At 43.3% G+C, this 72,089-nt stretch overlaps 1 long non-coding RNA gene across 1 annotated transcript; it reads right to left on the bottom strand.

Annotated features, from left to right (window-relative positions):
- Positions 1-31,816: 31,816 nt before the first annotated feature.
- LOC120936372 lies at positions 31,817-67,014 on the bottom strand. The gene is made up of 3 exons (XR_005748609.1): positions 66,413-67,014; positions 32,133-32,193; positions 31,817-32,036 (listed from the first exon to the last, which is right to left on the bottom strand). It is a non-coding gene; the product is annotated as an uncharacterized LOC120936372 (long non-coding RNA).
- Positions 67,015-72,089: the final 5,075 nt, after the last annotated feature.

Below are 72,089 nucleotides of genomic sequence, written 5' to 3'. Positions count from 1 at the left end.
AGAAGGGATTTTCTTTACTAGGGGCTGTAAATAAAAATCAATATATCTGCCCACCCGGGACGTGATCGAATCTATACCACTCACTATAGGTCATCCCGGGGGGCAGATAGGGTTTTTATGAAGTTTAGGGAGGTAATATATTGTTGGGGTTCAGGGGGCTTTGGGTATAAGAAAAAGTTTCTCTTTGCTGGTGAGTATACCCTCAAACACACCCCTTTCCACCAAGATCTCCAAATCCCTCTTATATTTACTTTTAGGGTCATTGGGTAGGATAGAATAAGTATTGGTGTCATCGACAATATTATGCATTTCCTTCAGATAATCAGCCTTGTCTATAACGACTATGCCCCCCCCGTATCTGCAGGTCTTATAACTAATTCTTTATTAGTACATAAGGAATCTAATCCTTCCTGTAAGGTCTTATTAAGTTTAGCTTTCTTAACCTCCATCGCCTCCAAATCTCTCAGTAGAACATCCCTGAAAATTTTCAGGAATGGTGCCAGTCCACCAGGAGGGTTAAAAAGAGAGGCATTCGATAGGCCCGAATGAACGTACCCATTTCCAGGATGTTGACTAGTAGAGGGGATGCCCGCCATGTATCTCTTAATATTAATTTTTCTCACAAATTTGTGGACATCCATGTATGTTCCAAATTTATTAAGACTCTGAGGGGGTGCGAATTTAAGGCCTTTATCTAATATAGATTTCTCAGAGTCTGTCAATGTTCTGGAACTTAAATTAAAAATACCTCTACCCTCTACGTTTTGGAACGCTTGGGCTGTCCTGCGTCTCCTCCCTCCTCTAATGCCCCGCCTCTTTCGCCCAGCCTTTTGGTGCCTTGGCTGGGCCTGTGAAAACCCCAATTCCGGGAGCCATTTTGAACTATAGAAACTCCAGAAGGGGCAGGGGCATTATAGGACGGATAGGGGGGAGGTGCGAACCAAGCTCCTCCATGGGGAACAGAGAAGCTATTTGTTCGAGGTGTCTGGTATTCTTCAGGGCCATCCATATCACATAGGGGAAAAAAGGCATTGTTGGTTGGGATATTATACTCCCACCCTAGCCTCGATTCAGGCTGAAAATACACTGGAGAGGGGTAGTCGCCCTCCCCCATTTGTCCCTGACGCCAATTACTATTATTATCCGAGGGATAACTTGGTCCTCTTTGGCCTCTATATCCCCATCCCCTACCTCTAGATGCTTGATAAGAGGCTCTAGGGGGCTGACTCTGAAAATAATTAGCTCCACCTGGAGGAACAGCCGGGTTATGACCATAGCCAGAAGCTCCCTGTGGGGGGCCATTAGCATATGGTGGTCTGAGGTTCGGTCTAGACGTTATTAGACGACCCTGATTTTTTAAAGGGGGTCCCTTGAGGGGTCCTTGTCCTCTCCTAGGGGAAGCTCTACCCGAGGGACCACCTCCCTTTAGATGGGGAGGGTGCCACTTGGGTCCTCCCTGGTTGGGGGGTTCGCCTCCAGAGGAGTTAGTAGCCTGAGGGTTGGAAACCTCCATTGCGGTAGGAGCTGATCTTTTTTCCTCCTCAAGCAGTTTTTTCTGCCAATTGAAGACTACACTGTTCTGGTAGTCCTCAAGATCCCTATTGAATTTCTTTTTCTTTTTTATCCGCTGGTCCTTGTCCTCCCTTTCCAGAAGACTAAGGAGACCAAGGGACTTTTCCCTGTACTCCTCATTATCCTTCGAGGGGTCCAAGCTGGTTTTAATGATTTTGATCTCATCATCCAGCCTACCTAGTTCTGTAGCTTTTTTCTTAATGAGGAATTCAAGAAAAGTGATACCAGCAGTATTAAAATAATTAAACCAGTCCTCAAGATCTAGGTCCCCTTTCTGGGGTGGGACCTCCCATCTGAGGCTCCTGGGAACCATACCCAATTTAACATAGGACTCCAAGTAGGCTATATCCCACTTGGTATGGTTCTCAGAAACCAATAAGTTTTTCAGCCGTGTGAACAGGCCACCTAGGTCCCCTTCATCCTCTTTGTAGGATTCGAAGACCCCATCGATGTTTAAAAGCTTCTTGGCTCTGAACTCAAAAATGGGAGGCTACGCCAGTGACGTCACCACGCTCGGGAGGAGGGCTCCTGCATGCCGGCCGGCATTTACATTTTAACACACGCTGTTTTTATCTTTACTTGCTGTAAGTACATTACTTTTTATTAAAACTTGTTACCCAGCGGTATTACGCTATATGCGTCCTTTCTTTTATATAATTCCCTGCATTGGAGCGATTGATTCAAAAACGGTCGTGACGCTGTTGGTTTCTTTCCTGTGATCCCTGGGGAACCCAAAGGCCGTGGCTGGGCTATAGCCAACTGCTCTGGTTACTTGGGTGATTGAAAGATCCATTATTTCAGCACTAGCAACTTTCTAAGGAATATTTTCTTTGAATACTACAACAGTAGCTTCTGCTTATGAGCATAAGGACTCTTTTTGGACTTTCTGTTAATCTCTGTTTCATAAGGAGAGGTTTTTTACTTATATTAGCTTGGCGCAGCTTTTTGTTTGTTTTTATGTTTATTGTGTACTTCGCACGATAGCTGCTGCCTTGAGATCATTGTGTTGCAGCGCAGTTTTCTTGTGTTTTTTATGCAAAGGTCTGCACCAGGGAACACAAGCCGGCGTATTTTACGGAGTTTACATTGGACGTGTGTGTGACTGGGCATACAGTTGTATTCAAAATTATTCAACCCCCACTGAAATTGATTGTTTTGCCCAGTTTGACACTGATTTTGATCATCCTGTCATCCTGCTTACAATTAAATCAAAGAGGCACGTGTAGGTCAGACAAATATAACATAACATTTATAATGAAATAACCACAAATGTCTTTTCTGTGCTCACATCATTATCAGTTTTATTCAACCCCCAATTGACATTCAATCTTAGTACTTAGTACAACATCCGTTTACAGTTATAACAGCTTTTAAACTTGAAGCATAGCTTGACACAAGTGTCTTGCAGCGATCTACGGGTATCTTCGACCATTCGTCATGGGCAAAAGCCTCCAGTTCAGTCACATTCTTAGGCTTACGCACTGCAACTGCTTTCTTTAAGTCCCACCAGAGGTTCTCAATCGGATTTAAGTCTGGTGACTGCGATGGCCACTCCCAAATATTCCAGCCTTTAATCTGCAACCATGCTCTAGTCTGTTTCTGTTGCTGTGATCTGGTATGTTTTTGCCGTTCGTTTAAATAAAGACAACCTGTTTGGTTTGGAGTGCGGCCATCCATCCTTCATTTTACGCCAATGCTTGCCTAGTGCACCGCCAGCACCCTTGGAATCCTACACCTGTGTATGACCCTATAGCAGACCCACCTTGAGCGGTGATTTTCCTTCTTCTCATTCTCTAGTGGACTTGGAGGTATGCTTGGGATCATTGTCCTGTTGAAAGGTCCAACGTCTCCCAAGCCTCAGGTTTGTGACGGACTGCATCACATTGTTATCCACTATCTCCTGTTACTGAAGAGAATTCATGGTACCTTGCAGACGCTGAAGTTTCCCTGTACCTGCAGAAGCAAAACAGTCCCAAAGCATGATTGACCCCCCGCCATGCTTCACAGTAGGCAAGGTGTTCTTTTCATCATAGGCCTTGTTCTTCCTCCTCCAAACATAGCGTTGATCCATGGGCCCAAACACTTTTAATTTTGTTTCATCAGTCCAGAGAACACAATCCCAAAACTTCTGTGGTTTGTCCACATGATTATTGCATACTGCAGTCAAATCTTCTTATTCTTTGGAGACAGCAAGGGGGTGCGCCTGGGAGTTCTGGCATGGAGGCCTTCATTATGCAGTGCGAGCCGTATTGTCTTAGCAGAAACTTCAGTACCCACATCTGACAAATCTTTTCTCAGTTCCTCAGCAGTCACAAGGGGACTTTTCTCCACTCTACGCTTCAGGTAGCGCACAGCAGTCGAAGTCAGCATCTTCTTTCTGCCACAACCAGGTAGCGTTTCAACAGTGCCCTTTGCCTTTAATTTGCGAATGATGCTTCCTATGGTGTCTCTTGGTATGTTTAACATCTTTGCAATCTTCTTATAGCCATTGCCCTTCCTGTGAAGTGTAATCACCTCTTCTCTTGTCTTCCCGGACCATTCTCTTGACTTCACCATGTTTGTAACCACACCAGTAAATGTCTAGAAGGAGCTGAGTATAAAAGTCATTTGAAAGCTGCCTGATTGGTGCTTATTAGGCTTTATTGCAGCTCCCTGACATCCACCGGTGTTTTCAATACCTGATTGAAAACACTTGAATGAACCTCTGTTCTTCAGAGTAGTAGTCTTTAAGGGGTTGAATAATTGTGTAAATGAAGAATTCACAAAATAAACATTTACTACTGTATTACAAAACCAATTGATGTCATTTTAGTTGCATATGGTTCTTTAAGAAGTCCTTGTAGGATTTCATTCTGAATACAATTACAAATGTACACTAAATTCACTTAAACACTTTACAGCATTGGGGGGTTGAATAATTTTCAACACAACTGTAGGTTATGTTCACGCCGTAGGCAGTGATCCGGCATATTTTAGGCAGTTGTTTCGACGTGGTTATGAGCATGCGCAGAGGGATGCGTCCTTGTCTCGGCGCATGCACAGTTGGTGATACGTATATGTCTGGTGCTCGGCCCATCATTTGCATGGGGTCACGCCTCATTTGCATGGCTCACGCCCACGTCCACCTACACCGACTTACACCTTCGAAACCCAGCGCAGTTTTGGCAGCACTGGCTTTGTGAATTCCATGCTTGCCTCGCTGCGCTGCGTCGGCGTAGCGTATATTATTTGCACTACGGCGGCGTAATGTGCGCCCGCTCTCTGTGAATCTGGGTCCTTGTGTTTTAGGTCAGGCATGTCAGACTTCAAGGGAAATATATCTTCATTGGGCCCAATTATGTCTACCAAGGACGACATTCAATAATTTATTCATTCCAAAAAAAATAAAAAAAATTAAGGCACTTTCATACTTTATAGTAATAAATTCAACCTACAACATTTTAACCTAGTGAAAAGAGTCTTAAAACCTATTGTAGCACAAGATTAGCAAGGAAGGGGAGCCATTATTAGCAAGAGAACAACTGGGGAACCAGGTTGCTGCAGTGAACCTGTGCTTTGTCCATGCAGGATGAAGAGATACAGTAGGTTCACCTTAATCATAACACAATAAATCAGTAAAGTTCATAGATTCCAGAAGGCACTAGATGCTTACATGTTTCTACTAAACACACAGAACCCCCTCCTGTTCTGAGCCCCGCTATAGCTGGCTCCAGCGCTTAGAAATCCCCTCAGCTTTCTCTCATCTTCTTCCTCGCTGATAGGCCGGGCTATGCTGGTTCTGATTGGTTGGTGCCACCCATGTGAGGGCGCGGACCAATTAGAATTCTCCTAAATGTGCTTCCTGACGAGGCACATTTAGGAGATTACACTCCAGGGATTTCAAAGCCCCATCCCAGAGTCATAAGGTGGCTATATTGGGGCTCAGAACAGGAAATCGCCGCACTGCAGGTCAGAGGGACTGGGGGGTGAGGTCCAGTCAGGGGCGGACTGACAACTCATGGGGTCCTTGGGCAATAGGAGATTATGGGGCCCCCGGGCAATAGGAGATTATGGGGCCCCTGGGCAATAAAATATTATGGGGCCCCCGGGCAATAGGAGATTATGTGGCCAATGGGGCAATAGGAGATTATGGGTGCCCCCGGGAAATAAGAGATTATGGGGCCCCCATGCAATAGGAGATTATGGGCCCCCATGCAATAGGAGATTATGGGTCCCCCAGGCAGTAGATTATGGGGCCACACAGTACTGAATACACACACACACACACACACACACATACAGTATATATACACACAGTATACACACTGTTATACCTGAAGGGTTCCACATGTACTGGCACTTTAAGGCTGGCTCCACCCAGGAGTGATGACAAGGGTCAAGGGGCATAGTAGCCATCTTAGAAAGAGCACATGTAAAGGGAGCTGATAAGATGTACTGTCCTGAGATGCATGTTGCAGTCTACAGATGACCTGAAATAAACATCTAATGTTCCAGACCAGAGTCTTGTGTCTCTCACAACACAGAGGATAGAACACACACACACAGACATACAATATACACACACAGTATACATACACACAGAATACACATACAGACACACAGTACACACACACACACACACACACAAAATATACATACACACACTAAGAAGGTACTGGAGAGGCGGGGCATCTATAATCTTGGGATTTTTAGACCAAAAGGATGCCGGTAAGGGACATTTCAGGGACAAATGTAAAAAAACACAGATTTTTACATACTGTACCTGGTTTTACTGAGGCTGGCAACCCTGATCAAACCCTTAGTGGCATGGGGCCCCTTCGGGCAGTGCCCGAGTGCCCGAATGTTTAGTCCGCCCCTGGGTCTAGTGGTAATTCACCTTACAGATTTTTCTGTTAAGGTGAATTAAACCCTTTAATGTCCAACCATGCCCGTCTGTCCCCTGCATCTCCCTCAGTGTGCGGGTTTCTCACCCATCTCATTCACAAGTTAGAGCCACGGCATCACTTCCGGTCACCACATTATGCAACTGCGTTATGATGCTGTATTTCATCTATCTGACTTTCTCGAAGGGCTATATAGGGACCTGGCACCATACCGCGTGGCTTTGCCCTTCGAGAAAAAATACAGTGATTTCTAAATAACTAAAAGTATACATTTTCGATCTACTATATTTCATCTGGCTACTTTACCAATAGGCAAATGAAGATCAGCTTTTGTCAATCCAGATGGTGCAAAATTTAGTTGACTGGCACTAAGGTAAAACTTTTTCTTTGCCATATACTGTATAGGACAAAGTAGGGGCAGGAGGATTGTATGCATCCCAAAAACACCATTTTGACATGCTTGATCTAGGTCATATAAGGGGATTACCAGAAATATTTTTTTTATTATTCATGTAAAGAACAATTTTTTTTCTTTTTCCTAAGAATTCTAATATAATTTGCTAATGCTGGCATAAGCCCTATTGACTTCTGTAAAAGACACTTTGATTAATGGGACCCAGAGTCAGGTGAAATCCTAGCAAGCAATGGCCTAATTCACTCATACTCTGCCCACTTTTATGCAAACCACTGACATTTATACCCTAACTATTTCTATTTTCATCATCATTTTTCAGACGTTTCTAATAGGGATTCTTGGCAGCAAGGCTTATTCGTATATTAGTTAACTCTCTCACTGTTATGCCGCGTACACACCATCGTTTTCTGCGATGGAAAAATGCGACGCTTTATGTGCTTTAAAAAAACGTCATTTTTCAAACTTCAATTTGAACAACGACGTAGCATACACACCATCGCTTTTTCACAACGCTCTAGCACAGCGCAGTTCCGTCAATCACGCACGACGTCACTATAAAGGGTCGTTTCCATGCGGAAGACGGCCTCTTTTGCTGATATCGTGTTGCTGCGTGTTAGTAAAAGTTTGGTGAGATACGATTCGTGATTTTCAGTGACTGTGCTTTAAATTTCGTTTTCTGTCGTACAGTTTGTCTATTTGTTGTCGGATCTGTGATACAGTGCTTGTACTAAGGACGTATTTGTTTAGGCATTACGTTTGGTGTGCACGGTGCTGTTTAGCAGGTCGTTCTTCAAAGGCCATTCTTTACTTCAGGGCGTAATTTTTAGTCTGATCTGATTTGACGACCGTTTTCTAGCCATGTTGCGGGTACGAACTCGTCGCCGAGATCGTGCTGTGCTTGTTGTTAGGATGTGTGCTGCATCCCAGCGACGGTCCATGAACAGGGTGAGGAGGAGGTTGTGGACCAAGAACTGGTTGCTACGCAGGGACCAGTTCTCTCATATGCCTCTGCTGCGGGAGATCCGAGAAAATAACCCTGATGATTTCAGGAATTTTCTTAGGATGTCTGACCCCGTATTTCAGCAGCTTTTGGCTTTGGTGTCGCCATATATCACCAGGCAGGACACCGTTATGCGGGAAGCCATCACTGCTGAGCAGAGGCTAGTTGCTACGTTGCGCTACCTTGCAACAGGGAGAAGTCTGCAGGACTTGAAGTTCTCGACGGGCATCTCCCCCCAGGCTCTGGGCCTCATAATCCCTGAGACCTGTTCGGCCATCATTCAGGTTCTTCAGGAGGACTATGTTAAGGTAAGTGGTGTTCTTTCAATGGTCAAACTAATTCCCAAAAAAAAAAAAAAAAAAATACTTTTCTAATATGCTCAGAATGCTCACTTTGTCTCTATGTATGCTGTTCTACACAATTAGTAAAGCCCTACATGTTTATTTAATTTAGCCAACCTGTCCATCATTCTATGTTGTGGGCAAACCCACCTAGCATAGTCCCTATATTCCCGTTTATTTGTGGCCTCCATTGTAGTGCTGCATTTTGTGTGTCCCTATATCCCCGTTTATTTGTGGCCTCCATTGTAGTGCTGCATTTTGTGTGTCCCTATATCCCCGTTTATTTGTGGCCTCCATTGTAGTGCTGCATTTTGTGTGTCCCTATATCCCCGTTTATTTGTGGCCTCCATTGTAGTGCTGCATTTTGTGTGTCCCTATATCCCCGTTTATTTGTGGCCTCCATTGTCCAAACCCCCCCCCCCCCCCTAGATTTTTGAAATACATACTAATAATTATTTTTCTTATTTAGATATTTTTTGGGGGGTTGTTTCTCATCTCATCTTGAGCCCCACTCCCCCTAAATATATTTTTTTCAACATCAGAGGGGGGTGATTAATATGCTTAATTGTTCACATGTTATTTTTTAATACTAACCTTTTTTGTGGAATTGTTGGTGGGATCCCTTGTAATTTTAGCTATATTCTGTTTAAAATCTTTGTTCTAATGTTTTTTATTTTTTCTTTCTATCCAGTTCCCCACCACGCCACAGGAATGGCAGACTGTGGCAGCGGACTTCTCCCAGCGTTGGAACTTTCCGAACTGTGGAGGAGCCATTGATGGCAAGCACATCCGCATTGTGCCCCCACCCCATAGTGGATCCCATTTCTTCAATTACAAGGGGTTCCACAGCGTTGTTTTGATGGCGGTGGTCTCTGCAAATTACGAGTTTTTGTACGTGGATGTTGGGAAAAATGGCCGGATGTCGGACGGCGGTGTCTTTGCGGAGACGGAGTTCGCACAACGGCTTCGGTTGGAGGACCTAGGATTGCCACCTGCGGAGGAGAACGAAGAGGGTCTGCCCTTCGTGTTTGTAGCAGATGAGGCTTTTGGTTTGGGTCCCCACCTCATGAGGCCATTTCCCGTACGCACCCTCACCCATGAGAGGAGGGTTTTTAATTATCGGCTGGCCAGGGCAAGACGTGTGGTAGAGAATGCCTTTGGAATCATGGCCAGCCGATTCAGATTGTTTTTAACAGCAATAAACATGGCGGAATACAAGTGGAATTATATCATACTATCTTGTTGCATTTTGCACAATTTTTTGAAAAGAAATTCTCAAACGTACCTGACGGTATTGCCTGATGAGGCTGATCTTGTGGCTCCGGAGCCGGGACATCAGGCTAGCCATAGAGGCTTGGCCCCCCAAACCGCACGTGCAGTGCGTCAATCCTATGTGGACTATTTTATGGGGAGGGGGGCCATTGCAATGCCTGATCTTGTTTAAAAAAATAAATTTACTTTTTGTTTGATGAAACAGTGTTTATTTGTTTGATTTTAGTTATTTGTAAGTTTTGGGGGGTAATGTTTCTTTTTCGTAGGTTCTCATCCAGCCATGTGTTTGGGATGTAATAAATTCCCATGAGTGTTAAATCTTAATAACTCTACAAATATGCCTGAGTAATTGAATGAGTCTGCATTGATACCAATAACTACACACAAATTGTTTGGAGTCCAAAATGTTATTTATTTGTTACTTTTTTAGTTTTGATTAGTACAACAAATCAATATTTTTATTTTTTTGGTCTTTTTTGATTATTACAAAATATAATATATTTTTTTTGTTTTTTTGGTCTTTTTTGATTATTACAAAATATAATATATTTTTTTTATTTTTTTGGTCTTTTTTGATTATTACAACATATAATATAATTTTTTAATTTTTTTGGTCTTTTTTGATTATTACAACATATAATTTTTTTTTTTTTTTTTTTTTTTTTTAAATTCAAGGAAAAAAGAAAATACACCAAAAATTAAACCCTCCCCAAAACATTAATAAAATTTTTAAGCTGCCGTTCCAGCGTCTTTGCTTTGTGACGTATTTCACGGCAGGCCAGACGTATGTCCTCAACTTGGGCCCTGCAGGTGAGAACCTCGCCGATGAGGAGCTGGGCACTATACGTGTCCAGTCCCTGACCAGCCCGATTTCCTCCTGAAATGTGGAACCAAAACATGTGTTAAAAGATTGTATGCCTATATCTATATTCACAGAAAATGTGGTAGATGTTACTTTACCGGATGTTGAGGCAGGTTCCTCTTCCTCTACATCCCTCGGGGGTGTGGCTTGATTGGCTTGTGCCTCCTGCCTTTGTGCTTCATTGTGCCCTACAAGATTGAAGAAAGGGAAAACATGAGGTTCAACCATTACGAGCGGCATGAAATGACACCCAAAAAATAAGAAATGCTAAACAAAAGGTCACTATTGTTGATTTTTAAACAATTATCAATAAAATAGACCAATATTTAATCCATTCACAAAGTAATGTCAAATCAGTTAACACAATTTTTAAGTTTAGATATGTAAGCTAAACAAGTCTCCCCTGGATCTGCTCACCCCTGTGTGTGACCCAACATAGGTTGTGATTGTGACAAACAATTGTGCTACTGAGTACACATGTTCAATAAAAAAAGGAGTAGCAAACGCTCCTTTTTGTGAATCTCAAGGTATTTACGTTTCTTCTAAAATAAGCTGAAACACATTTCCATCTATTCCAGAATTGAATACACCTTTTTTTTAAGCCCCAAAAATGTCACAACTTTCATATTTGTGTCGACTAATTGGTCATAGGAGTCGTCGTTCATTCGCCCACAATTCCTAAATTTACGATTTTTGTTCAGATACAGTGCTTCAACTCCCCTTTGCACATGCAAACTAGGCATGATGCCATTTCTCATTAATATGGTCTTGGATTATTGAAAGTCACCGAATGAACGACGACTACGACGACTGCATCATGCGTCCACATTCATAATATTCATTTTATGGTCAACCTGGCCCCAAAAAAAAAATGGCACAAAGAACACACCAAAATAATTAAATACACATGGAAAAAACTTACTTCTTCTTCGAATCACCCTATTAATTCTGTAAAGTTGGTGGGGTTCCCTTTTTTTTAAATCCGACCACCTTTTGCGCAGGTGCTCTCTGCTCCTGGTTTTCCCAAACTTCCGCTGGAGCCTACGGATGACCTTCTCCATAATTTTGGCTTTAACTTTATTGGGATGCATGTAGGGGCCATGCTTGGCATCATAGTCCTCCCTCCTCAATATGGTGACCATCTCCACCATTTCATTAAAGCTCATGTTGGAGGCTCTGCAGCGGAATCTGCGGCGTGTTTGGGCCTGGCCTGCCTCCTGGCTAGAGCTAGAATACACCTCCATGTTGTCCATCTTTTCTCACTCACCAAACGACAGAGAAGGGGCGTGGAAAGGACGATACCGAACGTCAGGGGCGGGGTGTCGTGCGGAGCGTCACGCGTGCGTAGTGTAAAAGGGATGGGACGTGTTTGGAAACGGCCTGCATAGTCTGTGGAAGAAGTCGTAATTCCCGATCTTTACTAACGACGAGACGTAAGTTTTTAATTCCGACTTTATTATAGTGAATAGGGAATGAGTTTGTGGGCTAGTTAGGGGAAGTAAGCTAGTGCCTTTAATTACATTATTGTTTTGGCTTCTGTTTCATGTGCAGAAAGAATGGATGCCTTCAAGGATGCGGACTTCCTGACAGAATTCATCCAAAAATGGAAGGAACATCCAGTTCTGTGGCAAACCAAAAGCACACTAAATAAAAACAAAGATGCCAGGGAGAAAGCTAGACAGAGCATGCTTGTTTTTTTGAAAACAAGGGTCCCCAACGCCACAACAGCCACTGTGAAAAATAAAATCAATTCCATCAGGGGCACCTACAGGGCCCAACGGGTCCAAGTCCTGGCCTCAATGAGGTCTGGGGCTGCAGCTGACTCCATATACAAACCAACCCTGTGGTACTATAGTCAGCTGCAGTTCCTGGACGACCACATTGAGACCAGGACATCCATGTCTACCCTTCCCCCAAGAGGTAGCTCCCAGCTTCCCAGCAGCCAATCCACCAGTGTTCCCTGCAGACAGGAGCAGACAAGCTCGGAGGAAGAGGAAGAGTTCCTGGAGGACCCCAATTGTGAGCCGTGGAGAATGGTATGTGTTTTTTTTTTGAATTTAGTTAGTATATGACAAGTATAGTAATAATGGTAAATGTATGTTACTATTGTTATAAATTCTATGTGAATCTCGTAAGTTTAGGGATAGGATCAATAGTCAGTAGTGGGAAAACATGATGGGGTCAAAATGGGCAAATTAATAATGTTGATGAAGGAGTGGGTGGCATTTTCTGATAGGCCAGTAGGGGGGGAGTAACGCAATACACCTGCAAGGGGTCCCAGATGGAAGACACCCTTTTTGAGTACTATCTAGTTGACACTAAATTGATTAAATGAATTTTTGGGGAAAAGGCCACTTATTTACTAAATTAGGCATGCAACAACCCACATAATTCCAGGGGGACCATGTCTGAAGGTGTTTAAGGGGCCACATAATTAAGGATGGCGACCCTGTGTGTAATATATATTGACATTCAATTTGCATCACTCATGATTGTAAAAATGTGTGTGATTAATGACAAACACAAATAACATATGTTCCTTTTTTTCATACACAGGCAGACCCAAGCCAGGAAGAGCCAGGGAGCCAGGAACAGCCAGGGCCCACAGGGAGCCAGGAAGAGACAGGGCCCACAGGGAGCCAGGAGGAGCCAGGGCCAACTGCAAGGCAGGAGGTGGCAGAGCCCACTGGGAGCCAGGAGGTGGCAGGCCCCAGTGGGACCCAGGAGGCACGCCGGCGGGATACCATCTCCCGGATCCCTCCATTCCGCAATCCCAATAAACGGCTCAGGAGTATGCGACAAATGGAGGAGGAGACCCAGGGCCTGCTTCGCCAAGCTACTGCAGCCATCCGAGAGCCACCCAGTGAAGTTGAGGGGTTCGCAGCGCTCATTGCAGCCAAGATGTACAATCTGGAGCAGAGCCAGCGTGTGCGCTGCGAACTCCTCATCTTCCAAGCCATAACCATGGCATCCCTGGGGCAGCTCGATGACGACACCCACATTGTGCGGATTGCTCCTCCTGTCCTTGCTGCTCCTCCTGCTCCTGCTCCTGCTCCTGCTCCTGCTCCTGCACCTGCTCCTGCTCCTCCACCTGCTCCTGCTTCTCCACCTCATGAGGCTGCTATGGCTCCTGCCACCTCATCTCCTCCAGGAACCCAGCCCCCAAGGACTCGGGCTACCGGGAAGGCTGCAGGGAAGACTGCAGGGAAGGCTGCTGGGAAGAAAAGGGCGAAGAAATAATACGGTGCCCCTGATGGAATTTTAATGTGGACTCACAGGCTGTATTTGTGGCTTCGGGGACCCTTGTTTTCAGAAAAAAACAAGCATGCTCTAAAGTGCTGCCTACCTTGGCATCTTTGTTTTTATTATGTTGTGTTTTTGGGTTGCCACTTTTTTTTTTTCAAAATTTTTATGAAGACTAAAATAAAAATTAATTTTTCTGCCAAATTTCAACATGTTTCTTTATTGTAGATTTGAGAGATCAGTATTGAGTGGGCAGACCCATTACAAAATAAATAATGCAAACATTAACAAGGTAAAAAAACATGCTTGTGGGTGAGTTAACTAAAAAATTAGGTTGTTGCAGACACTTCACACACTCCTAAATAAAAACAAAATAGAGATTACTAATCAAATTGGTGACAAAAATTAAAACAAAAAAAAAAAGGTGGACCAATATATATATTTAAAATGTTTAAGATGGAAGATACAACTAAATAACAGAACACAAACATAAACATTATCAAACAAGAAAGAAACTAATTAAAAGCTTGTCATAACTATGCAACAAGATCAGCCGCAACAAACGTCCATTTCTGGGTAGCAGTTAAAAGCAGGGGTTAAAGAAGCGCTTTATTTTCTTGTCTATAAGCTGAAAAACACCTTAACGAATGTGCTGATTCCATTCTGAACAGTCGTTTTACATGAATGAGCGCTGCCGTCTCCTAACTTGCTTCTGAGCATGCGCGGGCTTAAATCGACGTTTTTACTTACACACGGTCAATGTTTAGAACACAGAAAACGACGTCGGCCAAAAACGACACATAAAATTGAAGCATGCTTCAATTTTTTTCTGTCGTTTTTTAGAAGACATAAAACGACGTTTTTGCCCACACACGGTCAATTAAATTGACGTTTTTGAAAATGACGTTTTTTTCCATCGCAGAAAACGATGGTGTGTACGCGGCATTAGAACCAAATTTTAATTAGCTTTTTTATTGCTTGACAGCAAATAACATGGGAACATTGTTACTTGAGTACTATGACTATAAAACAGAAAATTATACTTGTTCTCAATGTACACATTTCACATTGTATGCCATAATCTAACGAAGAGACGTGTGGTTATGAGTCATTGGAGACATATAAAACCTCTTTTCCATGTCTTTCTTTTGTCTAATTTTCTCCTAGTAATTACTCAGCTGGTAACTTAGAGAATCCTAAATAAAATGATTGTTCATTTTACTGTTACTCTCTTCCTTCAGACAGGAGAATTATTCACAATGAATAGATTTCTTACATTTTGGATAAATTAAATTTTTATTTGATGAACCCACCCTCGGAGGTTCATTGTTTGTTAGGCAAAGCTCCCTCCGGAAAGCTGTAGGCAAACATTTATTTCATCTTCCGCTCTTGCACTCCTACCTACAAGGCTACACCGCTGGATTCTAACTTTCTTTAATTCATATCAAGCCCAGTGATCTATTTCTTGTTTGAATTGATTAAACACACACACAGACGGCCAGAGAAATAATGGAAAAAAAATTAGAAGGCTGCATTAAAAACTAGATACTAGATAACCTTGTTTGACTCCTATTCAACCTTTCTTCATCAGTCTTAATAGTAAACAGCAAGTTATTGACTGGGTCATTTGAAATGCACATAAAGTAAATGTCATACTGCTTTGAACTAATGAAAGAATCGAACCAAGAAGAATTACAATAATTGCAGAATGTTAAAAGTATTTGGAGTTTAAGTCTTAGGGAACAGGAGTCTAACGGCAGTACAGAGAAGAAGGGAAAGCCTTCTGGTGCAATATGTGCTTCATTTTGTGAAGCCACCATATGGAATGGTTCTTTTAAATCAATATAATCTATCAGAAAGCTTAATTCTATCATATATCATCATTTGTGCAACCTAGCATAGATAATAAATATGCAAAAGTATAGTGAGCTGGTGAACAACAAGCAGGATCCGTAAACCTGTAGCTGTCCAGCTAATAGGAACTTCTAAAAAAAAAAAAAAATACTGTATATACTCGAGTATAAGCCGACCCGAATAGAAACCGAGGCACCTAATTTTACCACAAAAACCTGGGAAAACGTATTGACTCGAGTATAAGCCTATGGTGTCCATCTGAATGCCTCACTGTGCCTCACTTTGCCTCACTGTGTCCATGTGCATGCCTCACTGTGTCCATGCCTCACTGTGTCCATGCCTCACTGTGCACATGCCTCACTGTGCCCATGCCTCACTGTGCCCATGCCTCACTGTGTCCACGCCTCACTGTGCCCATGCCTCACTGTGTCCATTGCTAGACTTACGTTTAACATGGGAGTGTATAGAAGGGGTGCCGGATTTGAAAAATCGTTGCTCCCCGGCCGTAGATCCCACAGACAGCAATCTTTGCACACTTGTAGAGGAGAACTGGAGCTACATGTGTGCCAAGATTGGGGTCCAGGGGACCTATGAATGACTGGTACCGGGTCCCCAAATTTACCAGAGAAATAACCATTTAACATAGGAGTCTATGGAAGGGGTGCCCGAATTTGAAAAATCGGTGCTCCTTGGCCGTAGGTCCCCTGGACAACAAACTTTGCACACTTGTAGAGGAAGAGTGGAGCTATATGTGTGCCAAGTACCGGGCCCCCAAAGTCTGAGAGATCAGGCGCAAAAAGGTGACTTGTGTATAAGGGGGGCATTTTCAGCACAAAAAATTTGCTGCGAAACTCGGCTTATACTTGAGTATATACTGTAATAATAATAGTAATAATTTGCCATCAATGATTTAACTATAGCAATAGCAGCCTACACAGCTACTATGGGGCACAGGGCAAAGGTGGCACAGTTCACATCTGTAATCAAAATAGTTTGCCCACTGGCTATATTTATGAACGATCACTTCTGATTTACTATGCATGAATCTAATGGCCCTTGCTAGCTTCTGCCCTAGTTCCTTGTGACCGCAAAGCAGTATCTTATAGGTATCCTTAATCTGTACTCTAGCCTGCACCTTTTGAAATATGACAAGAACCATTTGGATTTCCTAAATGCAGTTTTCAAATGTTCAGTCACAGTGACCTCCAGTATTAAGAGGTAATAATAATAGCCCCACAGGCATTCATTACAGGTCAACCACCTGACCACCAGTGCAAAGAGGTGGTACTGTCATCAGCCATGACAGTACCACCACCTAAAATATAATAGAGGAAGTTGATTGGATCTTCTATGCTTGCATATCATGCCTGTCTAGACTCTTATAATTTGGAGTCTAGACCTGTGGTAAGGAGGCATTTTATATCCATATCAGTGGAGGTGCACTTGGGTGATCAAAACGTACATAAAATACACTCACTGTTATTGGATATTCATCAAGTAATTCACCTGCACTATTTAGAATAGCACTAGTTTTTCACACTTTAGTGCCGGTTCACACTGGGGCAGCTTCAAAGTCGTCTGACTTAGAAGCCGCCCCGCACAGCGACCTCAATGCGGCTTGCAAATGACTTTTTCAATAGAAGTCAATGCAAGCCGCTACGATTTTGCCCCCAAGTAGTATGGGACTTCAGTCGCTCACATTAGAATGGTTCCATTTCACTGCATGGAGCGCGACTTGTCAGGCGTCTAAGTCACCTAAAAGGTCTCCCCTGTGTGAACCGGCACTTATGGACACTTGTTAATTTAATATCTATGTTTGGCGTGGCAAAATGTTTTGTTGTTTTTTATTGTTATAAATAGTTGCTGCCCAACTCTGACAACCACTGTAATGTAAAACACTCAAAAAAGATTAAATGCAATCCTAATGTTGATCATTGTCACTTTAAACATTTAAAAAATTCTCAGTAAATTAACCAATTGACATCAGGTAAATAGCGGCAGTAAACCATACTCAAAAGTATGAGAAAATTATATATACATGAAATATAAAACACATCATTATACACTATACCAATCTTTAAAATTAAAATAAAAAAACACACAGGAATCCCTGGACAAAGTCGTGATGACAAAACGTGTTGGGATATGACTGTACAGCAACCGTAAGAGATGCATTATGGTCAACCAGAAAAAAACAATCCGGGAGAGACATATTGGCAGTCGGGTGAGACATAGCTTGTTTTGCTTCCTGATTACTGAGATTCGCTCATTGACAGCAATTATGTGATTTTATTTCAAGGCTTATTTCTACGTTTTGGCATGTGAGTTTAACGTGAGACTATCTGAGCTTTTCTTTTTCTAACTAGTTTTAATTCTTGGCTTATAAAACGTGGCCTGGAGAGTACCGATGGTGAAAACCATTAACCTCAGGGTTATAAGCGCAATTTGTCGAACATGAGAGTGTGAGGCAAACTAATGGGGCATACCTTATGTGGAAGTGGTGGCACAATAACACAAGGTCTGAAGATTGAATTATACAATTGAAGATCTCTACAGAAACACAAATTTTGGGAATATAAAAAGTGGACTTTACATGGACTTTTTTTTATAGAGTTTGGTGTTTTAATTTGTGTCACTTTACTTTTTAACACTCGGTGCTTTTTATTTTTTATATTGGTATTGTGTATATTGATGCGTTTCATATTTCAGTATGGTTTAGATGGCACCGCTATTAACCTGATTTCAAGTGGTGAATTTACTGAGATAATAATATACTGCTGTTACTGTTGTGATTCATAATCTTTAACCTCCCTATCTTCGGACATGCTGCACGGAACTATATTTTAAAGAGTTTAGAAAAACTTCCAGCCATAACTTTTGTTTTTAATTCTGGATAAATCAGGGATAGGAGATATGAAAGTCCTAACATAATTTCTGTCCTACTGCTTTTGCCTTCTTCTTCAAGCTATCTTCACCAATGCTTCAGAAAAGGCATGCTCAGTTGGCCTTATTCAACATTTGGTTTGCATCAGAATTTTTTTTTCCACATTCCAGTAAATTGTAAGCACAATTTCAAGCAAATTAATGCTGCCTAAAACAACATCAATATCAGGTCAAAGGAGGTCAACTGCATTGGGACTTTAAATGAGATGTAAACAAAACAGTGGGTGGATCGTATTTTATGTAAGAACACACTAAAATACAGTATATCTCCTTCAAACGATACCCATCAGGCTTCCAAACACTTTCATACAATCTTTCAAAAAAGCATGTAGAACCTTTATCTGAAATCAAAGTCGCCCTAGAATTAGATACACTCAATTAATAAAACCCAAAAACCAAAGGGGCAATAGGCCTACCTGACATTCAATAGTACTACTGGTCCTGTCACCTTCAGTGCATCATAGACTGGCACATTTACCACCAGATAAAATATTGGGTAGTCCTGGAAAACTCTTTTTCTATTCACTACATAAGCTGGACTCCATGGATCCTTCGCAATCTTATACCAAAAGATCTAACAGACCACCCTATCATAGGACCTTCGTTTACCGCTTTACCAAAATTTGTCACAAACTCTCCAAGACTCCGGTCACTCTAATACTAATAAATCCTGAATTCCCTCCAGGGATGGCCTCTCACCCATTCACAAGCAAACAACCAGATATTGATCTACATAACCACCTTCTCCATGATGGCACGTTACACACAAAGGAAAACATAAACACACTCTGGGCTGAATCACATTTAAGCACTCTGAGATGCATGCAAATTAAACATTACATAAACTCTATCCAATGCACAACTGATTTATCCAAAGCCCTAACCCCCTTTGAAAAACGATATCTAAGTCACAAGCCTCAGCAGTGCACCATGTCATCTCAACAATATAAAACATGCTATGGGAAAACACACAGGCTTATGATGGGAAAGCCTGCAAGGCCTGGACTCAAGATCTACACATAAATCTAACAAACACCAACTGGGAAAAAATATATTGCCATGTCCACAAGGGCTTCATTAATGTCTCCATTCAGGAGAACAATTATAAAATGATATCTCGTTGGTACCCTACACCCTCTGTTCTGCACAGATTCAGATCTCAGACCAATGCTGGAATGTCAAAAAGACACTGACGATCTCCTACACATCTGGTGGGATTGTTCACCAATCCAATTTTTTTGGAAAATGGTCCACAAACAAACCAAAAATATAACCTCATACTCCCTAGAGTTTACTCCTGCACAGTTCCTACTCCACCACAATGTCTCAAAAGACATACCATACCATAAATCCCTAGCCATGATGTTAGTTAATGCAGCTAAAATGTGCATACCTAAACTGTGGGGTTGTCAGGGCTGGGCTCAGCACTTCCTTCTCTGTGCTGGCAGCTCAGCTGTCAGCTAATTACCAACTCCTTTCTCTCCACAGTGATCCACCTGTTCATGATCCTGTTCATCAGCTCTGCCTACTTAAAGCCTTCCAGTTCATTTGCTCTTTGCCTGTGTTAACATCACAAGAGACTTTTTCCTGCGTTCCTGTTGAAGACTTGCTTGACTATGTTCCCTCTGGCTACAGATCTTGCTTGCTGTACACTACCTTTACACTACCTTTATCACTGGCTCTTGGACATTGGCTTGGCCGACTTACCGATCCGGTTACTGAACTCTGGCTATGTTTTGACTATGCTTACTCTTTTTACCTTTTTATTTTTTATTATTAAACAAGTGTGATTTAACTGTACTTCTGTCTCGATCTGATTCATGGTTTCTGACAGGGGTACCCCCAAAATCCCCCCTATTAGAGATGGCCTGCCGGTTCGCCCGGCGGTCGTTTCGCAGCGAACGTTGTGTTCGCGGTCTGCCAAACCAGCGGACATCTGGCGACGTTTGCGGCGGTCCGCAATGTTACATGGGTAAGAACTTTGACCTATGACACATCCATCAGGTGGTGCAGGACAGCCATGGACATACCCCCTACCTTTTAAACAGACCTGATCTGGCAGCCATCTTACATTCTGCTTTTTGTCAGTGTAGGGAGATGGTGCTGTTTGGAGCAGGGACAGGCTGTATTCAATCAAATAGCTATCTAAAAGGTCCACAAAAGTCCTTTTAAGGACTGGTATAGGTGTGCTACTTGCTGTGCACTGCAGTATATAGGTGTCTAATACATTCATATACTTTTTGTCAGTGTAGGGAGAGGTTGGCGTTTCCAGCATGGACAGACTTTAGCGACACAAATCGCTATCTAACAGGTCCACAAAAGTCCTTTCAAGCACTGGTATAGGTGTGCTACTTGCTCTGCAGTACATGATAGTATGTAATACATTCATATACTTTCTTTGAGAATGGGTGATAAAAGTTACAAAGTAGCTAGTGAGAATAATATTATAAAACATATAATATAGCAATGAAAATAATAATAACAAAAGGACAGTCCTTAGTAGAAACCGGCACTCTGAAAAAGTCCAGATCCGGCACAATCCTGCCGTGTATTGGTGTATTTCATCGGAAGTGAATCCTAATCTCCAACGGTGCAGGTGTTGTGTAAATGATAATACAAAAAATACACTTTAAGAAAAGAAGCACGGAAAATAGTTCTAAAGGAAGTACATATAAGACCCTTGGATCCGGAGTATAGGTGGGATAGAGTAGTTGAGCCAACACCAAAGTCACATGTATACACCTCTGGTGAACCCAGCTGCTCACCTCAAATTAACCGCAATGTGTCTAGATCAACCTGGTCTGGATGGTTATAGTCCACAAATAGGTAGCACATATAAATCTCCGTCCGGTGTGTTACATGAAAAAAAAAAAACAAAGTAAAAAGACAACAAAAAAAGCTGATGGTGAAATAACGTCACAAAGGGGGTTGGTAATTGGGATCTTGGCGAGTGGGAGTGCACTCACATGTAGGTGAGAGATTTCAGGCTCATATCCACGAGCACCGAACTCGTTAGTCCCTCTATTTTTCCTCTGTTTTTTTCCCTGCTAGATCTTAGGATTCGTGGGCTGGCTGTTTTAGTCTCCCCAAGGTTTCACAATGTGTGGGGATGTCTCAGCTGGTGTGGGCTTGTGATGACTCCTATTCCTCTTTCAGTAACTCAGATGGAGCGCTCAGATGGCGTGATGATGGGGAAGAGGTGAAAAAGCACACCCATAGTATAGCCCAGTCAGCGATATAAACACGTTTATTAAAAACAAGATTAAAAACTCACATAAACATTCAGGAACTCTGCAACAATCCTTACGAGTGGCGAACTCGTGTGTCCGTTCGTCAGATGCTGGAGTGTGTCCTGCCTGCCAATCCAGCATCTGACGAACGGACACACGAGTTCGCCACTCGTAAGGATTGTTGCAGAGTTCCTGAATGTTTATGTGAGTTTTTAATCTTGTTTTTAATAAACGTGTTTATATCGCTGACTGGGCTATACTATGGGTGTGCTTTTTCACCTCTTCCCCATCATCACGCCATCTGAGCGCTCCATCTGAGTTACTGAAAGAGGAATAGGAGTCATCACAAGCCCACACCAGCTGAGACATCCCCACACATTGTGAAACCTTGGGGAGACTAAAACAGCCAGCCCACGAATCCTAAGATCTAGCAGGGAAAAAAACAGAGGAAAAATAGAGGGACTAACGAGTTCGGTGCTCGTGGATATGAGCCTGAGATCTCTCACCTACATGTGAGTGCACTCCCACTCGCCAAGATCCCAATTACCAACCCCCTTTGTGACGTTATTTCACCATCAGCTTTTTTTGTTGTCTTTTTACTTTGTTTTTTTTTTTCATGTAACACACCGGACGGAGATTTATATGTGCTACCTATTTGTGGACTATAACCATCCAGACCAGGTTGATCTAGACACATTGCGGTTAATTTGAGGTGAGCAGCTGGGTTCACCAGAGGTGTATACATGTGACTTTGGTGTTGGCTCAACTACTCTATCCCACCTATACTCCGGATCCAAGGGTCTTATATGTACTTCCTTTAGAACTATTTTCCGTGCTTCTTTTCTTAAAGTGTATTTTTTGTATTATCATTTACACAACACCTGCACCGTTGGAGATTAGGATTCACTTCCGATGAAATACACCAATACACGGCAGGATTGTGCCGGATCTGGACTTTTTCAGAGTGCCGGTTTCTACTAAGGACTGTCCTTTTGTTATTATTATTTTCATTGCTATATTATATGTTTTATAATATTATTCTCACTAGCTACTTTGTAACTTTTATCACCCATTCTCACTCTTTGTCCCACACTCTACAGCGCAAGTATTTTATTTAATATTTTTTGTTTCACTTTAGTCTATCGAGGTAGACCTTTATATTTGCAGCAGTATTTTCAGTTTGTTCCCCTCCCCTTCACTTTGTAGACAGCGCAGGAGTTCACCTTATCCATATACTTTCTTTATCGTACATCACGGGACACAGAGCAGCATAGCAATTACTATGTGGGTTATAGAGTCTACCTTCAGGTGATGGACACTGGCACTCTCCGACAGGAAGTTCCCTCCCTATATAACCCCCACCCATAACGGGAGTTTTTTTGCCAGTGTCTTAGGTGTTGGTACACGTTGAAGAGCTTTGCCTATACGTCCTTGGGACCGGGGCAAGCTAACCGGATCCAAACAAGGTGCTTCATTGCCAAATTGGACGGTACCCGGGCCCCGATACGTGGATGGGGTTTGCCTATAATGCCTCTCCTTCGGAGGGCTGGACTCTGGGTTCCAGGACTTGTTCTTTTTAAAGACCAAATTATTCCTGTTGCCAGGGTGCTGTATAGGTCCAGGGAAGTGGTGTTCCTAGCTTGGACCCCGGTCCCTGAAGGTCTATGACTAAACCCACGGAAAAGGGGGAAGATTGGGCCTCTTGCTCGGCAATACCCTGCGGCGTGGAAAGGTAAGCGGAGGACTTACAGGACTTGGTTCGTCAGTGAGTCCTCCATGGGGGACTATGGGTCTAGCCCACTATGTGCTTCTATGCATGGGCAAGTTCAAACCACAACGTCTTTACAGACCGGATGGCTCAGGTGCCCATATAATTCCCCTGGCTGGTTCTAGTATGCTGCTGCTACTGCCGTAAGGTTAGGATGCTGTCCTACTATTTCCCTGCTGCTTGAGAGTAAATGGAAAAGGACATTACCATCCAGCCCGGAAGCCGTGGGCATGCCTTTTTTCCCGGTAACCTGTGCGGGTGTCGCGTTCCTGCAGCTCCATGTGTTCCTCTCTCCAGAGCGTCTTCCTGCTTCCTCCGGCGGAATACACATGGCGACGCTGCATAGGGGGGGCGGGCAACGTCTGGGCGGTCCCTCCTCGCTTGTTGTCAGAGAGGTGAAGTGCACATTAGACTGGAGTCTAACAGTGGTCGGCTGGAGGGACACAGAGCGGCAGTCTGTTAGCTGATCCACCCCGTGTGAAAGGGCCCTTATAGTATGCAAATAATACAACCATGTGTTTACATACATGTTCAAGATTGTGTATATATATATATATATATATATATATATATACATATATACATACATATATATATATATATATATATATATATATATATATATATATACACACACACACACATTTTTTGCCAATCATGAATTTGTTGTGTTGTATCCAATCCATCCACACTATCTATTTATTATAATGATAAGGATGCGTAATAAAATCAGCTCCAAATATTACTAACTTACTGTACTATCATGATTATATATATATATATATATATATATATATATATATATATATATATATATATATATATATATATATTTTTTTTTTTTTTTACTTGTGTGTTTTTACATAATACCATCCACCCACTATTTTGCTCGTATCTCATTTCAAGTCCCAACCTTCTCTTTTTTCTCCTTAATCAAATTAGGAATGTAGGCACTGAACCTTATGGGCCGTGTGCTTCATTTAAAGTTCCACAAACCCTTCTTTTTTCAATGCATCTGTAATCGAATGCTAAATGATCTGAGATGCATCTCAAACTAATCTCAAATGCAAGTGCAATGCACCAAAAAGCTAGCTACATTTGCCAGTTGGCACAACCTTAGGTAATATTCCCTGGGGACAAAGGGCCAGATTCACAAAGGAGATACAACGGAGTATCTCAGATACTCCGTCGTATCTCTCAGAGTATCTATGCGACTGATTCATAGAATCAGTTACGCATAGAAAGCCAGAAGATCCGACAGGTGTAATGGACTTACACTGTCGGATCTTAGGATGCAATACCGCGGCCGCCGCTGGGGGGAGTTCGCGTCGTAAACCAGCGTCAGGTATGCAAATTAGGAGTTACGGCGATCCACGAAGATTTTTCCCGTCGTTACGCCGTCGCAAGTGTTAGATTTCCGTCGCAAAGATAGGGCACCTTTAATATGGTGTAAAAGTACTCCACCATGTTAAAGTATGCCCGTCTTTCCCGCGTCGCTTTTGAATTTTTTTAAAAAAAAATCTTTTTCCCGGCGTAAGTCATTTGATTACGTCGCGATTCACAAAACGTCGGCGCATCGTAATTTCGCGCAAAGCACGTCGGGAAATTTGCGACGGGAGCATGCGCAGTACGTCCGGCGTGGGAGCGCGCCTAATTTAAATGGTACCCGCCCCATTTGAATTGGGCCGCCTTGCGCCGGACGTGTTTACGATACACCGCCGCAAATTTCCAGGTAAGTGCTTTGTGGATCGGGCACTAAATCGGAAAACTTGCGGCGGCGTAACGTAAACGGGTTACGTTACGCTGCGCCCAAGCTACGTGAATCTGGCCCAAAGTATCCATCTTTTAGTTTAGGGTCCTACCTGAAATCCCAAGCCCAACTAAGAATGGGCACTGCCTCTGAGTTACAGAGAAAATAATACAATTTTCCCAATGAGAAAAGGCACATCTTTTAGTTACTATACATATGCAAGATATTTTGCAGTCAAGTGAATTACAGTTAGGCTACAAAGAGGATTGCAATTATCAGTTTTTCTTGTTTTTTTTACCTGGGTCGCTTTAACATTTCATAACATAAAACTATGTTATTTTTTACATGTGTGTATGAGTGCTAGGATTGTGCATAAAATTGTTGCCATGATAGTGTATTTTGCGAGGAACATCTGTTCACTTATTTGTAACTTGTTTGGTAAATTGTTTTTTTTTTATCTAGCTGATCCTTGTGACAAGTATTTTTTACCCAGATGGCAGAAAGCCCTGTAGGTAACGTATTTCTGATTACTGCAGGAGTATGGAATACATGAATTTTTATTAGATACAATTGATACGTTAATCTTGATTTTTTATATAAAAGACACAAAAACCCATAGGTTATTCCGATGCCTGCAGCATTTCTAACTTCCTTCCTTTTCTAACACACATAATAAAAGTAAGAAAAGGTCTGGGCATTATTATCATATATTCATTTGAATATCACCTACATAAACTGTACAGAAGGCAAAAATAAGTAAGCTTCTGTCTTAATCCTCAACCCAATGCTAAATCTAACCTGCAAAGCTTTTTTCATCTTGGCTGTTCCATACATCTTCTCATTAATTTTTAGGAACTCCCCCTCTTCTCATTATTTTGTCTAAATCCACAAAAAGGCTAAACTAAGGCTAGCCATAGACGGTTCATTTTTTCAATCAGACAGTGGGCTGTTCCAAAAAAAAACACACGGATTCCCCCATCCACATTGGGTACCAAATTCTCCCCACTGCGTAGGAATCACTACAGAGTTTATTAAATTGGCCTCAATGTACATTGATTACCCAAAGGGATTGGTTTCTTAAAAAAAAAAAGGGGGGAGTTTTGGGTGGACTGTGGATGTTTTTGTATGTACCTGTGTACTGGGGGGGGGGTTGTCCATTTCCTCCACTCAGCTCTCAAATTACACTGAGTTATGTGCTCTAGCTGTGCAGTGTATGACATCAGATCCTCAACCCCTGTCTTCTGCTGCTGAGAAAAATCATTTGGTTTGTGTACTTTGAACCGATGTACTGGAGGGAGCACTGCAGACAAACAGTTACAACTTATGTAGAATTGTAGGATTTGTTTAATCTCTATGTATCACCTTATTGTAGTAACTTCATTGCGTATATGTAAGGGTTTATAACCACTTTAGTACCCAACATGCCTACCTTACAAAGCTCTCTCAATTTTGGCTTTTCCAAACATCTCCTTATAAATGTTCAGGTAATCTTTTTCAGTCTTAGCCATCAACCAGCCTACACTAAGTCTGACCCATGAAGATTCCTAAATTTTGGCTCCTCCCTACATCTTATTAATTTTGAGGTTATTTCCCAAATACAACCACTGCGCTGCACTAGACTTATTTCACCGCCACAAAATTCTAGTTTGCAAGACTTCTTCTTTTCTCTGCAACTCCCTCCTATGTGCCACTCATTTACTTGTAAAATCTTCAAAGACACATCAAAAAATGTATTTTTGAAAGAACCATTTTTATTAGAGATAAGCACATAATAGATTGTTTTATTTATTTTTTTACCCATAATTCGGCAGGAGTCCCTATAACTTGTTGACCAGGAAAATATTATATTTACCAGACATATTCACGTACTGGTAAAAATGAGCCAAGGACTACTCATTTCATTGCTTGTAGAGTGGCAGTGGATATCCTGTAGAGGAAGCCCAAGCTCCAATTGTGAGCAGGACTCATTTACTGGGTTATCATTTCCCTGGCACAATCTGGTAATGATCCAGCTTTTAACACTGCAGGAGAATATGGGGTGAGGATCCCAAATCCCTGTAGCATAATTTGTCTTATAAAAGAAAGTAGCTTACCATATTTTCCATCATATAAGACAACCTTTTACATTGGATTACAAAAACCAGGGTTGACTTATACGCCGGGTGAAGCAGCTGCCCGATGGATATCAGCCCGCCGGGTGCTCTGTAAAGCTATTATGTATTCTGTATATGCACCGCTCAGCCAATCCCAGCGGGCGATGCACTCTGTTGGTGACTAGAGCCTGCTAAGCCTGCTCGGATTGGAGTAACAACCTCTGCCAATCCGAGCAGGATACATTATGTAGCCTGCTGGGATTGGTAGAGGCTGCTACTTTGTGTTTGAACAATGCATTACTACCGCACAAGGGGGTCATCTTATACGATGAGTATAGCACCAAACCACCATTTTAAGCTGAGTATTAGGGGGTCGTCTTATATGCCCAGCCGCCTTATACGTTGGCAAATACGGTACTTCTTTATTTAGGGCTATCTTAATAAGCATAGCACTGATGCCACACAGTATTACCTTATTAACTCATAGAATCCTTTCATCCTGCTCTTGATTAAAGTAGATCTCCATAAACCCCACCCCCTTTTTTTTCTTTTACCCCTTATTACTAGAAGGTGGGTGCTGCACATTTCAGATACTCACCCATCCAGGGTTGTCCTGCTGAGATCTCATGCCTTGTCACCACTTGGTCCTGGACAGCCAGGTTATCTCTGATGTCATCAAGCGGCCCACTGGCTCTTTTAGGATCAGCAGGCGGGCCTTCCTCTGATATGCCACTAGGCCCACCCCTCTCCTCCTCTGTAAATTACACAGTAAGGCCTTCTGGGATATGTGACATACATATCCCAGAAGGCACAGTGGGACAGTATACATATAGGGGTCAAAACTCTTTCTCTAAACAAAAAAAAAGCTGCTCTGCTACATGTATAGGTGGGCAGTTGGCACCTTCACTTTCTGGCTAAAGATCCACTTTAAGGTAAATAACTTTGGGGTAATATATCTATTAAATGCAAGATTGGTGTGATCAAATGCTTTCCATTTTTATAAATGACGTTGGGGAAACCGGAATGGTGTATGTGCATCTTTATATAGCTGCCTGAGGAGGAGGGAAGGAGAAAATATTATGTGAGAGGCAGCTTTGAGTCTGCTGACATCACATCCATGATGGCAGCATTCAGCAATCTCCAGAATTTGGTATGATTACAAAATAGAGGCTTTTATAGAAAAATAAAATTATAAATTACATCAAATTAACATAGCACCCCCTAGCGTTGCTAGAGTAGAATGGTTTGTGTCAGTGCAAGTACATTTTTAGGCTTGGTTGGCAGCCAAGACTGTGTGTTTTTCTGGATCAGGGTTTGAGTCACATAGGGAGGCTGGATGGCTCTTCTCTGGTAACTACTCCCTGCTTGCTGGAAACTTTGAGAAGGTTCCGAAAGCAGTTAGGAGGGGTCTAGGAGAAGCTAGCTGGAGTATTCTGAGGTTCCTGACTAATCCCCAACAGAAGGGTTGGCCAGGGTCAGCCCATCTGGGGCAGTGTGGAGTTCGGGTGGAAGATGGAGATGGAGTGGTAGCCTATTGAAGGCTTTTGAGAGTAGCACTCCATTCTGGGAGGGGGGTAAACTCAGGCCTAGGCTCGGGTGCAAAAGGGATCCTTCTCATGACACACAGAGCGATCCTGACTAGGAGGCATGGGAGCAAGGATAGGACAGCTGGGCAAATCTCCAGGGAGAAAGACAGCCACGTGGGTTGGTGAGTGTTGCAGTCAGAGGACTTAGAGGCATGCCTAAAAGGACTGGGTGCAAGCAGTCTGGGATGGATGCAGAGTCAGTCTGGGAGGACTGTGGAGAAGTTGCCAGGAGGGCTATTGAAAGGGGCAGCTCCAGCCTGGCTGGCTGGCAGTGCCTAAAGAGGTGGTACTGGGAGTAGTTGCCACAGGAAAGAACAGCTAGCACCAAATATGTTGCTGCACTACTAAAGGAGACCAGGCCTGCCTGCAAAAAGCATTAACAATGATCTGAGATTTTGTTGGATACAACTGGATCCAACAGTCAGTGCTAGCTGGCTCTGGGGGTTGTAGTTCTACAAGCAAGTTTGTGCTGGAGGTAGAAGATGGGAAGTGTATATATACCAGATGTATATAGTTTGTGTCCCTGAAAAGTTTCTACTGATCAAATGGAAATCCCATAACAACCCTTCTCCATCAATTTAATTCCCTTAAACGAATGGGGAAGGGATGGACAATGTGATGGATGATAGATTTATATTGTGGGATTTTTATGTTTTGTTTTAATAAAGATTGTGTGGTGTTTTTATTTACTATTTAGATTTTTTTGTATAAATTAGTACAGCAACTATATACTCTGTACTTGTTCACATTAGGGGCAGGGATTATATCTCGGGGGCAGCTTATTTTTAAAGGCACCTTACAGATCCCCAAAAATAGGGTTGGTAGGAAAAGGGCATTGTCCTAATCAAGGCAAGGTACTCCCCCCATGTAAAAGGCATATTTCCTGCTATGGTTCAGGAAAGGAGGATCTGTATGGTCATGCCCCCCTTGCTTGGCCTGTCAGGCTGCATGCTAAGGTAAGGGTCTTGTATGGATTTTCAGGGGACCCCTCCCTCTTTTTCTTTTTTTTTGTGTTCTAAGAGGTCATATCAAACCCAAAATGTCCGATATAAAATGTGGGGGTTCCCCATATCATTTATTTTCTTGTTTTTTTTGTGTGGAGTCTCTCTTGACATCAATACCTGACCTTAATCAAGGATAAGGGTCTGGTATGTATTTTAAGAGGGAGCTCCGAGCCATTTTTTGTGTGGGGTCCCCTATTAGTATCTATACTAATTGGAAGATTGGAAAAACATTGCCTGCTCTGATGAGTTTTGATTTCAGCTGCGAAATTCAGATCGTAGGGTAAGAATTTGGCATAGACAACATGAAAGCATGGATCCAACCTGCCTTTTATCAATGGTTCAGGCTGGTGGTGGTGGTATAATGGTGTGGGGAATATCTTCTTAGCACACTTTGGGCCTCTTAGTAACAATTAAGCATCATTTAAATGCTTTGGCCTACCTAAGTTATGTTGCTGATCATGTCCATCCCTTTATGACTACAGTGTACCCATCTTCGGTTGGCTACCTCCAGCAGGATAATGCACCATGTTACAAAGCTCAAATCATCTCAAACTGGTTTCTTGAACATGACAATGAGTTTGTTGTACTCCAATGGCCTCCACAGTCACCAGATCTCAATCCAATAGAGCACCTTTGGGATGTGGTGGAATGGGAAATTTACATAATGGATGTGCCGCCAACAAATCTGCAGCAACTGCGTGATGCTATCATGTCAATATGGACCAAAATCTCTGAGGAATGTTTCCAACACCTTTTTGAATCTATGCCAGGAAGAATTAAGGCAGTTCTGAAGGCAAAAGGGGGTCCAACCTGGTACTAGCAAAGAGTACCTAATAAAGTGGCCAGTGAGTGTATTTCTGTATGTCCACTCTGACCCTTTACCTGCTCTCCTGTGTGTCTGCAATGTGCTCAGATTTTTCTTCTGTGGATTTTCTCTCTACTTCTATCATCTTGTGTTTTCATCACAAAACCATGTTACAGAAAATGAGCAGAAATGCTTCAATGTGAACAAACACATTACTGAAAACCCAACAGAAGTTCTAAACCTGCACTCAAAAATGAAAAAAAAAAAGTTTGGCTGGAGTTCCACTTTAAGGTGGTAGAACATTATGGCATGGCAACTGTCCATGCAATTTGATAATTACACCCAGAAGACAGATCTGTCATCTATAAGAGTTAAGCCCTGTATTACTGCTATAAAGTATACAGTGCCTTGAAAAGTATTCATACCCCTTGAAATTTTTCACCTTTTGTCATGTTACAACCAAAAACTTAAATGTATTTTATGCGATAGACCAACACAAAGTGGCACATAATTGTGAAATGAAAGGAAAATGATAAATGGTTTTCAATTTTTTTAAACACATAAAAATCTGAAAAATGTGGCGTGTATTTGTATTCAGCCCCCTTTACTCTGATACCCCTAAATAAAATCTAGTGGAACCAATTGCCTTCAGAAGTCACCTAATTAGTAAATAGAGTCTACCTGTGATAGGTCAGGGATAAAGTTGTAGAGAAGTTTAAAGCAGGGTTAGGTTATAAAAAAAAATCCCAAGCTTTGAACATCTCATGTTCAATCCATCATCTGAACATGGAAAGAGTATGGCACAACTGCAAACCTACCAAGACATGGCTGTCCACCTAAACCAGGGGTCTCAAACTGGAGGCCATCCAGCTGTTGCAAAACTACAAGTCCCATAATGCCTCTGCCTGTGAGAGTCATGCTTGTCACTGCCTTGCAATGTCTCATGGGACTTGCAACAGCTGGAGAGCCACCCGTTTGAGACACCTGACCTAAGCTGACAAGCCAGGCAAGGAGAGCATTCATCAGAGAAGCAGCCAAGAGGCCGATGGTAACTCTGGAGGAGCTGCAGAGATCCACAGCTCAGGTGGGAGAATCTGTCCACAGGACAACTATTTGCAACAAAGAAGAATCAAGCCGTGGGACTTTAAATGAGGTGAGCACAAAAAGGCCAACAAGAGTATACAAAGTAGGCATGGTTTATAAATTTATTAAAATTGTATACTATTCATCGTATATGAAATGCATGAACAGAGGTGCCAAACCACTTGGCAGTGATAAAACACAACATTACCAAGCGGCCACATACATATATATTTAGAATTGTTAATGTACAGTAATACACAGGCATTGTATAACTCAATGCGTTTCGCAAGTCACTGTTTGCTTCTTCAGGAGTAGATGTAAATGCAGTGTATCTATAGAATAAAAATGTAAATGAGAAATATTTAACATAAAAATAAATACCATACAGAAAATATGTGGGACCTTACACAAACAGATCCCATACTTACATATGGGCTGACGTCTCAAAAGTCATTAAACCAACAGGTGGCGGCACTCCACATATCTGGCCTTTATGAAAGAGTGGCAAGAAGAAAGCCATTGTTAAATGAAAAAGTCATAAGAAGTCCTGTTTGCAGTTTGTAATAAGTCATGTGGGGAACATACAGTAGCAAACATATGGAAGAAGGTGCTCTGGTCAGATGAGAACAAAATTGAACTTTTTGGCCTGAAATCAAAACGCTATGTGGTGCGAAAAACTAACACTGCACATAACCCCAAACAAACTATCCCCACCGAGAAACATGGTGGTGGCAGCATCATGTTGTAGGGTGATTTTCTTCAGCAGGGACAGAGAAGCTGGTCAGAGTTCATGGGAAGATGAATGGAGCCAAATACAGGGCAATCATAGAAGAAAACCTATTAGAGTCTGCAAAAGACTTGAGACTGGGGCCGAGATATAGCTTCCTGCAGGACAATGGGGGTTATTTACGAAAGGCAAATCCACTTTGCACTACAAGTGCAAAGTGCACTTGGAAGTGCAGTAGCTGTAGATCTGAGGGGGACATGCAAGGAAAATAAAAAACAGCATTTTAGCTTGCACATAATTGGATGATAAAATCAGCAGAGCTTCCCCTCATTTTAGATCTATCTCATATTTACAGCGACTGCACTTCCAAGTGCACTTTCAGTGCAATTTCAAGTGCACTTTGCACTTGTAACTAGCACTTGTAGTGCAAAGTGGATTTGCTTTTCGTAAACAACGCCCAATGACCCTAAACATACAGCCAGAGCTACAATGGAATGGTTTAGATCAAAGCATATTCATGTGTTAGAATGGCCCAGTCAAAGTCCAGACCTAAATCTAATTGAGAATCTGTGGCAAGACCTGGAAATTGCTATTCACATTCGCTCTCCATCCAATCTGACAGAGCTTGAGCTATTTTGCAAAGAAGAATGGACAAAAATGTCACTCTTCAGATGTGCAAAGCTGGTAGAGACATCCCCAAAAAAGACTTGCAGCTGTAATTGCAGCAAAAGGTGGTTCTACAAAGTATTGACTCAGGGGGGCTGAATACAAATGCATGCCACATTTTTCACATATTTGTAAAAAAAAATTAAACCATTTATCATTTTCCTTCCACTTCACAATTATCTGCCACTTTGTGTTAGGGTATCACAAATCCCAATACAATACATTTACGTTTTTGGTTGTAACACGACAAAATGTGGAACATTTCAAGGGGTATGAATACTTTTTCAAGGCAATGTATATGGAAAATATAAATCTTTTGATTAAGAAAAAGAAACATTTTATTAAATGATTCATTCAATTTAACAGGTAATGTACCTGAAAGAATGAAAACTTTTATTAACAGTGTTTTTACATCTGCCATTTGGCCAGTGTTATCATTTCTTCTTTCTATTTATTTTACAGCTAGGCTGCATCCTATGACTAGCAGTAAGCTGTCCCTTATGAACTGTATAGCTTGCAGCTGTCCAGCTCGGCTTTTGCAAATCCTGTGGACTCTGCATGGTCTCTGAAAATCCTACATGCTGTGCAATTTGCATTTTTCCTTGGCTTTAGTAAACTCTACAGATCAGTGTAGCATATGCAAATAGACTCGTTTCTGAAAGGATGTTCAGTTGGACTCTCTGACCTATATTTACTGTCAGCAGGTAGAGCATAGCAACTAAACTCAATTTATTCACTTTAAGCTTAGCGCATATATATTTCCCTAACCGTGCATATTCAATGGTATAAACAAAGGGGAAATAACAATGCATAAAGGAGCCAACATTATGTCTGCCTCATCCTCTGATGCGCTCTGTGCGAGCAGCACGACTTGGATCGATGTAAGCCAAATAATCAACCTCAAAGAGGAACTCTGCTAAGCACTGCGTGTATATACAATGACCACATCATATAATCCTACTGCAGAGAAAAACTGAATATGTATAGAATCCCCATGTCTCCATATGATAGGTCTGCGTGCAGAAATTTGAATTTTAGTTCTTGTTTGTGGCCACTTACCTTTTTCAGCATATCATGGCTTAACAGAAAAAAAACTCAGCAGCCACAATACACTGAGAACTTTCCTGCTTTGATCCTGTATGAGCCATGCTGTCGATAAACAGGATAGTGATAGCAAATCCTCAACAATCACTCATTCTATAAGGAACACATTTGCTGCACCTGAATTTCTCTCAACCCTTTTGATAGAAATAATCGAACATTTAAATACAGTTGCAATAAAAAGTATGTGAACCCTTTTGGAATGATATGAATTTCTGTACAAATTGGTCATAAAATGTGATCTGATCTTCATCCAAGTCACAACAATAGACAATCACAGTCTGCTTAAACTAATAACACACAAATAATTAAATGTTACCATGTTTTTATTGAACACACCATGTAAACATTCACAGTGCAGGTGGGAAAAGTATTTGAACCCCTAGACTAATGACATCTCAAAGAGCTAATTCTAGTGAGGTGTCAGCCAACTGGAGTACAATCAATGAGATGAGATTGGAGGTGTTGGTTGCAGCTGCTCTGCCCTATAAAAAACACACACCAGTTCTGGGTTTGCATTTCACAAGAAGCATTGCCTGATGTGAATGATGCCTTGCACAAAAAAGCTCTCAGAAGACCTACGATTAAGAATTGTTGACTTGCATGAAGCTGGAAAGGGTTATAAAAGTATCTCCAAAAGCCTTGCTGTTCATCAGTTCACAGCAAGACAAATTGTCTATAAATGGAGAAAGTTCAGCACTGCTGCTACTCTTCCTAGGAGTGGCCGTCCTGTAAAGATGACTGCAAGAGCACAGCGCAGACTGCTCAATGAGGTGAAGAAGAATCCTAGAGTGTCAGCTAAAGACTTACAAAAGTCTCTGGCATATGCTAACATCCCTGTTGGCGAATCTACGATACGTAAAACACTAAACAAGAATGGATTTCATGGGAGGATACCACAGAGGAAGCCACTGCTGTCCAAAAAAAAACATTGCTGCACGTTTACAGTTTGCACAAGAGCACCTGGATGTTCCACAGCAGTACTGGCAAAATATTCTGTGGACAGATGAAACCAACGTTGAGTTGTTTGGAAGAAACACACAACACTATGTGTGGAGGCACAGAACACCAACATCAAAACCTCATCCCAACTGTGAAGTACAATGGTGGGGGCATCATGGTTTGGGGCTGCTTAGCTGTGTCAGGGCCTGGACGGATTGCTATCATCGAAGGAAAAATGAATTCCCAAGTTTATCAATACATTTTGCAGGAGAACTTAAGGCCATCAGCTGAAGCTCAACAGAAGATGGGTTTTGCAACAGGACAACGACCCAAAGCATAGAAGTAAATCAACAACAGAATGGCTTAAACAGAAGAAAATATGCCTTCTGGAGTGGCCCAGTCAGAGTCCTGACCTCACCCCGATTGAGATGCTGTGGCAGGACCTCAAGAAAACGATTCACACCAGACATCCCAAGAATATTGCCGAACAGTTCTGTAAAGAGGAATGGTCAAGAATTACTCCTAACCATTGTGCACTCCTGATCTACAAATACAGGAAACGTTTGGTTGAGGTTATTGCTGCCAAAGGAGGTTCAACCAGTTATTAAATCCAAGGGTTCACATACTATTTCCACCTGCACTGTGAATGTTTACATGGTGTGTTCAATAAAAACATGATAACATTTAATTCTTTGTGTCTTATTAGTTTAAGCAGACTGTGATTGTCTATTGTTGTGACTTAGATGAAGATCAGATCAAATTTTATGACTAATTTGTGCAGAAATCCATATCATTCCAAAAGGGTTCACATACTTGTGGGAAAACCGGTCGTGTCTATGAGGCTTAAGCCTCATTGCTGCTGTGTAAGGGTTATGGACATGCACAGTTCTATGAACATACTGATTTTCAGATGGTATTTGCATAGAATGTTGTGGTTGTCCTAGAGGTGCAATGGGGAGAGGAAACCTTGTATAGGAATCATAGGACACTTCACTGTCTGCTGCAATGCTTCTTAATTACTGTCGTCAGTAGTCAAGCCAGACTTAACTAAAAGTGACTTTGTAAAGTAGGATCAGGGTCCTAATGCAGGCACACAAAGGTGTCTGCACATCCTATCACTTATAATTCAAAGAACCCCCAAACTCATGGGAACTCTAATCTTTAAAGAGGCAGTAAACCCTCCCAAAAAAATCCTGTAAAAAAACACCTTGCAATAAAAAAGACCTAATGAGCTAGTATGCATATCATACTAGCTCATTATGTGGCACTTACCTGAGATCGAAGCCCCCAAAGCTTTTCTCGTTCCCCTTCGCCGCCATGTCCCCTCGGAATGTCTTCCTTGTATCACCGCTCCGGTCCTATGCGGGTGTCCGGCATTATCCCATTGATAAAATCGTCACGCTCAGTGCGCCTGCGCTGTAGACATCGGTGCAGCGTTTTCTGCAAATATCTCCTTAACCGTGTAGGTTAAGGAGATATTTCTTGCACCTACAGGTAAGCCTTAATCTAGGCTTACCTGTAGGTGCAAGTTATCTGGTTAGATTTACAACCACTTTAAAGACAGACTTTCCACTTAGGCCCCGTACACACGACCGAACATGTCTGCTGAAACTGGTCCGCGGACCAGTTTCAGCAGACATGTTCGGTCGTGTGTAGGCCCGAGCGGACAGGATTCCAGCAAACATTTGCCCGCCGGGCCTTTTTCCAGCGGGCAAATATTTCTGGACTTGTTTTAAAACAGCCCGCTGAAATCCTGCCCGCTCGGACATGTTCGGTCGTCTGTACAGACCTACCGTACATGTCCGAGCGCCCGCCATCCCTCGCATGCGTCAAATGACTTCGACGCATGCATGGAAGCATTGAACTGGCAGGGCCGCCCATGACGCCGCGTCATCGTCGCAGCGATGGCGGGGACACGCCCCACGTATTGTTTACGTGCGGATTTCTGTATGATGGTGAGTACAGCCACCATACAGAAATCCCCGGGCAGACATGTACGGTGAAATCGGTCCGACGGACCGGTTTCATCGTACATGTTTGCTCGTCTGTACCCGGCCTAAGGAGTTGGTAAGAGACTCTGCTCTCTCTCACCGCCCTAAATGAAAACCGTGAGGCCAATCATTACATTGATGAGCCAATCAGGAAGAACACGAAGTGGGGCTAATGCCTCATACTCACGATCGCGATTTCAGATAAGAAAAAACACTAAAAAGTGCGATGGAGCATACACACTGTCGCACTTATCTCTTTGGGAATCGCCATCGTGTGTACAAGGCATGAGAGTCAAAGTCTAGTAAGAAGTTAATTTTTGCAAATAAAGAGGCAAGTGCAGATTTACTTCAAGAGCCCCCTTCACAAGAGTACATTACCTAAGCCTAGGTGATTTTAATGTGTGGAAGGTGAAAAGAAGTCCAAGAGCACAGTATTTGTTCCCCATGTTGGTGGAATAGAGTGAGTACACATATCATTTATAAATCTGCTGGGTAAAAACAGACAGAAATTGTATTTGTTTTCTAATCATATGGGAATAAGCTACATACATGAATATAGTTTTGATAGTGATTTCCACAGTGCCTTGTTTTAAAATTATATTTAACTTAAAAAAAATAAAAATAATAACAGTACCTTCAATTGAGATCACAGTTTAATACCTTTATCACTGATCCATTTGTTTTGTCCAGCAAAGATAACAGGGTGAGGATGACATAAATGACTCGATAATAGCAGTGATGTTGCAGCCTCTGAACATTGCTTGAAGTAATCAAGCCATTTCAAATCTCCTATGAGAACAGACATGCTTGTTATCTTTCACTTGGTGGAAAATCTCCCTTACATAAGGCTGATCCTTTATTATGCTATGTAGAAAAGTCAAACGTGTATGATGCTTTCCCTAACAAGTCACTGGATGACATTTATCTCTTCATTTGTCATTCTCAGGGACACATCGGCTTGCCTATGGACACCCCAAAAACCTTCTATAGCCATGGGTATTAGATGAATTTGGCCTTTCAATTGCTTCTATAGTGATGCGTTCAAGGCATATTCACTATTTATTTAAAGCCTAAAATCGCAGAGTCCCTATACTTTCTGGTGGCTTCATCAATTACTATCTACTGCAAGAGATGTCAGTAAATGTACACTATCAACATTACAAGTCACTATAGCAGAAAACTGCTTCTACATGATTCTTGGCTCGCAGTAATCGGGGTGCTGAATGGGTTAAAGTTTAGCCAAAACAGCCAGAGTTTCGGGCTGATGAGTCGGCTCATGCCTAGTGATCAGTGGGGCCTGGGAGAGTACATTGGTGGTGGTGGTGGCTGAGGGGTACATTGGTGGTCAGTGGTGGCTGTCGGGGTGCACAGTGGGCATTTACCTTGTAGTAACCACTGCTCTTTCCCAATTACTCCTCTTTTTGGCTGGGACTATGCTGAGTCTCTTGGCTGGAGATCACTATGCCTATGGTTTTTGCACAGATTAGGAGTCAAGTGCTAGAACAAAAGTTCCTACACTTGGATCCAAGATACCGGTATTGTATTTTAATTTGGTGATAGTCCTGCTGAATCCAGGATATTTGGAAAGATATGGCAGTGTGCCATGCCAATTCCTTAAGATGACCTATACTTCAAAAGTAGTTTTCCCTTTTTTATTATGCACCATCTTTGTATAGGTTAAAAAAAAGCAGAACCAACAGCAGGGCCGGGTTAACATAGGGGCTGATGGAGCTGCAGCTCCAGGCCCCTTTCTCAAGATAGGCCCATTTCCCCCCCCAAAAATGTCGGGGGTTGTAGCTCGACGACCAGAGGTCACAGAAACCCCACATTTGGGGGTAGGCAGTTGAAGACCTACCCCATAACTGGTTAAAATATGGGACGGCTATAATTTATGGTTCCGGAGATATGGGCCTGCTTGCACAGCCTGTCAGAAGCTACATTCAGAGCGGCCAATATAAATACAAGCTGACACACTGCAGCAAACTGATAGGATCACAGTGTTTATAATAATTATTTGTATATTACTCATGGTAATTAACCCCTTGCCACCCAGGCCAATTCTGACACTTCTCTACTACATGTAAAAATCATAATTTGTTTTTTGCTAGAAAATTACTCTATGGTGGTCTTTGCACTTTTTATGTTGCAGGGTATAGAGCTGCACAATTCTGGCTAAAATGAGAATTGCAATTTTTTTGCTTAGAAGATAGATCACGATTCTCTCACGATTCTTGCGGCGTAACATCATCTTTCACATTAAAACAAAACAAAAAAAAAAAAATGGGCTAACTTCACTGTTTTGTTTTTATGGTTTTTATTATTCATTGAAGTGGGAAAATGCAGTGTGACATAAAATATTACAGCAATTGCCATTGTATTCCCTAGAGTCTCTGCTAAAATATATATAATGTTTGGTGGTTCCAAGTAATTTTCTAGCAAATAATATTGCTTTTTAACTTAAGAAACAAGTGTTGGACTTTAAGTGGTTAAATTTCCTGCATTTACACACAGAAGTTTGATCTAAGAAGGAAGTTGGTTACAATGTTTCATGTTGTTTACAAACTTGGCAGACTGCCCAAATTGTTTCTTTACACACAGAAGTTTATCCCTTTGATCTAAGAAGGAAGCGTTAGTTACAATGCTTCCTGTTAAAAACTTGGCAGACTGCCCAGATATTTTCTTTTGATAGGTGAACGTCTTTCCACTTGTTATATGAAAGAATCGGCAAACTCTGCATTGGAGATCCTCAGGGGGGTTGAATCGAGATCACGATTTTTTTAATGATTATTTGTGCAGCTCAAGCACGGTATTTGCGCAGACATTTTTCAAACGTGTTTTTTTGGAAAAAAAATGTTTAATTCATAAAAAAAAAAACACTAGTTAGTTAAGTTAGCTTGATTTTTTTTGGTATCCTAAGCGATGCTTTCATTTTTTTTTAGGTTACATGTTTAGAGTTACGGAGGAGGTCTAGTACTAGAATTATTGTTCTCGCTCTAACAATCGTGGCGTATGTAACCTGTGTGTATCTGGCTCTGATACTATCAGTGCCTACCCAGCCACTGACTAGTATCTCTCCCCAGCCTGTACCCACACACCCTCTCACCTGCTGACCTGTGGGTGGGGGAATCACTCCTGCAGTGTTATTGGGTTCTGCCTGTGAATACAATGATCAGTGTTGCTAACTGTAGCTGGCAGCACTGATTGTTTTGGGAAAAACCTAACAGGCTGGTTGTACTCAAGTCGATTAATAGATTGACTTGTGTAAAACCAGCTAGCCCATACATAGATCAACTATGGCTGGTCTCTGCATAATTGGCGTAATTTCAATCCATGTATGACCCGCCTAACCACTACGCAGTCCCTAAATATCCTTCCACTACTGTACATAGTGCTCATTGTCATACTCTCCACACTCCTCTCCTGTACATAGTGCCCACTGTCATACTCTCCACACTTCTCTCCTATACATAGTGCCCACTGTCATACCCTACACACTCCTCTCCTGTACATAGTGCCCACTGTCATACCCCCACACTCCTCTCCTATACAGAGCGCCCACTGTCATACCCTTCACACTCCTCTCCTGTACATAGTGCCTGCTGTCATACACGCCTCTCCTGTACATACTGCTCACTGTCATACCCTCCACACTCCTCTCATATACATAGTGCCCACTGTCATACCCGCCACACTCCTCTCCTATACATAGCGTTCACTGTCATACCCTCCACACTCCTCTCCTATACATAGTGCCCACTATCATACCGTCCACATTCCTCTCCTGTACATACTGCCCACTGTCATACCCTCCACACTCCTCTCCTGTACATACTGCCCCATCATACCCTCCACACTTTTCTCTGGTACGTACTACCCTCTGTCATACCCCCACACTCTTCCTGTACATACTGCCCATTCTTCTCCCTCACCTGCACATACTTCCCACTTATATACCATCCATACTCCTCCCATGTCGCTTACCCACAAAAACAGTTCTTTAAAATTATACTGAATATCCTCATTATTACCAGCTCTAGAACGGACACACTTTTGTTAGTTCAACTAAAGGAAATCTTCTCAGTCCTCATATTTGTTCTGCCCATTATTAGTACTCATTTAATTTTGTGATTACTACTATGATGTATAGAGGAACATCGGGGATCTCAGCTACTCTAAATATAGCACTTATATAAAAAAGTGTCCCTGAAAATATTTTTTAAATGTTGGCAACTATGCACTTAGGCACTGCCCAAGGGCCACTGGGTCAGTAGGGGCCCCATGAGAGGCTCCTGGGATCCTGTGATATTAAAGTGGTAGTAAACTTTCCTGACATTACTACTTTTTAGAGGCCCTGGGGTAGATTATGCCACAATGTACAAGTATGCACAGCATATTAGCACATTAGGGTACACTTACATTTTCAGACTGAGCCCTCCAGTGCTGCGCTGTGATGAATCCGGTGGGGCCCGGGCACTTCCATCTTCACCCGGTCTTTCTTCTGGGTTCTGTGCCTTTGGTCACTTGCCTTGGCCGGGCTGCGTTCATATCATTCCCACGCATTTATTTATTATTTATAAAAGGCCCCACCAAAATCCTCAGCACCAGGCCCATGATGTTCTTAATCTGGCCCTGACCGACAGTACAATTTTTTTTTTTGCTGATAGTAAAGCAGAGGATTTGCAGGGCATTGGTTCACCTGACCTATGACGAGGAGCAGAATCAGTAGGCTGTCCTCTCATACACATGAAATGTAACATGTCCAAATTGGTGCTGACAAATGCAGATATCCCAGAGAAACCAGATGAACTCTGATAGCATTAGAGATCGGCTTAGGCCTCGTACACACGATAGGTTAACCAGAGGACAACGGTCTGATGGACTGTTTTCATTGGTCAAAACCGATCGTGTGTGGGCCCCATAGGTTATTTAACCATCAGTTAAAAAAAAGCCAACTTGCTTTAAATTTTAACCGATGGATTCCTAACCGATAGGTCAAAACCGTTAGGCACGACCATCGGTTAAAAATCCATGCATGCTCAGAATCAAGTCGACGCATGCTTGGAAGCATTGAACTTCGTTTTTTTCAGCACGTCGTTGTGTTTTACGTCACCGCGTTCTGACACAATCGTTTTTTTACCCGATGGTGTGTAGGCCATCAGTCATCAGTCAGCTTCATCGGTTAACCGATGAAAACGGTCCATCGGTCCGTTCTCATCGGATGGACCGATCGTGTGTACGCGGCTTGAGAGATGAGATGATCCCTATTGTGTCCTTTTTGTAAGAAATAATTGGAAATCCCTTCAATGACACAGGCATAACACATTTTTTCATTTCTTTCATCCATTTTTCCATTTTAGTGCCGCTGATCTCCATTTTAGTGCCTGCATATCATTGCTCTGGGCCAGATTTAATGCCTGCACAATGTATGTTGACACAACCACTTGTAGACTTCACTAGGGGCGCACATAACAGGGTGACAATGCAGGTGCTCAAGTGGGAAACAGTTGTTACCCCGTTACAATACATACCCGAACAAGGACCTTCACGGCAGATTCATTGGGTATTATTTTAATGAAAACAGCGGATTTGAGAAATGGTAAAACTTTTGAAATTAAATTAACATGTTACAGAAGCATTTGAGGTATTGATATTTTTACGTAGGTGCTTGGACCAATGTAAGTATACCATATGTAGTGCTTATCCCAAAGAAGCATTTCTAGCTGTGGCCATCTTGACTAAGGGTATATGATTCATTTACTACCTGGAATCCATCCGCCCCATGCAGGCAGAAGGGTGTGCTTAACTGAGAAAGCCCTTCCTCACCTCTCGAGTACACCTGAGATATAGATATAATTTACCTAGGCCCGAAAACCAGGACAAAACTGAAGAATTTTTTTTTTTTTTTTTTTTAAAACAAGTAAATATGACATACATTCCTATCTATTTAGTAATTCTAGTAGCATCAGGATTTAAAATAGTCATTGTTAATTGAGAGAGTGATGTTCCACTTTATCAGCATCCTATATTCCCTCTTTCTTCTTCTCACTGGCAGCCAAGAAGGTTGGAAATGCTTGTGCTGGTGGCTGCAGAGCATCAACAGCCTCACTCACAGTCCGGTCTGTTTAGTGGCAAGTAGAATCGTTGTGTACCCAGGTCTTCACAATCCTGGTCTACCCCCCTTGGAAGCTGAACATTACTGTAGTAGGTACCGCTACTACAGTCATCTCCACTGCATTGTGAACACCGGAGGCCACATATTCAGCCCTGGCGCCATTCTGAAAATGCTTGAATGCAAAGCAATCTCTGTTTGGATGAGGTGGAGAGGCACAATCTCCACCTCATCCAGTTTATAGAATGCTGAGTGGCTGGCATTTTGTGTTCATTAGCCAGCTGGGCAGCCGCTTGGCAGTGGAGATCACTGGAGTAGTGGTGTCTACTACATTGCTTCCCAGCTTCCACAGGGATCCCACAGGTATGGTATCTATATATCTATCTATCTATCTATCTATCTATCTATCTATCTATCTATCTATCTATATATATATATATATATATATATATATATATATATATATATATATAAACAGTATCTCACAAAAGTGAGTACACCCCTCACATTTTTGTAAATATTTTATTATATCTTTTCATATGAAATGGCACTTTGCTACAATGTAAAGTAGTGAGTGTACAGCTTGTATAACAGTGTACATTTGCTGTCCCCTCAAAATATTTCAGCACACAGCCATTAATGTCTAAACCGCTAGCAACAAAAGTGACTACACCCGTAAGTGAAAATGTCCAAATTTTGCCCAAAGTGTCAATGTTTTGTGTGGCCACCATTATTTTCCAGCACTGCCTTAACTCTCTTGGGCATGGAGTTCACCAGAGCTTCACAGGTTGCCACTGGAGTCCTCTTTCACTCCTCCATGACGATATCATGGAGCTGGTGGATGTTAGAGACCTTGCGCTTCTCCACCTATCATTTGAGGATGCCCCACAGATGCTCAATGGGGTTTTGGTCTGAAAACATGTTTGGTCAGTCCATCACCTTTACCCTCAGCTTCTTTATCAAGGCAGTGGTTGTCTTAGAGGCGTGTTATCATGTTGGAATACTGCCCTGCGTCCCAGTCCCCGAAGGGAGGGGATCATGCTCTGCTTCAGAAGTTAACATGTAGTCATTCATGGTTCCCTCAATGAACTGTAGCTCCCTAGTGTCGGCAGCACTCCTGCAGCCCCAGACGATGACACTCCCACTGCCATGCTTGACTGTAGGCAAGATACACTTGTCTTTGTACTCCTCACCTGGTTGCCGCCACACACGCCTGACACCTCTGGATATGATGCTGAACATGTGCCCGCAACCTCTTTGGTTGACCATGGCAAAGCCTGTTCTGAGTGGAACCTGTCCTGTTAAACCGCTGTATGGTCTTAGCCACCGTGCTGCAGCTCAGTTTCAGGGTCTTCTTATAGCCTAGACCGGGGATATGCAATTAGCGGACCTCCAGATGTTGCAGAACTACGATTCCCATGAGGCATAGCAAGACTCTGACAGCCACAAGCATGACACCCAGTCAGAGGCATGATGGGACTTGTAGTTTTGCAACAGCTGGAGGTCCGCTAATTGCATATCCCTGCCTAGACCATCTTTATGTAAAGCAACAATTCTTTTTTTCAGATCCACAGAGAGTTCTTTGCCATGAGGTTCCATGTTGAATTTCCAGTGACCAGTATGAAAGAGTGAGAGTGATAAAAGCAAATTTAACACACATGCTCCCCATTCACACCTGAGACATCGGGGAGTAAAATTGTCTAATTGGGCCAATGTGGCCATTTCACTTAGGGGTGTACTTACTTTTGTTGCCAGCGGTTTAGACATTAATAGCTGTGTGTTGAGTTATTTTGAGAGGACAGCAAATGTACACTGTTATACAAGCTGTACACTTACTACTTTGCATTGTAGCAAAGTGTCATTTCTTCAATGTTGTCACATGAAAAGATATAATAAAATATTTACAAAAATGTGAGGGGTGTACTCACTTTTGTGAGATACAGATACTGTATATATATATATATATATATATATATATATACACACACAGTTGCAATAAATAGTATGTGAACCCTTTTGGAATGAAATGTATTTCTGCACAAATTGGTCATAAAATGTGATCTGATCTTCATCTTGTGCCGCGTACACACGGTCGTTTTTTGTGATGAAAAAAAACGACATTTTTAAAAACGTCATTTAAAATGACCGTGTGTGGGGAAAACTTTGTTTTATGTCTTTCGAGCATGCTTCAATTTTTTATGTCGTTTTTCAAAACGTAATTTTTTGTGTCATAAAAAATGACCGTGTGTAGCTAAAACGACGTTTTTAAGCCCGCGCATGCTCAGAAGCAAGTTACGACGCGAGCTTGAATGGAACAGAGTGCCGCAGTAAGTGCTGAATGTAACCACGCTTTGCTAGAGCTTGTTGAAAAAACGATGGTGTGTATGCTCCGTCGTCTTTTAAAATGATGTTTGAAAAACGTTGTTTTTTTTCATGCAAAAAAATTACGTTTTTTTTCATCATAAAAAACGACCGTGTGTAAGCGGCATAAGTCACAACAATAGACAATCAAAGTCTGCTTAAACTAATAACACACAAAGAATTAAATGTTACCATGTTTTTATTGAACACACCATGTAAACATTCACAGTACAGGTGGAAAAAGTATGTGAACCCTTGGATTTAATAATTAGTTGCACCTCCTTTGGCAGCAATAACTTCAACCAAACATTTCCTGTAGTTGCAGATCAGACGTGCACAACAGTCAGGAGTAATTCTTGACCATTCCTCTTTACAGAATTTTTTCAGTTCAGCAATATTCTTGGGATGTCTGGTGTGAAACGCTTTCTTGAGGTCATGCCACAGCATCTCAATCGGGGTGAGGTCAGGACTTTGACTGGGCCACTCCAGAAGGTGTATTTTCTTCTGTTTAAGCCATTCTGTTGTTGATTTACTTCTATGCTTTGGGTCGTTGTCCTGTTGCAACACCCATCTTCTGTTGAGCTTCAGCTGGTGGACAGATGGTCTTAAGTTCTCCTGCATAGTGTCTTGATAAACTTCGGAATTAATTTTTCCTTCGATGATAGCAATCTTTCAGGCCCTGATGCAGCAAAGCAGCCCCAAACCATGATGCCCCCACCACCATACTTCACAGTAGGGATGAGGTTTTGATGTTGGTGTGCTGTGCCTCTTTTTCTCCACACATAGTGTTGTGTGTTTCTTCCAAACAACTCAACTTTGGTTTCATCTGTCCACAGAATATTTTGCCAGTACTGCTGTGGAACATCCAGGTGCTCTTGTGCAAACTGTAAACGTGCAGCAATGTTTTTTTTGGACAGCAGTGGCTTCCTCTGTGGTATCCTCCCATTCTTGTTTAGTGTTTTATGTATCGTAGATTCGCTAACAGGGATGTTAGCATATGCCAGAGACTTTTGTTAGTCTTTAGCTGACACTCTAGGATTCTTCTTTACCTCATCTTTACAGGACGGCCAGTGCTTTACTTTCTCCATTTATAGACAATTTGTCTTACCGTTGACTGATGAACAGCAAGGCTTTTGGAGATACTTTTATTACCCTTTCCAGCTTTATTCAAGTCAACAATTCTTAATTGTAGGTCTTCTGCGAGGCATCATTCACATCAGGCAATGCTTCTTCTAAAAAAGCAAACCCAGAACTGGTGTATGTTTTTTATTGGGCAGCTGTAACCAACACCTCCAATCTCAGCTCATTAATTGGACTCCAGTTGGTTGACACCTCACGCCAATTAGCTCTTGGAGATGTCATTAGTCTAGGGGTTCACATACTTTTTCCACCTGCACTGTGAATGTTTACATAGTGTGTTCAATAAAAACATGGTAACATTTAATTCTTTGTGTGTTATTAGTTTAACCTCCCTGGCGGTATGATTATTTCAGATTTTAGGTGCTGAAAGCGGTATCATTATTTGCAAAGACATTTGGCGTTTTATACTGTAGGCCTGTAATTCTTAGGAATAACTCACTTAATTTTTTTTATGATGAATTTCCCCACAAATCGCTATCGCACAATTCTGCAAGTGATTATAATTTATTATCGCTGTTTTCTAGCTCCTCTAAAACCATTTTTGACATAAAGGGACACTTTTGGACAATCTACAGTTTGCAGGCAGAAAGAACTGTTTTTAGTATATAAAAGTACATGTAGGACACTGGGCAGACCACTAGGGACAAAGGGTGTGTGTATTTTTTACATACAGTACTGTTTACCTTTTTGAATTTGGCGCCGTTCTCCGCCCCCCGTGCGTCGTAACGTCACAGAGAACGGAGATCGGCGGCACAGGAGGACGAGGTCCCGCTCGCTCACACAGCGCGGCGGCATCGCTGGATCCAGGGACAAGGTAAGTAACTTTGTCTCTGGCTGCAGCGTGGCAAAAACGAGTCTGACTCGGGGAAACCGATTTTGGTATAAAAATCTTACCCCGAGCCAGACTCGGGAATACCGCCAGGGGGGTTAAGCAGACTGTGATTGTCTATTGTTGTGACTTAGATGAAGATCAGATCACATTTTATGACCAATTTGTGCAGAAATCCATATCATTACAAAAGGGTTCACATACTTTTTATTGCAACTGTATATATATATATTTAAAAATTCAAGCTGCATTAATGTAAATATATATACAATATTAATACCTTCAATTCAGCTTTAAAGTTTGCATAAGGTTTTAGTGACTTGGTTTACTTATATGTTAGCAAAGATGAGTAATTTGTAGGGACAGGAAGCAGTTTATTACGGGAATTTAGTAACTTTTGTGCCTAACAGAGTTGCTTCTCTCCACTTATCTGTTACTTAATGGACTCTTGCATCAATGATTTGGGTCAGTGACTCACCAAGCATTAAAACCAAAAGCAGTCAGGCGTCTAGCATGCTCAGAAGGGGGTCTGTAATGGAAGCCCACATATTTTAGTAGAGGGATTCCTTAGAAATAAATGTCTCTAGTGGAGTATTGGCTCGCTTGAGCATTACAGCATAGAAAACAAACAATATTTATTAGCTTATTTCCAATTATTTTCTTGAAGGGAAATTTGGCAGGAGCCCAGTCAATAAAAATACCTGTTTGTTTGAAAAGCCTTTACATACAATTAAGCAGCAGATGAGTGAAAACCAGATGAGTAAACTCTGAATCATGACCATTAGTCGAAGCTGTTACACGTTCTCACACTCATGCGTGATGGAAACCGTCTGCTCTTAGTTTTGTCTGCACCAGGTAAAAATGGTGAATGTATTTACCTCTATTATATTTGAGTCAAGTTAATAAGACTTTCAAAGGAGACCGCTTTAAATGACTGCCACACAAAGCTATCACAGGTTTGCATTCCACAGACAGTACACACTCCGAAAATGAATGGACCAGACATGTGTGTGCATGAAAGCTGTCACAGGCCTATAAGCTGCTTTGCTACTTATGACTTTCTGTGTGTGGACTCTATGCTGGCAGGTCACCTCAAAGTATGGACTGATGGGTTTAATAACAGATGTTTTATGTTTATGTTAATTTGAAAAGTATTTTGTGTAATAAAAAGGGCTGCTACGGCCTATGTTTTATTCCAATTTCAGTGTGGTTTCATTAGTGGGTATTGGTAAGTGTAGGGTTGCCACCTGTCCAGTTTTGACCTGGACAGTCCGGGTTTGGACACATGTGCCCGGTTTTCAAGCAGCCTGAAACCCGGGCACATATAACCTAGAGCGGCGCAACCCGATTCCCGCGCCCGCCTTCAGTTTTACACTGTCACACACACAGTAATGCCCTCTCAGTCAGCTACCCCTCTCAGTCAGCTACCCATCTCAGTCAGCTACTCCCCTCCCTCAGTCAGCTACCCCTCTCAGTCAGCTACCCCTCTTAGACAGATACCCCCCCATCTATCAGCTACTCCCCCCTCCTGTCAGCTACCCCTCTGTCAGCTTCCCCCCTCTGTCAGCTACTCCCCCCTCAGTTAGCTACTCCCCCCTCAGTTAGCTACTACCCCCCCATCAGCTACCCCCCCTCTGTCAGCTACCCCCACTCTGTCAGCTACCCCCCCTCCACTGTCAGTTACCCCCCTCCACTGTCAGCTACAACCCCTCCACTGTCAGCTACAACCCCTCCACTGTCAGCCACCCCCTCTCTGTAAACCACCCCCCTCTCTGTCAGACACTACCCCGTCAGCTACCCTTTCTCTCTGTAAGCCTCCCCCTCTCTATGTTAGGCCACCCCCTCTCTTAACACCTTTCTCTCTCACCTCCTCCCTCTCAGCCCCCTTCTCTCTCCCACCCCTCCTCTCTCTCACCCCACTCCCAAATCCCTTCCCCTCTCTCTCACACTCCCACCTCTTTCTCACCCCCTCTATCTCCTGCCTCCTCACCCCCTCCTCTCCCCCTCCTCTCCCCCTTTCTCATCTCGCTCCCCCCACCTCTCCCCCCCCCTCAGGGGACGAGGGCCCCATGGTTCCTAACAGCGGCCCTGTGAGTGAGTGCACAAGTTCGGATGTGTTTTGATTCCTGTGTCACTGATGGGGGGGGTTCCCTGATCTATTAGAGGTCTCTAAGGCGGGGGGGGGTGCTGTTATAAGAGGACCTAATGGGGGTCCTCTATGGGGGACCCCTAAATTATGCAGGGGGTAACACTGACCCGTATTTTATGAATGGGGTGGCAATGACACCTGTGTTATAAGTGGTAACGAAATCCAATAAAGTGTGCCGCATTATTGCTTTCCTTAGTGCACCCAAAGGTGTCCCAGGTCTTTACAATCCTATAGTGTATACTACAAAAAAAAATTGCCATGCACCGCTAAAGTGTTCGGGTTTGGCTTGAAGAAAAGGTGGCAACCCTAGGTAAGAGGTTGGAGTAGGGGTTCGTTCAAGCAGAAAGGTACATCTGTTATACAATGGTCATGGTACATGCAGGGCTGTATTAAGATACCATGATGTCCTAATAACATGTACACCCTTGTCCAGGAATGGACTGGCCATCAGGAGTTTCTTGGTGGGCCGATGGCTCAGTGGGCCGGCTTCAGTCATTGATCATGTTTCCCTATGTAGCACCTGTGTACTTTTCAGTACAGGTGCTATGTCAAATTTAGTGGGATGAGAGAGTTATTTGCTCTCATCCATGTTGATTTGTTTAAATTCGGCTGTTGCCAGCCCTGAACTGTCCTGTGGGTCATTCTGTGCTCCAGAGATGTAGTTCCATCTCTGGGTGGCAGGTTGCACCAGAGGGTTCCAGGCGGAGGCGCCCTTTATCCAGCAGCCAATTAGAGGAGTGTTTCCCTAGCGGGGCATGCTGGGGGAGGGTATTTCTATGGCAGACGCCATTTTTTGGGGTTATTCGCGGGTTCCTGGTTCCAGGTGCGGCACCCACCTTTCGGGTGTGCGCACATCACGGGCCCCGGCGATATGGCCTACCAGGCCGGGGCGCACGTGCTACGTGGAGTTCCTGACTCTGGGCCCTCATGGCCCAGAGCAACTGATACTGCCAAGGGGCCCCAGTGACTTACTGGGTCCCCCACCTCTATTAAGAAGATCCCAAGCGAGTTGTGCTGTTTGGTGGGGAGTCAGTCTGAGGTGAACCCGGAGGCAGGTGATCCAATAGGGCTTAGACGAACCATTGGGGATCTGGGTGACCGGACACTAACAGGTTGTATGCTGCAAACTGTCAGTCGGGGGCCCCAAGTATAACAAGTCTACCTGAGGAAGATTCAGGCGAAAGTGTGTTTACTGGGAGGATTCGCTCTAACATCCATGTCCATGAGTATTGGGCCGGTGGCAGATGCCCTTTACTAATCTTTATTTAACCAGAGCCATGTCGGTGGCAGAGACTTGTTCCTTTCCCTGCGGTTCCGAGTGACACCCTGGCTGCCAGACCTGTGAGAGGGACCTGTCCAGGGGCACTATACCCACTCCGGCTGGAGTGGCGACGAAGCAAGATCAATCATTGGAGGCAGGACTGCTTTCTCTTATCCATAGCCTGAATCTGCAAAGTTCTCTCCTTTTCACCAACCTATCCTATCTATCTCAAGCAGACTGTTGGTCATGTTGTTTGACCCAAAATAAAGGCACAGAAAACGTCAATCAATCGTCTGGACATTCTGTCATTGCTCTCGTCATCGTCATTACCCCTAGACACATCACAGAGGTAACACAATTATGCCGATCCCAAATCTAACCAGCGGCTCCTGAGGGGGTAGCGCTACACCTATATTAGGGAACACACGATCAATGAAGCTGCCACTGTGAAGAACGGGGAAGCTGTGTTTACACACAGCTCTCCCCATTCTTCAGCTCCGGGGACCGATTGCGGGACTCCAGTGGCGATCGGGTCCGCAAGTCCCGCGTCCGTGGTCACGGAGCTTCGGACCGGGTCGTGGGCGCGCGCCCGCCACCCATGGCTGGGCACTTAAAGAGGATGTACAGGTACGTGCTTGTGCCCAGCCGTGCCATTCTGCCGACGTATATCTGCAGGAGGCGGTCCTTAAGTGGTTAAACATGTCCCTTTAAGGAAAAAAAAATTAAAAAAAGGTCCTTAGGTGCACTGTATAAATAGTGAAAATTTAATATTCGTCGGAAATGGTGGCAAAATTTCGGTGCATATTAGCTCATTATGACTTTTGCCTTACAAGAGAAAAAAAAAAAATTGATGCGGGTTTACAACCGATTTAATGTGCGTTGAAAATATCGGCCATCAACACCAAGAACCCCCCACCCCGTTTATAAAAAAAAAATGCAAATTGTCCTGCGACTTGGGACTGGAAAGTTGCAGGATAAGTCAGACCCGATGAGAACCGCTCATATCTGTGCAACTTCAAGTCACAGCGACTTCGAAGTAGTCCCTGCATTACTTTTGTCCCACTTTGATGTGACTTGAGGTCCATAGACCTCCAGAATACACAGGCATTGCTTCAAGTCGCTGCAAAATCGCAGCAAAAAATTGTGGCAGAATCTTGTGACTTTCACAATTTTGATGCGACTTAAAGCAATGCCTGTGTATTCTGGAGGTCTATGGACCTGAAGTTACATCAAAGTGGGACCAAAGTAGTGCAGGGACTACTTTGAAGTCGCTGTGACTTGAAGTCGCAACGGTTCTCATTGGAAATCATGGGGTATGACCTGTCATGCAACGATGAAGTCCCAAGTCGCAGGACAAGTAATGCAGTATGTCTGCAGTCTCTGGTAATCTTGTGCAGTATGTCCGCAGTCTCTGGTAATCTTGTGCAGTATGTTCGCAGTCTCTGGTAATCTTGTGCAGTATGTCCGCGGTCTCTGGTAATCTTGTGCAGTATGTCCGTAGTATCTGGTAATCTTGTGCAATATGTGCGCAGTATCTGGTAATCTTGTGCAGTATGTGCGCAGTCTCTGGTAATCTCGTGCAGTATGTGCGCAGTCTCTGGTAATCTCGTGCAGTATGAGCACAGTCTCTGGTAATTTTGTGCAGTCTCTGGTAATCTTGTGCAGTATGTCCGCAGTCTCTGGTAATATCGTGCTGTATGTCCGCAGTCTCTGGTAATTTCGTGCAGTATGTCCGCAGTCTCTGGTAATATCGTGCAGTATGTCCGCAGTCTCTGGTAATCTTGTGCAGTATGTCTGCAGTATCTGGTAATCTTGTGCAGTATGTCCGCAGTATCTGGTAATCTCGTGCAATATGTCTGCAGTATCTGGTAATCTTGTGCAGTATGTGTGCAGTATATGGTAATCTTGTGCAGTATGTGTGCAGTATCTGGTAATCTTGTGCAGTATGTGCGCAGTCTCTGGTAATCTTGTGCAGTATGTCCGCAGTCTCTGGTAATATCGTGCAGTATGTCCGCAGTCTCTGGTAATATCATGCAGTATGTCCGCAGTCTCTGGTAATCTTGTGCAGTATGTCCGCAGTCTCTGATAATATCGTGCAGGATGTCCGAAGTCTCTGGTAATTTTGTGCAGTATGTCTGCAGTCTCTGGTAATATCGTGCAGTATGTCCGCAGTCTCTGGTAATCTTGTGCAGTATGTCTGCAGTCTCTGGTAATTTTGTGCAGTATGTCCACAGTCTCTGGTAATCTTGTGCAGTATGTCCGCAGTCTCTGGTAATCTTGTGCAGTATGTCCGCAGTCTCTGGTAATCTTGTGCAGTATGTCCGTAGTATCTGGTAATCTTGTGCAATATGTGCGCAGTATCTGGTAATCTTGTGCAGTATGTGCGCAGTCTCTGGTAATCTCGTGCAGTATGTGCGCAGTCTCTGGTAATCTCGTGCAGTATGAGCACAGTCTCTGGTAATTTTGTGCAGTCTCTGGTAATCTTGTGCAGTATGTCCGCAGTCTCTGGTAATATCGTGCTGTATGTCCGCAGTCTCTGGTAATTTCGTGCAGTATGTCCGCAGTCTCTGGTAATATCGTGCAGTATGTCCGCAGTCTCTGGTAATCTTGTGCAGTATGTCTGCAGTATCTGGTAATCTTGTGCAGTATGTCCGCAGTATCTGGTAATCTCGTGCAATATGTCTGCAGTATCTGGTAATCTTGTGCAGTATGTGTGCAGTATATGGTAATCTTGTGCAGTATGTGTGCAGTATCTGGTAATCTTGTGCAGTATGTGCGCAGTCTCTGGTAATCTTGTGCAGTATGTCCGCAGTCTCTGGTAATATCGTGCAGTATGTCCGCAGTCTCTGGTAATATCATGCAGTATGTCCGCAGTCTCTGGTAATCTTGTGCAGTATGTCCGCAGTCTCTGATAATATCGTGCAGGATGTCCGAAGTCTCTGGTAATTTTGTGCAGTATGTCTGCAGTCTCTGGTAATATCGTGCAGTATGTCCGCAGTCTCTGGTAATCTTGTGCAGTATGTCTGCAGTCTCTGGTAATTTTGTGCAGTATGTCCGCAGTCTCTGGTAATATCGTGCAGTATGTCCGCAGTCTCTGGTAATCTTGTGCAGTATGTCCGCAGTCTCTGGTAATTTTGTGCAGTATGTCCGCAGTCTCTGGTAATCTTGTGCGGTATGTCCGCAGTATCTGGTAATCTTGTGCGGTATGTCCGCAGTATCTGGTAATCTCGTGCAATATGTCCGCAGTCTCTGGTAATCTCGTGCAGTATGTCCGCAGTCTCTGATAATCTCATGCCTATTTAGAGTCCTTCATTACTAACAGTGTAATTTTTTAGTTTGTTTGCGCCAATCTGTAAGGTTGCACTATATACCATGATTTGAGATGCTGGGGCTATATACTCTGTCCTGTGATGCTGAGCTCTATACTCCTGACACTATGAGTGGAAGCAAGTGGAATACAGGGGACGGAGTGGGTGGATTCTATAAGGGGTGTGGCTTATGAGAAGTGGGATGGGCCAAATGCTAAAACTTCACCAGCCGCCACTGACCAAGAGAACGAGTGCCGAGGAAGCTTATGTCACAGCTGTGTGTGGCCGCCGTCCTTCCGGTTTGTCCGGCCGCCATGGGAGAGACCTGTGAAAGTGGGCCGGCCTGGATGAAGTCCAGGGCCAAATTTTTGTCCCAGTCCAGCCCTTCCCTTGTCCTAAACAAGGGCTATCATGTCAATTTAGTTTTTGGCTGAGCTGTTGTTAGCTCAGTATAGTATAGTTTTTCACCTAGTTTTTCTCTAAGCTTAAAGAGGAACTGCAGCCTGCTTACATAATTTGTAATAAAAACATCTTTACCATTCTAAAGCTTCCCTCCAACATTCCCTGCAACCACTTTGCATATTATTTTATATATACTGTGATTCTGCACTTGCCAAATATGCTGCAGAAATCTCCCTCCGCTAAATCTGGCTGCAATCATTTTAACTGTGGGCAGCTGAAGCTGCTGCCTGTTCATTTCCTGGATTTACACAGACACACAGAGGCTGCGGCACACCTCCAGCTCTCATTGGTCCTCTTATGACTCATTATGACTCATCCCCCTTCCTTCCTGGCAAACTCTCACAAGACTGAGAGAGAGAGCTGTGCATGATGTCATAAGCCTAGGCTTTTTTCCAGACACAAATCAGGAAGTGGGCTGTATAAGGTATTTACTGGCATAGAAAAACAATTTTATTATCCAAAGTTAAAACAACAAGGGCAGAGGATTTAATAGATGGAAAGATAAAAAAAATACTGACGTTCAGCTTTAAGTTGGCTTGTGATTTCTCACTGTCACCAGTATATGTCACTGGTAAAAGTAGGAGATTTTGCAAACAAAACAAAGATATGAAAATGTATATTTTCTTCAGTCAGTCCGGAAGCTGGCACTGCAAGAAGGGGATACAAATATTCGGGATAGGCCACATCAGTGTTTCTCAACTCCAGTCCTCAAGGCGCCCCAACAGGTCATGTTTTCATGATTTTCTTTTAAGATGAAGCAGCTATGGTAATTACTAAGGTAGTGAAACTGATCAAATCACCTGTGCAAAATAATGGTATGCCTGAAAACATGACCTGTTGGGGCGCCTTGAGGACTGGTGTTGAGAAACACTGGGCCACATGTTCTCTCTCTTCCCCTGGGCTAAGGCCCAGGGAAGTGCTGCTGGATGGAGCTCTGCTGTTTTGGGGCCTAACATGTGCTGAAGTGGTCCTGCCTAGAGGAAGCTATGCCAAGGAGGTGATCCAGGGGAGGCCCCTTGCTGGAGAGAGCTAGGAGGAAAGCTGGTCTCTCAGAAGGGCCTGGTGAGTCACGTGGAAGATGCACAGAAATTTGGGAACGTGTTTACAGTGTTGTTGGGTCAACTTAAATGTTCTAACACTGTGGAACTGAACATTGATCTGGATCTGGAGAGTCTGTAAGTGATCTGCTATGGTATCAGGGACCCCAACCCTCAACTAACCATTCTGCAATAAAACTTTAAAAATACAAAAGTGACTGGCACCCAATATCCTTTCTCAGTCTCCCTTATTTAGCACTGGTTTAAAAAGCAAGCCTGCCCCTGCCACTGGAGGTGCTATTTTTCATTTGGAGTATCTGTGAGTTGCTACAAACATATACACGAAGACACCTTTTTGTCACTTAATTGCTCTGCAAAAATGAAAACAAGAATTTTTGTAAGCACAAGAGAGACTTTGTGACTTCACTCCACATCCCTTTAACACCTTCCCCAGGACCCTTATACACAGGCAGCAAAGGGTTGATTCATCCACATTTTTACTATCCCCCGACTGCTAACCTAAAGCCTACCATGGCACCTAGATGGGTTGGTGCACATGCCACAGCCATGATGCTTTGTTTCTTGTCTGTGAAAACTTTAGGGTTGATTTACTAAAGGCAAATAGACTGTGCACTTTCCAAAGTGCAGATACACTCTGCAAGGGTAGTTGCTCCAGAGCTTAGTAAATGAGGTAAAGCTTCACTTTGAAAAAAATACCAATCAAGTTCAAGGGGAAAAAAAATGCATTTTTGCTTGTACATGATTGGATGATGGAAGTCAACAGAGCTTCTGCTCATTTACTAAGCTCTAGAGCAACTGCTCTTGCAAACTGCAACTACACCTTTCAAAGTGCACAGTCTTTTTGTCTTTAGTAAATCAATCCCTTTAACTCAGTTTTTAGAGTTTAACGGGGCAACACCACCCATTAACCACTTAACCCCCGGACCATATTGCTGCCCAAAGACCAGAGCACTTTTTGAGATTCGGCACTGCATCGCTTTAACTGACGATTGCGCGGTCGTGCGACGTGGCTCCCAAACAAAATTGGCGTCCTTTTTTCCCCACAAATAGAGCTTTCTTTTGGTGGAATTTGATCACTAATAATGGCGATCAGCGTTTTTTTTTTTGCACTGCGACATTGTGGCGGACACTTCAGACACTTTTGACACATTTTTGGGACCATTGGCATTTTTATAGCGATCAGTGCTATAAAAATGCATTGATTACTGTAAAAATGCCACTGGCAGTGAAGGGGTTAACACTAGGGGGCGGGGAAAGGGTTAAGTATGTTCCCTGGGTGTGTTCTAACTGTAGGGGGGGTGCCTCATTAGGGGAAATGACCGATTTTCTGTTCATACATTGTATGAACAGAAGATCAGCATTTCTCCCCCTGACAGGCCTGGGAGCTGTGTGCCCGGCAGCGATCGTGCCCACCGGGCACGCGCACGGGAGTCGGGGGCGAGACCCTAGTGGCCTGCGTGAGAGCCGACGTTATGAGAATGAAGAAAAACACCCAATCCAAAGAGTGGGCAAAGTCGGACTTTGAGGCACGTGGAAGTATAAAAAATATAATTTATTACAATAGATATAAAATGTACAATAACAATGGTATAATGGAATGTGGGTAAATTACAATCACATTACAACCATCTGGATCAAAATTGTATGGATAGTGAGTAAATCCTATTGAAGTCGCCTACGCGTTTCACCGTGGGGGCTTCTTCAGGACGAAAAAACAGGATTTGTGCTTATATACAGCTATTGTTTCACAATCTGATGCACTACAGTGGGTACATCCATCCAGGAAATATCCAATATTAAACAGAATATCTGCCGATGATGTGAGATGATTAACAAGTCACTTTTAATGGTATCGGGGAGGGTCATCAGTAGTTCAGGCCATATGTGTCTAAGATGACATCAACGAATGAGTGCTTCAATCCATATGTATGGAAGGGCAGACATAAGGAAGGGGGGTGTAAGTCGAAAAGCAAATCCCCCCTGACAGTCCACCGGGGGACTTAAAAACTGGGGCAGAGAGCAGCTCAATAACTAAGAGCCTAGGATAGCCAAAGTGTCCTAAATAGCAGGGATCCTCTGATAAAATGCTTTTTAGCAGCGCAGCGTCCGTGTGTGCCCCAGGGTCACAGCCTGTGCTGCCGGCGTTATATTACATGCTCTCGCGCAGGGGAGCCGACTTGCCGCCGTAAAACGACGGTGGGCGGTCGGCAAGCAGCTAAGGTCACTAGGATTGTGCCACAACTGTGAACCCAATCTTTGGGATTTGAAAAAAGAAAAAAACAAATTGCACATAAGAGGTGGCGAGGTCAACTCCTGAATGACTGGAAGCCACTGCCCTACCACATTCGGAAAAAGTGCTTTTTAGAGGGTGGTAGAAATTACCACCACAGTTTGTTTGCTGATCTTATATAATGAGTTCCATTGTGAGAAGTCAATCTATCCAATGAAGATCTGAGAACCCGTGGAGAGCGCAACACGGGATCGTGCCCACGGAAATTTGGGGCTCAGGTAAGTAAAACAGGGGGGACACTGCAAGGCGTTGTTTCACCTTAATGCACAGAATACATTAAGGTGAAAAACACAAAGGTTTACAACCACTTTAAGGGCCGGTTCACACTACTGTGACTTCAAAATCGTGCGATTTTACCGTGACTTCGCGGCCGCGATTTTGCCAGTCTATAGAGCTGAATTTGCATTGCACATGGATCAAACTCGCACAGGACCCTTTTTTAATGCAGCTTAGATTCGCAACACATTGATGTGAATGGAACTCATGGAAAACTATGTTAGTAAAATGAGTTGCAAATTTGAGCAATCGCAACGAATCAAATTCGTAATAGAATTCGCAGCAGTGTGAACTGGCCCTCAGACTTTTTTTCAGCGAGAACGCAGTTCCGGCACCTCCAGCACAGAATGTATGTACTGTCAAATGGGTTGGGGAGTACTTGAAGGTCTATTGATACTGACTGCTGTGGATCTCTTATAGCTGGGGGCAGGGATGGACTGGCCATTGGGACTACAGGGAGTTTCCTGGTGGGCCGATTGCTCAGTGGGCTGGCTTCAGTGTCAGCGGACTGCCGCCCCCCTCCGCTCCTCTGTCTCTCCCTTCCTGCAGTGCTCACCTCCTCTCCCTCCCCGCAGCGCTCCCCTGGGGGGACAGAGAAGCAGGGGGAGGATCAGAGGAGCATGGGGGAGGGGACAGAGGAGCATGGGGGAGGGGACAGACAGCTGACTCAACAGGGAGTTGAGTCTGGCCTGGGAGTTTCTTACTTCTGCCTAAACTTGTCCCATAAGGGGGGGGCACCAAACTGATTCTTTGCCCCGGGTGAAATAATGTCTAGCTTCCCCAATGGTACTGCCTATAAGAGGACCAGTACCAGCCGTTCTACTCTAATAAATAGAACAACTAGTGGCTAGTGAAGGGGGAGAGGGGGCTTGGGTGGCCGGGGGGGTGTGGGAGTTGTCGGGCCGCCATGGGAGAGACCTGTCAAAGTGGGCCAGTCTGGATGAAGTCCAGGGCCAAATTTTTGTCCCAGTCCAGCCCTGGCTGGGGGTTGTAGTGTTGCTAGGGGTGGGGGGTCAAGTATTGCTGGAGGGATCCAATATTGCAGGGGGATCTGTTTCAATTGGGGAATCATTTTCTCTGGGGTTTTTATGATGTTGGGGGGGATATACTGTTAAAGGATGGAGGATCTATTGATGCTGTCTGCTGGGGGATCTGTTGTTGCCAGCAGGGGAATTTTTGTTGCTGTGGCAGATCTATTGTTGCTGATGGGTGTATTTTGCTCCTGGGGTGGGTGTATTGTTTCTGGGGGGAGGGTCTATTGTTGCTGAGCAGGATCTATTTTTATAATATCATACAATCCAATATACACAATTCTATACCCACAGTTGATCCAGAGGAAGGTGAAAAACCCCAGCAGAGCATGATTCAATTTGCTACAGCAGGGAAAAAAATTCCTTCCTGGTCCCCCGAGAGGCAATCGGATATCCCCTGGATCAACTTTAACTTTGTTGTTGCTGAGTGATCTACTGTTGCTGGGGGGGGGGGTCTATTATCAATAACCAATTCCGTACAAATAACGTAACACCACCAAATGATACTTTGCTCTGTATACTCTAGGAGGTGGATAAGGGGTGAAGGAGACAATGAATGGTGCTTAGAGATGGGTCTGAGTGGAGAGAGTACCTGGTTGCACCTATTCTTTGAGAAAAAGAGCCATGAATATACTCATTAAATACTCAAAACAATCAGTCACATTAGTGCAGATCATTTGTGTGGGAAAAAAAAAAATGTAAGACTGAATCCAAACATTTTTTTCCTAAAATGAGCAAATAATGCAGGTTAATGAGGATATCCTTCAGTGACCTGACCCCGATGGTGTACATAGAATGGGGACAAGTGCAGCGAAGGACAGTCACTTGCCATCTCTGCTTATAGCGAGAAGCATGGAAAGAATAGGCCGGCTATAATTCATTCCATTAAATGAAAGAACATGTTAACCTTGTAACATCCCTCTCCTAATTACCCTGACAAGTGCTTCTAACCTGCGTTTATTTCTTTGAAGTGGTTTACTTTCTAAAATCGAAATGCAGTGTCAGTACATTTACTGGGAAGGTACGGGGAAATCGGAGAACTCTTCCAATGAAAAGACTATGTACTCGAATTGTTCATGGAATAATTATACCTGGAAATAAGACGGTGGCAGTTGATATTAGGATTCCACGTTCTCAGCTAAACCTGAACGTCTTTAAAAGTCCATTATTAGTCATTATTAAAATTTAGTTTTGAAAAGTTTCTTTTGAATGTGTCTTTGTTGCCTTGAGTTGGTGAGAAATTGTGCTTTATATACTTCTGGGCAATGATTTTCTTTTTTTCCCTCCCTATTGGTCAGGTAAATACACCATATACAGTGCTTTGTTATAGCAGATTGGTAAGTACAACAAAATACTTGTGGATCCTGCCACTAAAATCCACTGCTGTCCTGAGTCCTGTGCGCTCTGCAGTGTAACATGTTTGGTACATGGGGACAACAATTTTTCAACCCCCCAACCACACACACACACAACAAAAAGAATACAGCTGTAGTCAGTGGCGTAGCGTGGGGGGTGCCAGGGGGACCACCGCCCCGGGCGCAAAATTTAGAGGGGCGCTGTCACAAGTGTGGAGAGGAGGGAGCACCAACAACAGATGGAACATAGGAACATATGCATAATAATCACCACTCCAGGCTTTACCAGACATTATCAAGCACACTCTCCTCTTCCCTACAGCCACCCCTGTCTCACACAGTGGATCATGTGACCAGATTGGAGCTAGCTGAAAATAGGTAAGTCCATGGGTCAGGGAGGTGCAAATTACTTGCCTCGCCCTAGGCACTGACAACCCACGCTACGCCACTGGCTGTAGTTAAATTACACTAAAAGAGGGAGGAGCAGAAATGGTCATAGTTAAAGCGTTATGTCTATGCAGGTCAAGGGCGCCGGTATAGATAACACAAAACTGTGCAGCTTTGACCAAAGTTTAACCACTTCAATACAGGGCACTTATACTCCCTTCCTGCCCAGGCCAATTTTCATCTTTCAGCACTGTCGCATTTTGAATGACAATTGCGCCATCATGCAACACTGTAACCAAACAAATTTTTTATAATTTTTTTTACCCACAAATAGTGCTTTCTTTTGGTGGTATTTGATCACCACTGGGTGTACTTGAGCAGAATCATTTCTTGTGCTGTTATACAATGTACCTGCTTTGCTATTGTACTGATTTTGGTAACCTTTTGGGTTGCCCCTTTGTTTTCTTTTTCTCAATAAAATAACGATTTCAAGTAAAAAAAAGACCGAAAAAATTAGATTTTTTTTCTTCTTTTCTGTTTAAAATTTTGTAAATAAGTAAGTTTTCTTCTTCACTGAGGGGCACAGATGAGGCGGCACTGATGATGAGGCACTAATATGCAGCACTGATGGGTACTCATAGGTGGCACTGATGGGTACTCATAGGTGGCACTGATGGACACTGATAGGCGGCACTGATGGGCACTTATACGTGGCACTGATAAGCACTTATAGGCATCATTGATGGGCACTGATAGGCGGCACTGTTGAACTTATGGGTGGCACTGATGGGCACTGATAGGCAGCACTGATGAGAAGGCACTGACAGGCATTACTGATGGGCACTGATTTGCATCCCTGTGGGCACAGGTGGGCAACCCTGGTGGGTCTGCACTGATAATAAATGCGCTAATTATCAGCACAGACCTTTTCTGTCAGGAAAGCTGATCGGCTCTCCTCTACCCACAACAAATCATACGAATAGAAGAAAAGCCCATAAACGGCACTTCCTGGTTATGATGTGACCAGCTGTGATTGGACACAGCTGATCACATGGTAAAGAGCCTATGTCATAGGCTCTTTACCAAGATTAGAGATGTGGAGCGACACACCACACCACCCATCGCCATTCTGCGTACCCCTGCGGTTGGCTCATCCTGCTGGATGTCATATTTTGCAGTCTGGATAACTAGTGGTTAACCGGTTAAGACCCGGACCATTATGCAGGTTAAGGACCTGGCCCCTTTTTGCGATTCGGCACAGCGTCGCTTTAACTGACACTTGCACGGTCGTGCGACGTGGCTCCCAAACAAAATTGGCATCCTTTTTTTCCCACAGAGTTTTCTTTTGGTGGTATTTGATCACCTCTGCGGTTTTTGTTTTTTGCGCTATAAACAAAAATAGAGCGACAATTAAAAAAAAAAATCAATATTTTTTACTTTTTGCTATAATAAATATCCCCAAAAAATATATTAAAAAAAAAAACATTTTTTTCCTCAGTTTAGGCCGATACGTATTCTTCTACATTGTTTTGGTAAAAAAAATACCGCAATAAGCATTTATTGATTGGTTTGCGCAAAAGTTATAGGCCCAGATTCAGGTAGGGAGCGCGTATTTGTGAGCGGGTGTAACGTATCCTATTTACGCTACGCCTCCGCAACTTTGACAGGCAAGTGCAGTATTCACAAAGCAAAGTTGCGGCGGCGTAGTGTAAATAGGCTGGCGTAAGCCTGCCTAATCCAAATATGGAACATGTGTTTTATGTTAATTTCTTGTGACCCCACGTAAATGACGCTTTTTACGAACGGCGCATGCGCCGTCAGTGAAAGTATCCCAGTGCGCATGCTCCAAATTAACCCCCAAAAAGCCAATGCTTTCGACGTGAACGTAAATGACGCACAGCCCTATTCGTGAACGACTTACGCAAACGACGTAATCAACGGAAAATTTGACGCTGGTCCGACGTCCATACTTAACATTGGCTGCGCCTCATATAGCAGGAGTAACTTTACGCTGGAAAAAGCCTAACGTAAACGGCGTATCTGTACTGCGACGGCCGGGCGTACATTCGTGAATTGGCGTATCTGGCTGATTTACATATTCTAGCGTACACGCCCCTAGTGGCCAGCGTAAATATGCAGTTAAGATACGACGGCATAGGCGACTTATGCTAATAGTATCTTAGCAAAATTCTGGCGTATCTGATTCTTTGAATCAGGCGCCAAGATACGACGCCTCAGACTCAGAGATATCTCCAGATACGCCGTTGTATCTCCTACGTGAATCTGGGCCATAGTGTTTACAAAATAGGGGATAGTTTTATGGCATTTTTATTAATTTTTTTTTTAGTAATGGCGGCGATCAGCGATTTTTTTCGTGACTGCGACATTATGGCGGACACATCAGACACTTTTGACACATTTTTGGGACCATTGTCATTTTCACAGCGAAAAGTGCTATAGAAATGCACTGATTACTGTGAAAATGACAATGGCAGTGATGTGGTTAACCACTAGGGGGCGCTGTAGGGGTTAAGTGTGACCTAATGTGTGTTTCTTACTGTAGGGGGGCGTGGCTGTACGTGTGACGTCACTGACCGTTGTTCCCTATGACAGGGAACAGACGATCACTGCCACTGCCACAGAGAAGAACAGGGAAGGTTTGTTTACACTCACCTCTCCCCGTTCTTCAGCTCCTGTGACCCGATCGGGTCCCACGGGCGCGGTCACGGAGCTTCGAACTGAGTCGTGAGCGTGCCGCCGCCGGCGCGCTTGCGTCCCACGGCTTGGTTCTTAAAGGGGACGTACATGTATGCCCTCGTGCCATTCTGTCAACGTATATCATCGTGCGGCGGTCCTTAAGTGGTTAAAGTGGTTCTAAAGGCAGAAGGTTTTTGCCTTAATGCATTCTATGCATTAAAGTAAATAACCTCCCGTGTACAACTCCCCCCTCCACCAGCCCCCTTATACTTACCTGAGCCCAATCTCGATCCAGCGATGTGCATGGAAGCAGCGGCTCTCCCGGGTCTTTCTCTCCTCATTAGCTCATACAGCAGCAGGAGTCATTGACTCCTGGCTGTTAATCACAGCCAGTGAGCCAATGAGGAGTGTGTGAATGGACATGTGTCTGTTCACAGTTGACCGACATCTGATCTGATCTGATCCTGTCTGCTAAAAACAAACTCGGGGGATCGGATGGCAGTCAGGTGTAAACAGACAAGTGATTTGTTTACGTCCGACCACCCATAGAGGAGAGTAGGCTGTGTCTGGGTTTGCTCTGCATAAGCCAGTGTTTCTCAACTCCAGTCCTCAAGGCGCCACACCAGGTCACGTTTTCAGGATTTCCCTCGGATAACACAGCTGTGGTAATTACTAAGGCAGTGAAACTGATCAAATCACAGGTGCAAAATAATGAAAATCCTGAAAACATGACCTGTTGGGGCGCCTTGAGGACTGGAGTTTAGAAACATTGACATAAGCAGAGCGGACATAGACTAGTCATCAACCTGCTTAGCCGGGATCAGTGGGCAGATTCCCTGCTGAGCTGGCGGACCGCAGCAAGTGGATCCACCCCATGTGGAAGGGGGCCTAAAACCAAACACATGTTAATTATACAGGTTCTGTGGCTGATTAAGTGATTAAGTGGCTGGTAAGTGGTTGTAGAATCCTGACTGGACGTCATATGCAATCCTCAGGATTCTGAGCCGCTGCACGCCCCCGGGGGCGCGCATCACGGCAATTGTTGTTGCAGGGTGTCAATCTGACACCCCGCAACACGATCAAGGTAAAGAGTCTCTCACGGAGACTCTTTACCACGTGATCAGCCGTGTCCAATCACGGCTGATCACAATGTAAATAGGAAAAGCCGGTAATCGGCTTTTCCTCACTCGCGTCTGACAGACGCGAGTAGAGGAGAGCCGATCAGCTGCTCCTGTGACAGGGGGGGTTTGTGCTGATCGATTATCAGCACAGCCCCCCCGAGGATGTCCACTGGACCACCAGGGATGCCCACTGGACCACCAGGGATGGCCACTAGACCACCAGGGATTAAAAAAAAAAAGTATGCCACCCTAGACCACCAGGGATGAGGAGGACACAAAAAATGGATGCCAATCAGTGCCGCAATGGATGCCAATCAGTGCCCACAATGGGCATCACTGATTGGCAGGCATTGCTTGGCACTGATTGGCATCCATTAGTACAACACATACAATAGTGCCCATCTATGCCCATCCGTGCCACCTATCAGTGCCCATCCATGCCGCCTATCAGTGCCCATCCATGCCGCCTATCCGTGCCCATCCGTGCCATCTATCCGTGCCCATCCGTGCCGCCTATCCGTGCCCAGCCGTGCCGCCTATCTGTGCCCATCTGTGCCACCTATCTGTGCCCATCCGTGCTGCCTATCCAAGCCCATCCATGCCGCCTATCCGTGCCGCCTATCAGTGCCCATCCGTGCCGCATATTAGTGCCCATCAATGCCACCACATCAGTGCCACCTCATCGGTGCCCATCAGTGCCGCCTTATCAGTGCCCGTCAGTGCAGTACCATCAGTGCCCATCAGTGAAGGAGAAAATGTACTTATTTACAATGTTTTATAACAGAAACAAAAAAAAACGTTTTTTTTTTCAAAATTTTCGGTCATTTTTTTATTTTTTTTGCAGAAAATAAATATCCCAGAGGTGAACAAATACCACCAAAAGAAAGCTCAATTTGTGAGAACAAAATGATAAAAATTTAGTTTGGGTACAGTGTAGCATGACCGCGCAATTGTCATTCAAAGTGCAACAGCGCTGGAAGCTAAAAATTGGTCTGGGCGGGAAGGTGTATAAGTGCCCTGTATGGAAGGGGTTAAATTAATCTCAGAACCTATGTAATTCATATGTGTTCGGGTTTAAAGGGATGAGGTGGCAACCCTAGGCTATGCATTTGATCCACCTGTAAACCAACAAGGGTTTCAAGCGATGCCGTTTTCGAGGTTTTCTACACCAATACCTAGTTAAAACAACAAAAACATTTAAAAGTCTACAATGCCTTTAAGGGGTTTAATAGATACTGAAACGTTATCATCTATTTCTTTCTCCTAATATTATTTCTGTGTTTTCCGGAAGAGATATTTTTTTTTGACACGCTACTCACGAGCTGCTCCCTTAAAGACAACACAGCTGCTTCGGTAGCAGGAAACGAAGCCTATAATAGTGAGTAATCCAACAAGTATGTGGATGTGTCAATACGTTTGTCTCAAGCTTGGTATTTATGTCTCTTACCAGCATCTCTGTAAAGAAGCGTGCATCATGCTGCGATTGGTCACAGGAGGATTCAGGGCCTGAAAACTACCAATATTACCAAAACGGTCATTTCATCAGACTCAAATGATTGAGTTTTGTTTTTTCTTGTGTGCCTCCATCGTACAATGACCCCATGGTATTGCAGAGAGTGGGTGGGCTGGGCTCTCCACAATGACCTTTCATAATGCCGCTTCAAGCACTTGAAGTGGTTGCTTGTCTGTCAAGTATTCATATCCACATATGAAGAAGGGGGAACGGCTTGTCTGGTTATTGTAGGAAAACACACGTGCTAAATAAAGAATGTGTTTGGACACAGCTGACACTGGCATGTCCCAACACTTCAGAACAGAAAGGGTGCAGCTGCATTCCGAGATTGTGCCAGAGTCCAGGAATTGTTTCATCTCTCCTCCACTATAAGCCTTGACCACAGTCTAAAATTCTACCCACTATTTCCTCCAGAGCATGCTGAGAGAATTTCCCAAACATCTTGCAAATTACATGGAGTGCTGCAGGGAAGTGATATCACTGGGAACTATGAGGTAGATTCACGTACATAGGATTAAATTTAGGACGGCGGAGCCAGCCTGTTTAGGCTACACCGCCGTAAATTAGCTAGGCTAGTAGTGATTTTCAAACCACTTACCTGCTAATCTACGGCGGCGTAGCCTCAAACGAGCGGGCGTAAGGGCGCCTAATTCAAATGACTAGGAGGGGGGCGTGTTGTATTGAAATGAGGCTTGACCTCAAGTTTTTTGACGTTTTTGGACACTGCGCATGCGCCGGGCGACTACATTTCCCAGTGCGTATTGCGGCTAAGTACGCCGTACAGGCCTATTGATTTCGCCGTGTACGTAAACGACGTAAATCCCGATTCGCGGACGACTTGCACAAACAACGTAAAAAATTCGAACCTCGCGGCGGGAACGGCGGCCATACTTAACATTGTTATTCCACCTCATAGGTGGAATAACGTTCGGCGGCCTATCCCTTACGGAAACAACGTAATGCGACGGTGTAGGCCTGGCGTACGTTCGTGAATCGGCGTATCCCCTCATTTACATAATCTACGCCGCCCGCAATGGAAGCGCAATCTAGCGGCCAACAGAAACATTGCAAGCTAAGACAGAACGGCGCAAGCCGGCCTATCTTAGCTTTGTTTAAGTGTATCTCTGTTTGAGAATACACTTAAACAAACGCCGGCGTAGATTCAGAGTTAGGTCGGCTTATCTACTGATAAGCCGGCCTAACTCTTTGTGAATCTACCTATATGTGCCTGCTATGTTATAATGCTAGAAACTTGGCCATGCATGGAGGAATTTGTTATCATTCGCAAGCAAGCGCTCTTTAAAATATTGCACACTTTGCAATCTACTGAAAATATTGATCAAATGTATGATCGATTAGTCATAAATGTAGATGATCAATTATAAACAAGTGTTTTTTTTTCCGATTAGTAATGCAATTAGTTCTCCAGCCCACACCCAGAGATTTGTTCAAGCAATCAAAAGCTGATTGAAACAACAGGGTTAAAATCAATTTAGGAACGCTACATTGATCTAAAAGAGTGTATGTGGTTTGCGATTATTACTTTTTCAATTAGTATAGTAGCATAGAATAATGGATTAACCACGTGACATTCATAGGGCTATTTATAAACAGCCCGGGCTTTAAGCAATTAAAGATGCCCACCGTTTTTTCCAGCCAGTGATCAGCTATTCAGTAAAGGGGATCTAGGAGTCCCTACAGCCACACAATCACTTTTAGACCCCTTTCACACTGAGGAGTTTTTCAGGCGGTACAGCACTAAAAATAGCGCTGCTATACCACCTGAAAAACTCCTGCCCAGCAACCTCAATGTGACAGATGGAGGGCTTTCACACTGAGGCGATGCGCTGGCAGGAGAGAAAAAAATCTCCTGTCAGCAGCATCTTTGGAGCGGTGAGAGGAGCGGTGTGTATACCGCTCCTTCCCATTTAAAACAATGGGAGGCGAAGAGGCGTATACCGCTCCTTCACCAATCCTTCCCATTTAAAACAATGGGAAACCGCAGCAATATGCAGAGGCGCATTGAGGGCGGTATTAACCCTTTATCGGCTGCTAGCGGGGGTTAATACCGCACCACTAGCGGCTGAGTCCCGTGGCAAATCCGACAGTATAGCGCCGCTAAAAATAGGTTTTCACACAGAGGCGATGGGCTGGCGGGAGAGAAAATCTCCTGTCAGCAGCATCTTTGGAGCAGTGAGAGGAGCGGCGTGTATACCGCTCCTTCCCATTTAAAACAATGGGAGGCGAAGAGGCGCATTGCAGGCGGTATTAACCCTTTATCGGCCGCTAGCGGCGGTTAATACCGCACCGCTAGCGGCCAATTCCCGTGGCAATGCCGGCGGTATAGCGCCGCTATTTTTAGCGGCGCTATACCGCCACCGCGGCTCCCGCTTCGATGTGAAAGGGGCCTAAAGCTCACCCTTCATGCTTCTTTTTTTTTTTTTCATTCAGCCAGCATCCTTAACCCCCTCCCCCCAAAAAAACTGAACTAATTATCCCATACACACATTCAAAGTGGATAAATGGAATCCTTCCCACTGTGTCATTGCATTGTGTGTATTTTAGGACTCCTCTGCTACTTGAATACACTGATCAGCGTTTCAGCTGATTGGCTGCATGCACTGATTGAAGACAATTTTTCCAACAAGCTTGTTCATGTGAGATCAATCATTAGATCGACTTTTCAGGAACATGAACAGCCATAGATTGACCAAAATGTGTCTGGTCCCTGCTAATCCTGCCAAATTTCAATCCCTCCATGGCCAGCTTTAGGCAGTGTGCACATACACTCATTTATTGAGCCTTTGAACTGTTTTTGAATAATTTAAATATCCATATTTATTTAGCTCACAGTGAAAAACAAACAAAATAAAAAAAAAAAAAAGCACCAAAGTAAAAATCATATGAAATATTTTACAAATGAACCATAAACCCTTCCTTGGGGAGTCAGTCAAGCAATGTATTAGCAATATGTAAATATAACCACATTGGCTGAAAACAAAAGTACCAGATCACTCTATTTTTCTGTTTCATAAATGGCCACCGTTGTCTGTTTTATGGCTTTATCCATAATTTACTGCTGATTGATGTCTCCTTATACTCATCCCCTATTATTATAATTACAGCCATTGTCATTAGTCATCCATCCAAGGGATGTTAGCTCTTGGCCATGGAGCTCCTAATAATTTCTTATCTGAAGTTAAAGCTGCTAACATTTCAGGAATTATGTCTCTATAAAGAAGATAAACAATATAATGGCAAAGCAAATAAAACTGTTTACAACTTAAAAAGGACAAACACATAAATCAATAAATTGTAAAGATTGTTTTATGAAGAAACCGACTTTGACCTTGATGGGTTGTCTCAGTTCTATAAAGATTTTAACAGGCTAATAAATATCTACTTAATCGATAGTTGAATTATTAAGAAATCTGATGCTCAGGTACCAGTGATTTAATATCAGCATTACATTTCCATCAAAGGCAAACAAAGCATCTTTTCCTTAAACAAAAAGCATGGCAAGTCCTTATTGTTTTTCCGACTTTATATTTCACCCATGCAGTCACTTTTACAATAGGATGATTTATCTTTCACATCCAAGTTGAATTTTCGAGTAATTTTGCTGCTTTTGCCTCAAAAAGTCAATTTGACTCCAAAAAAATAAAAATCTTTAACCGATTGGGACCCGCGCTATAGTCAAATGACGGCTACAGCGCGGATCCCAAAATCCAACAGGACGTCAATTGACGTCCGCCCCTTTGGGCGTTCCCCGCGCGCTCCAGAGCGCGCAGCGGGGAAAGTCTGTGTTGGCCGTGTCCCTTGGACACAGCCAATTACAGATCGCCGCGAACGGCCAATCAGAGTGTCCGTTTGCGATGCGATCTGTGCGGCCAATGAGAGATGATCTCATATGTAAACATATGAGATCATCTCTCATTGCCGTTTTACACAGAGACAGCGGTGCTGTCTCTGGAGAGGAGACCGATCTGTGTCTCTTGTACATAGGGACACAGATCGGTCACCCCCCCTCCAGAACACAATGCAGGGATACATTTAACCCCTTCCTCACCCCCTAGTGTTAACCCCTTCAATGCCAGTCACATTTATACTGTAATTAGTGCATATTTATAGCACTGATCGCAGTTTAAATGTGAATAGCGCCAAAAATGGGTCAAAAGTGTCCGATGTGTCCGCCATAACGTCGCAGTCCCAATAAAAATCGCAGATCGCCGCCATTTCTAGTAAAAAAAAAAAATAATAAAAAATAATAATTCTGTCCCCTATTTTGTAGGCGCTATAACTTTTGCGCAAACCAGTCGCTTATTGCGATTTTTTTGTTTGTTTACCAAAAATATGTAGAAGAATACGTATCGGCCTAAACTGAGAAAAAAAATTTGTTTTTTTTTTTAAATTGGGATATTTATCATAGCAACAAGTAAAAAATATTGTATTTTTTTCAAAATTTTCGCTCTTTTTTGTTTATAGCGCAAAAAATAAAAACCGCAGAGGCGATCAAATACCACCAAAAGAAAGCTCTATTTGTGGGAAAAAAGGACGTCAATTTTGTTTGGGAGCCACGTCGCACGACCGCGCAATTGTTAGTTAAAGCGACGCAGTGCCGGAAGCTGAAATTTCACCTGGGCAGGAGGGGGGTATATGTGCCCAGTAAGCGGTTAAAAGTGGTTAAAGTAGTTATAATGGTCACAGCCTGAATGTAAAATAGTTTCTTTTTTCTTTGCAGACAGTCCTTGATTTTAATATTGCCCTTATGTTATCATGGTGTGACGCCATTTCTGGATTATTATTTTTTTCTCATCAACAGATACAGTCCTGCTTTCTTACTTTCAAAGAATTTTGTTTTCAAAAGAAAAAATAAAAGGTACAGAGTAACCAGTTGTACATTCACAGAAAAAAAAAACACAACATAAGAAACGTGCACATAGAAATGAGCATAGGGCTTGCCACAACCGACAACCAGAATTAGACATCAGATAAGAACAACAGGGCTTCTTAAACAAAAAGCAGTAAAATCGTGATAAACCATAAAGAACCCTGAGGAATCAAAAAGGAAGCCTAAAACCCCCTCAACTCGGATCCAAAACAGCAGTTTCGGAGTCCCTACCCCATCCCTAAGGGGCCCAAACCTGAAACCGGAGGGCAGCCGCAGAACCCCCACCCCCCAGCACCCCAAAAGGGAACTCACTGTGCCAATGGGAGGAGGCCCCCCAGCCCACCCATCCCCAGGCAGGGGTCCCCAAATAATCAGACTGTCCCCTGGACCGACTACCAGGGGGAAGGTAACGGCACAGTCCTGCTTTCTATGTCACATGGTAACTGATTGCCTGTATAAAAACCTCCTACCATAACCAGTATCTAATGCATCTAACTGCACAGTAAGGATAGGCTTCGGATTGATCGTGAGTTTTGCCTGAACCCAGGTCATTTACGGTTTGAGATAATACCAAACCAATGTGTTGGTTTACATCTATAGCAACTGAATACCAACAATACACTTTCTGGCCTCTGAATTGTGGTCACATGGCTTAGAAAGGCCAGGTTTTGGGATTGATTTATGTGCTAGCCCCATTCCTAGAAACGTTATGGTTCCCAG

This window comes from Rana temporaria, chromosome 4, assembly GCF_905171775.1.
Source record: "Rana temporaria chromosome 4, aRanTem1.1, whole genome shotgun sequence".
In the NCBI taxonomy this organism is placed as follows: Eukaryota; Metazoa; Chordata; class Amphibia; order Anura; family Ranidae; genus Rana; species Rana temporaria.
Note: the sequence above shows the minus strand (reverse complement) of the source record. Positions and strands in the feature narration are given on the sequence as shown.